The following is a 72,089-nucleotide window of genomic DNA, read 5'->3' as shown; positions in this document are numbered from 1 at the left end:
GGGGGCAGTGATCTAAATCAAATCAAATCAATGGGCTCCCGAGTGGCGCAGCGGTCTAAGGCACTGCATCTCAGTGCTTGAGGCGTCACTACAGACCCCCTGGTTCGATTCCAGGCTGTATCACAACCGGCCGTGATTGGGAGTCCCATAGGGCGGCGCACAATTGGCCCAGCGTCGTCCGGGTTTGGCCGGTGTAGGCCGTCATTGTAAATAAGAATTTGTTCTTAACTGACTTGCCTAGTTAAATAAAGGTAAAATAAATTATATATATATATATATATTCGTCACATGCGCCGAATACAACAGGTGTAGACCTTACAGTGAAATGCTTACTTACAAGCCCTTAAACAACAATGCAGTTTTAAGAAAGAATACCCCAAAAAATCACAAAAAAATACAATATAAAATCATATGAAATAAAAGTAACAAATAATTAAAGAGCAGCAGTAAAAATAACAATAGCGAGGCTATATCTAGTGTCAACGAGTACATGTACCCTCTTTAAGAGGGTAGGGGTCTCCTATTTCAGAGAGAGGGAGAGACAGCTGTAGTGATTATTAAGAATAAACTTGATTCCCCCAGTCCTCTGTCCTTCTCTCTCTTTATCTCATATATTGCAGATTTAATAAATTTTGTATTTATATCTCAATACTCAATATTCTATCACGTGCTATACAAATGTCACACTAACAGAAGTTACTAGAATTTGTCTGTGTGAGTAAATGTTTAATCACTCTGATGCACACACTCATCTGAATATGATAAATGTTTAATTTAGTCTAGTCTAGACCGTGTGTGTGTGTGTATTATGTCTGACCTTGGGCTCGAGCTGGCCAGACAAACCGGAGCATATTCGCAAACAGCGACGGTGGCAGAATTCCCGGTTTTCCCAAACAGGACATTTCAGACAAACAGGGAGGAATCTACCAATTCATATTTCAATACTTTCAAATGACCTCCTTTTGTTATATATGTACTGTAGATAAAGGATATACGTTAAGGCTGCCATGGCGATGAGTATTGGGACACAACCTCCAAATATATTCACGTCTCAATTATCAGCTTTCCCTTCTGAAATTCTGAGTATGAGTTCTGTGACGCATCAAGCCCCCTGGCGCGGGGAGCCTCCTGACGCAGCGGGCTCTCTAACACAGCTTAACACACAGCCCAGGTCTGACTGATGGGTGCTATATTTCCTGAATGGATTTGGCTATAGCTATCCATCCATGAACATTAAACTCCTAAATATGGCACAGTAAGCAGATTACGGCTAATCCCCTTGGTGTTAGAGTATATTATCCTAATGTATAGGCAATATATGATCAACATGTAACGTAATGCGACAAGGTCACACTTAATACGTGTGGAATTAGAAGGAAACCATAGAATCATAGAACCCAATGACACACTATATGGCCTGGGGTAGTTCCTTGTGATGTCATCTGCTTTTATGTTCTGTTTCAGGTTCTTCTGTGATTTGTTTATGTCCAATAACTGTTGTGCTACAGGTGTATTATTTATGTTTGTGAGGCTTAGGGGGATTATTACTGTATGTTTAGTTGATGTACCCTCTGTAGGTACTGTATGTGAGAACTACGAAGGGCAGAGGGAAGCTAATGCATTACCTTTGTCCTCCTATACTGAGCCTCACATACTGTTTAACACTCACTCCAATGTCTTCATCTCACAAATACTTACTTTGCATGCTTAGAGGATAGTCACCAGATATATGTCTTTCCACTTTCTCATGCTTCTCCCTCAGCATCAATACCATTGTTTTACACACACACACACACACACACACACAGAAACACTTTCCCACATAACTTGACCCCACACCTTCTCTCACACGCAGGTTGACCTCTCACTATGCTCAGTGAAGCATAGTCAGGGTTAATAAATGATTTAAAGCTGCAATATGTAACTTTTTGGGCGAACTGACCAAAATACACATAGAAATGTGAGTTATAGAACCTTCATTCTCATTGAACGCAAGTCTAAGAAGCGATATATCTGTTCTATGTGCGTTATTTCTATGCTTCCTGTTCTTAAGTTTATTTTTTGCATCTTTTACTTTCGGTTTTGTACACCAGCTTCAAACATCTGAAAAACTATATTTTTGGTTATGGAAAATATATTTCACAGCGGTTTAGATGGTACAATGATTCTCTACACTATGCTTGCTTCTTTTGTCACATAAACTGAACTGTTAGAATTTTAGCAACCAGAAAATGTCGTAGCCATTTCTGCATAGTGCATCTTTAAGTGCACTATGGTGTCGAGTAAAGCTTAAACCATGTATTTAGATTGTAGGTAGGTATTGTAGTTAGGTATTGTAGGTAGTTTATCTAGGTAGTTATTGTAGGTAATTATTGTAGGTAAGTATTGTATACGGCTGAGCCCGGTGAAGCACGAGGCTAGTTAACCCACTACCTGGACCAATAAAGCTAGCTAGTGGGTAGCTACTGGTAACTATTAGCAACTGTGGATAGTTGTTTCCAATGTTATTTCACGCTTAAGAGTACCTGTAATTATGCCAGCTAGCTACCTACCATTCAGCTGTTTTTCTAACCTCATTATCTGAAGCGTTAACGTTAGGTAGTTAGTAGCTACTGTAGTCGAAATGTAGCTAGCTTGTTGCTACCTGGATAGCTAACTAAACAATAGCTGGAACGACCTAGCTGTAATGTTTGGAGACGCTTTCTCTCCGTTGGGACAGACGCGAACTGGCTGAGTCGATTCAGTAGCTAGCTTTACACTTAACTAGCTAACAGTAGCTACTAAGGGTAAGTTATAACTTACATTTATTTTAATTATATTTTTACATACTGGTAACCAGAGTCGTTCAAAAGGAATTCAAGACATGGGTGACTAGTTAACGTTAGCTTGGCTCTCTCTGTGTGTTTCATACCAGACGACACACAATTAATTTTCTCCTTTCCCCCTTCTGATAACCAGGTGGCGAATCGCATCTCTGCATGTCTGGCAGACATATCAGTGTGGATGTCGGATCACCACCTCAAGCTGAACCTCGGCAAGACGGAGCTGCTCTTCCTCCCGGGGAAGGACTGCCCGCTCCATGATCTCGCCATTACGGTTGACAACTCCATTGTGTCCTCCTCCCAGAGTGCAAAGAACCTTGGCGTGACCCTGGACAACACCCTGTCGTTCTCCACTAACATGAAAGCGGTGACCCGATCCTGCAGGTTCATGCTCTACAACATTCGCAGGGTACGACCTTACCTTACACAGAAAGTGGCACAGGTCCTAATCCAGGCACTTGTCATCTCCCGTCTGGATTACTGCAACTCGCTGTTGGCTGGGCTCCCTGCCTGTGCCATTAAACCCCTACAACTTATCCAGAACGTTGCAGCCCGTCTGGTGTTCAACCTTCCCAAGTTCTCTCATGTTACCCCGCTCCTCCGCACACTCCACTGGCTTCCAGTTGAGGCTCGCATCTACTACAAGACCATGGTGCTTGCCTACGGAGCTGTGAGGGGAACGGCACCTCCTTACCTTCAGGCTCTGATCAGACCCTACACCCAAACGAGGGCACTACGTTCATCCACCTCTGGCCTGCTAGCCCCCCTACCTCTACGGAAGCACAGTTCCCACTCAGCCCAGTCAAAGCTATTCGCTGCTCTGGCAGCCCAATGGTGGAACAAGCTCCCCCACGATGCCAGGACAGCGGAGTCACTGACCACCTTCTGGAGACACTTGAAACCCTACCTCTTTAAGGAATACCTGGAATAGTATAAAAGTTATCCTTCTCCCCCACCCCCCCCATACAAATTAAAAAAGTGGTTGTCCCACTGGCTATCATAAGTTGAATGCACCAATTTGTAAGTCGCTCTGGATAAGAGCGTCTGCTAAATGACGTAATTGTAAATGTAAAGTGGACAGGAACAGGCCTGTTTTTAAAGAGAAGTTGTTGGGAATGTCTTAATCTCAACCTACAGCGCACCCCGGCCGCCTAATCCCCCAGAAATGTTTGCTGCTCCTGGACACTGTGTCTCTGTGTCGGCTCTACTACCAGCAAGTAACCACGGATAATTAGCCTAGCCACTGACTATCCCACTACTGAGTTGAACCCTGAGAGTTCTTAATGAGCAGATGTATGAATAAGTCAACAAACAAAGCCTGATGTATGATTTTCAGTCTGGGTTTAGAAAAAACATACTCCACAGATGAATGTCTACTTTACTTGACTGACTTCATCAGGAAAGAGATTGATGAGGGAAATCTTTGTGGAATGGTACTGCTTGACCTACGGAAGGCCTGTGATATAGTTAACCACTGTCTCCTATCTCCAAACTGGAGGCACTGGGGTTAAGCAATATCAGTCTAGGCTGAGTAAAGTCCTACTTGTCAGGTAGGGAGCAAGTGGTGGAGGTTAATGGTTCAATGTCTCAGGCAAAACAAATAAGTTGTGGTGTTCCGCAGGGGAGTGTGCTTGGGCCACTACTGTTTTTACTGTACATAAACGATATGAAAGATGCTTGTTCTTGCCGCCTTTTCCTTTATACGGATGACTCTACACTTTTGGTGTATCATAAAAGTTAAACCATGTTAGAAAGCATACTTAGCACAGAGCTTACTAACATTAGCACATGGCTTGGACATAACAAGCTATCTCTGCACTTAGGTAAAACTGAGGCAATAATTTGTGGGTCCTAAATTGTGTAGGTCTTCAGAAAGAGTGGACTTAGGGGGTGAGGTGCTGACTGCCAAAACCTCTGTTAGCTACCTGGTATGCCTCCTTGATGGCAGCTTGGGGGGCCACTAAAGTGCTAGGTAAAGTTAATGTCAGGACCTTGTTTTTGCCTAGAAAGTCAGCTGCTTGATAAGGACTCCATGAGAGTGCTAGCCACTGCCCTCATTCAATGGCATTTTGACTACGCTATCACGTTTCAGGAGAAGACCCAGATGCAGACAGTGCCGAAGTAACAAACGTTTATTACAAAAACAGGGGGCAGACAAACGACAGGTCAAGGACAGGCAGAGGTCAGTAATCCAGATCAGAGTCCAAAAGGTACAGAATGGCAGGCAGTCTCAGGGTCAGGGCAGGCAGAGGTCAATAATCCAGGGTGGTGTGACAACATACAGAACGGCAGGCAGGATCAGGGTTACGGCAGGCAGAATGATCAAAACCGGGAAAACTAGAAAACAGGAACTTGAAAAAGACAGGTGCAAGCGGAAAAACGCTGGTAGGCTTGACGAAACAAAATGAACTGGCAACAGACAAACAGAGAACACAGGTATAAATACACAGGGGATAATGGGGAAGATGGGCGACACCTGGAGGGGGGTGGAGACAATCACAAAGACAGGTGAAACAGATCAGGGTGTGGCACTGTGCTAGTACTTCATGGTTTTGGGGGCTTATCTAACTATCTGAAGGGTAGTATTGAAGGTGAGTCCACGTACTCACATAAGCAGGAATTCAACTGGCTGCCTGTTGAGGCTAGGGTGTCCCAGATTAGACTGGGTCTGGTTTACAGGATTATTTACGGTTCTGTGCCTAGATATCTGACTGATACACACAACCACAACACCAGATCAGGTGTTGCTAATGTGTGCTTATAGTGCCTTGCAAAAGTATTCATCCCCCTTGGCATTTTTCCTATTTTGTTGCATTACAACCTGTAATTTAAATGGATTTTTATTTGGATTTAATGTAATGGACATACACAAAATGGTCCAAATTGGTGAAGTGAAATGAAAAAAGAACTCAAAAAATTCAAAAAAAATTAGTAACGTTAAAGTGGTGCGTGCATGTGTATTCACCACCTTTGCTATGAAGCCCCTGAATAAGATCTGGTGCAACCAATTACCTTCAGAAGTCACATAATTAGTTAAATAAAGTCCACCTGTGTGCAATCTAAGTGTCACATGATCTTTCACATTGTAATGGGTGAGTTGAAGGAGTCAGGCGCAGGAGGGTAAATCACAGATTAACAGTCCAGCGCGCAAAACAGGTGCACTGGAACCAACAACGCACACAGGGAAAATAACCCGGTGATACCAAATACAAGGAGCTCCACCGAGCTTCACTATCCTCACAATAAACAATCACACACAAAGACAAGGGGGCAGAGGGAACACTTATACAGGTACTGATGAGGGGATATGAACCAGGTGTGTGTAATGAACAAGACAAAACCAATGGAATGATGAAATGAGGAGCGGCAGTGGCTAGAAGGCCGGTGATGACGAACGCCGAAGCCTGCCCGAACAAGGAGAGGTGGCAGCATCGGAGGGAGTCGTGACAGTACCACCCCCCCCCTTGACGCGCAGCTCCAGCAGCGCGCCGACACCGGCCTCGGGGACGGCCAGGAGGACGTGGAGCAGGGCGAGCCGGATGGTGATGGTGCAAATCCCACAATAGGGAGGGATCGAGGATATCCCTCACCGGAAACCAGCACCGCTCCTCCGGACCATACCCCTCCCACTCCACGAGGTACTGAAGGCCCCCCACCCAACGCCTCGAATCCAGGATGGAGCGGACGGAGTACGCCGGGGTCCCCTTGATGTCCAGAGGGGGCGGAGGAACCTCCCGCACCTCAGACTCCTGGAGCGGACCAGCCACCACCGGCCTGAGGAGAGACACATGGAACGAGCGGTTAATACTGTAATCAACACCTATCCCTACCTCGGACGCATCCACCTCCACTACGAACAGTAGTGATGGATAGGGATGGGCCAGTACCGGGGCTGAGGTGAACAGAACTCTCAGGTTACTGAAAGCCCTGTCAGCCTCAGCAGACCAGCGGAGCCGGGACGGCCCACCCTTCAAAAGAGATGTGATGGGAGCTGTGACCTTGCCAAAGCCCCAGATAAATCTCAGATAGTAGTTGGCAAAGCCAATAAAGCGCTGCACCTCCTTAACCGTGGATGGAGTAGGCCAATTACGCATGGCTGAAATGCGATCTCCCTCCATCTCCACACCTGAGGTGGTAATGCGGTATCCGAGGAAGGAGACGGACTGTTGGAAAAACAGACACTTTTCTGCCTTGGCATAAAGGTCATGTTCCAACAGTCGGGCCAGCACTTTATGAACCAGGGACACATGCTCGGCGCGCGTAGCGGAATACACCAGAATGTCATCGATGTAGACCGCTACACCGCGACCAAGCATGTCCCGAACCACCTCGTTCACAAAGGACTGGAAGACTGATGGAGCATTCATCAAACCGTACGGCATCACCAGGTTTTCGTAATGCCCCGTGGTTGTGCTGAATGCTGTCTTCCACTCGTCCCCCTCTCGGATACGCACCAGGTTGTACGCACTCCGGAGATCTAATTTTGTGAAGAAGCGTGCCCCATGCATTGACTCGATCACAGATGGAATGAGGGGTAGAGGATAACTATACCGTATTGTCCCCTTGTTCAGTGCTCGGTAATCAATGCAAGGGCGCAGACCTCAGTCTTTCTTCACACAAAAATAAACTAGAGGATGCGGGCGAAGTGAAAGGACGTATGAACCCCTGAGGCAGGGACTCAGAGACGTATGTCTCCAAAGCCTCCGTTTCAGCCTGCGACGGGGGATAAACATGACTCCTGGGAGGCACAGCGTCTACCCGGAGGTGTATCACGCAGTCCCCCGCCCGATGAGGTGGTAATTTGGTCGCCTGCATTTTGGAAAACGTGTGTGCCAAATTGAGGTTTTCGGGGGGAATGTGCACGGTGGAGGTAGTGTCTGGACTTTCCACCGTGGTTGCACCAACGGAAACACCTAGACACCTACCCTGACACTCTCGCAACCACCCCGTGAGAACCTCTGTGGCCATGAAAAGGTGGGGTTGTGTAGCGCTAACCAGGGTAGACCTAACACAACAGGGAAATCAGGAGACTCAATAATAACCCAGACCCTAGTGGTCGACTGTCAAGTGCTCTGATGGGGAGTGGAATGGATAGGGAAACCAACGTAATGCCTAGACTATGTGCAAATGACCTGTCCATAAAGTTCCCAGCTGCGCCTGAATCGACCAGCGCCTTACACTGGGGAACTACTGTGTAATCAGGAAAGTGGATGTGTAGGGTACAGTGCGCAGCAGAGGGCTCTGAACGAGTGTGGGTGTTCGATACCTGGGGTGACGCGAGAGTGCCCTGCCTGCCGCCTCCAGACCCAAAAGAACGCCGACAACAGCGTGCAGGAGAAAGTCCTCTCGTGCCACTAGAGTGACACTGGCGCTGTCGTCCTCCGCCCCCCTGGATCGCCGCTCCACCCAGCTCCATCAGCTCGTGATCCGGGTTGGAATGGGCATGCCCCTTCCAGGACGTCCTCTAGCAGCCAGCAGGTTGTCCAACCGGATGGCCATGTCCACCAGTTGATTGAAGGACAACATGGTGTCCCGGCATGCTAGCTCCCTTCGGACGTCCTCTCGTAGATGGCCCCGGAAGTGGTCGATGAGGGACCGCTCGTTCCACCTGGACCCAGCTGCTAGAGTCCGAAACTCCAGGGTGAAGTCCTGTGTGGTCCTTGTCCCCTGCCTCAGGTGGACCAGCCACTCGCCCGCCTCTCTACCTTCGGGCGGTTGATCGAAGAGAGCCCGAAAATGACGAGCAAACTGCCCGTAGTTGTCCAACGCGGCTCCTCCTTCACTCCAGACCGCGTTGGAGAAAGTCCTCTCGTGCCACTAGAGTGACACTGGCGCTGTCGTCCTCCTCTCTCCCGGATCGCCACTCCACCCAGCTTCATCAGCTCGTGATCCGGGTTGGAACGGGCATGCCCCTTCCAGGACGTCCTCTAGCAGCCAGCAGGTTGTCCAACCGGATGGCCATGTCCACCAGTTGATTGAAGGACAACATGGTGTGCCGGCATGCTAGCTCCCTTCGGACGTCTTCTCGTAGATGGCCCCGGAAGTGGTTGATGAGGGCCTGCTCGTTCCACCTGGACACACATGATCTCAGTATATACACCTGTTCTGAAAGGCCTCAGGGTCTGCAACACCACTAAGCAAGGGGCACCACCAAGCAAGTGGCACCATGAAGACCAAGGAGCTCTCCAAACAGGTCAGGGACAAAGTTGTGGAGAAGTACAGATCAGGGTTGGGTTATAAAAAAATATCAGAAACTTTGAACATCCCACGCAGCACCATTAAATCCATTATTAAAAAATGGAAAGAATATGGCACCACAACAAACCTGCCAAGAGAGGGCCGCCCACCAAAACTCACGACCCAGGCAAGGAGGGCATTAATCAGAGGCAACAAAGAGACCAAAGATAACCCTGAAGGAGCTGCAAAGCTCCACAGTGGAGATTGGAGTATCTGTCCATAGGACCACTTTAAGCCGTACACTCCACAGAGCTGGGCTTTACGGAAGAGTGGCCAGAAAAAAGCCAATAGCTTAAAGAAAAAAATAAGAAAACACGTTTGGTGTTCGCGAAAAGGCATGTGGGAGACTCACCAAACATATGGAAAAAGGTACTCTGGTCAGATGAGACTAAAATTGAGCTTTTTGGCCATCAAGTAAAACGCTATGTCTGGCGCAAGCCCAACACCTCTCATCACCCCGAGAACACCAACCCCACCATGGTGGGGAAGTTTTTCCATCGGCAGGGACTGGGAAACTGGTCAGAATTGAAGGAATGATGGATGGCGCTAAATACAGGGAAATTCTTGAGGGAAACCTGTTTCAGTCTTCCAGAGATTTGAGACTGGGACGGAGGTTCACCTTCCAGCAGGACAATGACCCTAAGCATACTGCTAAAGCGACACTCGAGTGGTTTAAGGGGAAACATTGAAATGTCTTGGAATGGCCTTGTCAAAGCCTTGACCTCAATCCAATTGAGAATCTGTGGTATAACTTAAGATTGCTGTACACCAGCGGAACCCATCCAACTTGAAGGAGCTGGAGCAGTTTTGCCTTGAAGAATGGGAAAAAATCCCAGTGGCTAGATGTGCCAAGTTTATAGAGACATACCCCAAGAGACTTGCAGCTGTAATTGCTGCAAAAGGTGGCTCTACGAAGTATTGACTTTGGGGGGGGTGAATAGTTAGGCATGCTCAAGTTTTCTTTTTTTTGTGTCATATTTCTTGTTTGTTTCACACACAAAAATATTTTGCATCTTCAAAGTGGTAGGCATGTTGTGTAAATCAAATGATACAAACCCCCAGAAAATCTATTTTAATTTCAGGTTATAAGGCGAAAAGGTGAATACTTTTTCAAGCCACAGGTTCAGGAGTAATGCTGGGAAAGGTACACTACATAACCAAAAGTATGTGGACACCTGCTCGTCGAACATCTCATTCCAAAATCATGGGCATTAATATGGAGTTGGTCCCCCCTTTGCTGCTATAACAGCCTCCACTCTTCTGGGAAGGCTTTCCACTAGATGTTCGAACATTGCTGCGGGGACTTGCTTCCTTTCAGCCACAAGAGCATTAGTGAGGTTGGGCACTGATATTGGGCGATTAGGCCTGGCTCGCAATCGGCGTTCCAATTCATCCCAAAGGTGTTCGATTCGGTTGAGGTGAGGGCTCTGTGCAGGCCAGTCAAGTTCTTTCACACCGATCACGACAAACCATTTCTGTATGGACCTCGCTTTGTGCACGGGGGCATTGTCATGCTGAAACAGGAAAGGGCCTTCCCCAAACTGTTGCCACAAAGTTGGAAGCATTGAATCATCTAGAATGTAATTGTATGCTGTAGCGTTAAGATTTCCCTTCACTGGAACTAAGGGGCCTAGCCCGAACCATGAAAAACAGCCCCAGACCATTATTCCTTCTCCATCAAACTTTAGAGTTGCATTGGGGCAGGTGGCGTTCTCCTGGCATCTGCCAAACCCAGATTCGTCCGTCGGACTGCCAGATGGTGAAGCGTGATTCATCACTCCAGAGAACGTGTTTCCACTGCTCCAGAGTCCAATGGCGGTGAGCTTTACACCACTCCAGCCGACGCTTGGCATTGCGCATGGTGATCTTAGGCTAGTGCGTGGCTGCTCGGCCATGGAAACCCATTTCATGAAGCTCCCGATGAACAGTTATTGTGCTGACGTTGCTTCCTGAGGCAGTTTGTAACTCGGTAGTGAGTGTTGCAACCGAGGACAGACGATCTTTACGCACTACGCACTTCAACACTCGACGGTCCCGTTCTGTGAGCTTGTGTGGCGTACCACTTCGCGGCTGAGCCGTTGTTGCTCCTAGAAGTTTCCACTTCACAATAACAGCACTTACAGTTGACCCGGGCAGCTCTATTAGGGCAGTAATTTGAAGAACTGATTTGTTGGAAAGGTGGCATCCTGTGACGGTGCCAAGTTGAAAGTCACTGAGCTCTTCAGTAAGGCCATTCTACTGCCAATGTTTGTCTATGGAGATTGTATGGCTGTGTGCTCGATTTTATACACCTGTCAGCAACTGTTGCGGCTGATATAGCAGAATCCACTAATTTGAAAGGCTGTCAACATACTTTTGTATATATAATGTACTGGTATACAGGAGCCTCAGAGTGGAATGAGCTGTCTCTGCCCATAAAAACGACATCCTCTCCGGGCAGCTTTAAAAAGAAGGTTAATGTCTTCTGTGCCCATATGAATGTCCCATACGATGTAACTGCAATAATGAAATATATGTTTTTCTTCTTTGTTTTTATGTTTTTTTTATATCTCGCTGCCATACTGTGTTCAACCGTGTTGCTGATCTTGCCTAGCCATCTTGTCACAAGAGGACAACAATAGAAACAAGCCCTAGACTTTGTGTGTTATCCTCAATGATCTTTCTCATGTGAATGTGTATTTTTCTAGTTTTATGTGTGCTTGTTTTTAAAAGGGTTGAATTAATAAACTAAACAAAAAAAATACCCATGTACCAATGGACAATTAGGGTACCCGCTAGACCAACACAGAGAGCTTATACAACATTACAATTACACATAGTAATTAGCTTATTGGTAGCCTTCGGTACATCTCCATCTCTCCACCAGTAATTTCCCTTGTCAGCTGGCTGATTAGTATAGTTGTTAGCGCAACCCATTAGCCCAATGCAGCTAACATTGCAGGTCATCTAAAATAGATGTAAACACAGCTAAGACCACAACACCCACTGGTATAGATGTATGTGGGCTCAGTGTTGTACTGTCAGAGCCATGTGAGGGGCTTAGGAGGGCTCAGTGAGTCAAGCTCTCTGAGGGAAAAGTAGCAGATGACACTCTCCAATGTGTTGCTCTGCCAAATGTTCTGGTCAAAGTTTGTTGTAGTCATTTTGCAATGATCTCTTATCTTGGAGAACTGTAAAGTGAGATCAGAGGACTGAGTCACAGAGAAATATTGTTCAAAATTCAAGAAGAGTTAGGGAGAAAGAGAGAGTCTTGTTTTTATGTTTTGATGGAGGCATGGGAGGAAGGGAGGCATCAACTTTGGCCTGGTTTGATTGCTCACCAGTTGTTTTTTCTGTCACAGTACTGTCAGTTCTGATGTGTCATCATCAGTCCTGCCATAGCCACATAACACGACACAACACAATGCAATCAATGACACATCAGTGAGTTTATGGTTGATACTATTCATAAACCACAACGACTAAAGATGTTGAATGATAATGGAGAGTTCATGATGTCACTGTGACCTATAAGCCGGAGAATGAATAGAGAGTGTGTGTGTGTGAGAGAGAAAGAAAAAAAGACACACACACAGCAGAAGTGCCAGAAGTGACATTGAACACAGACGCCGTACATTGCTAGCGTCGTTGAGAATGTTCAGGCTAATGTTGCTGCCAAGAATTGGTTGGCTCTCTCTCACTCACATGCGCACACACACACACACACACACACACACACACACACACACACACACACAGTTGGTGCCATTTCTCTTTTGGACTTTAGGATTATGAGGGTCAGGTTTCCGTTATGAAAGCAAACTTCCATCCTCCATCAGGGGAAGTTCAACATTCCCCAACATTACCCAAAATGGTCCTCAATAGCCTTTTCTGTTTCATGTGCGAATCAGTTTTCCAATCATGCTCTACTGTATATTGTACACAATAATCCTTTATTTTCGTCCATCTTTGATGTGTGGCCAACCCAACTTTCTTGCTAGTTTTCAAAACTATTTGTGGCTGATTTGCGGTTAGATGTCCGCTGTAAAGTTTGACTTAACAGTGATCCCTAACAAGGCTAGACCTGTCTGCTTCATACCCCGAAACACAACATAGTCCCACCACCCTTATCTCCCCTCATCCTATCTCTCCAATCTCCCCTCCACTTGCTCTCTCCCTCCCTTTTCCCCTCTTCCCCTCTCTCCTATTCTCTGCTTCTATTGTGTACACTACCAATGGCACTATCTCAAGTTTGTAGTGCTAGTGGTTGTTATGAGAGAGTGAGGTAGATCGTTTTTTTTATGCAATGTTAATATTTAAATGTTCCTTTGTTGTGGTGACCCAATCAGTCATATGGTAATAGCTAATTCCTTTCCAGTGAGACTAAATATGAAGTGAAGTCTGACACACACACACTGCTTAAGGTAGTCCATCGTATCCGATGATGACTACCACTATTGCTTGTGGGTTTGCTGATGACTGTATAATCCGATACGGGATGCACACTGTCTGCCACAGACAGAGTCCCGTTGAGGCCAGTGCAGGCATGGTCATCTGTATTCTCTGTCATTTCGCCAGGCTGTGTTCAGTCCTTTTTTCCTCGGCCAACGGCACTCCTTGATGGCAGAGGCCACGCCAGGTGGAAGGGTCCGCAGCAACAGTCTCGAAGGGGGCAGGGTTTATCCCACACTTCTATAGTGATGTCTTCAGTTGGTTCTTTCTGCCCACCTGCAGAGCGACTGCCCAGTTGTAGCTGTCCGTACAGCATCTTTCGCGGCAGGCGATCCTCTGGCATCCGGATGGCATGGCTGAGCCATCTAAGCTGGTGGTGTGATGGACGCCACAATGCTCCTGCAGTTGGTTCTCTGTAGGATCTCTGAGTGCGGAACACGGTCCTGCCAGGTCACTTTCAAAATGCGTTGGAGGCATTTTATGTGAAAGGAATCCAGTTGTTTTACGTTTTGGCTGTAGACTGTCCATGTTTCACATCCATAAAGGAGTGTAGATACACACACTGCCTGGTAGACTGAAAATTTGGTGTGGAGGTGCAGGTTGCTGTTGTTAAAAACCCTCTTCCTTAGCCGTCCAAAGGAGGATGAGGCCTGTTTGACCCGATTCTGGATATCCTGGTCGATGTTACAGTCTTCCGAGAGGATGCTTCCAAGATATTTAAAGTGTGGTACAATGGCAAGTGAGGAGTCTGAGATGGAGAATACAGGTGTTTCAGGCAGAGGATCAGATGATCATTGACATAGGACCTCTGTTTTTGGGATGGTAACAGACAGCCCTTTTCTTCTGTATGCTCTCACAGCTGCTGTTGGGGAGGCGTGTAGAGCTTCTGGGGTATGTGCCATAAGAGTGCAATTATCTGTGTACTGGTGCTCAAGTATGCATTCAGATTTGCGCTTTGTGGCAGCTTGGAGCCTCCTAATATTGAAGAAGTTCCCGTCCAATCTGAAATCCAGGGTCACTCCACTCTCTGTTTCCATGTCCTTGTGCAGGAGTATTGTGACACACAGGAGGAAGACATTGAAAAGGTCCAGCGCAAGCACACACCCTTGCCTCATACCAGTGCCCAATCCAAAGGGGTCAGACTCCTGACCGCCAGTTGTTACTCTGGCCACCATCCACTCATGGAACTGACGCAGGATGTTCACAAATTTCCCATGGCAGCCATACTGCAGGAGGACCTTCCAAAGGAGTTCACTGTGTACTGTGTTGAAGACTTTGGAGAGGTCCACAAAGGCCATGAACATGTCTCGTATCTGTTCACGGCACTTTTCCTGCAGTTGGCGTGCACTGAAGATCATTTCAACCGTTCTGTTTTTTCTGAAGCCGCACTGGAACTCCGGTAGCAGGTCTTCAATGATGGTGTCGATGAGTCTGTGGAGCATAACCTTCGCCAGGACTTTGCCAACAACTACAAGGAGGGATGTGACCCTGATGCTGCCACAAATGGATTTGTCCCCCTTGTTTTTGTATATGGTGACAATGTTTGCAACCCTCCATTGATGGGGGATGCTCTCTTGTCTCCATATCTCAGAGATGAACAGGTGAACGGCTCTGGTACAGAGATAGCCCCCCTGTTTTAGGATCTCAGCAGGGATGGAGTCAGGTCGAGGGGCCTCTATCAATTTCCAAACAAAGTGTGAGATTTATCAAAATGAAAGTTTGCTTGAGTGTGTGCGTAAATTTACGCAGTGCAATGACCATGCGTAGATACAGTGCCAAGTGGTGGAATAAGGGAACTGCTTGTCAAGCGTAAAATAGTACAAAACTGAGTGTACAAAACATTAGGAACACCTGCTCTTTCCATGACATACAGATGTAGGATCTTCATTTGATCACTCTTTTGTTGCTGAGAATGTTCCTGCAATGCAGGAAATGCAAAATTGTAGTGTATTCAAGGTTTTAAAAGTCCTTAAGAGTCTATTGTGAGTCAATGTTGGCACGTCCAGCAGAGGGAGCCACCACCACGTGATGTAGATGCCGTCTGTCACCAGGCCTCGACGAGTCTCCCCCTGGTGGCTTGTCCGCCCAACCGGTCGATGAGCTCATCCACCCTCGGCATGGGGTAGGCGTCGAACAAACTGAGGTCGTTCAACCCCCGGAAGTCATTGCAGAAACGCAGACTACCGTCCATTTTGGGTACCAACACGATGGTGCTGTGGGACTCCTCCATGATTCCCATCCTCAGCATAGCCCCCACCTCCTGCTTCACAGCCTTCCTTCAGGCCCCAGGGATCCGGTATGGCCTCTTTCGTACCATTTCTCCGGGCTGGGTGCGGACGTGGTGTTCAATGAGGGTCCTTCGGCCCAGCTTCTCTGAAAATACGGCGCGCTTGCTTCTGGGCCGGTCCGAGGTCCTCATTGCTCGGGACCACCATCCCGTCGACGTCCCGGGTTTTGACCATAACACGGCCAAGGCTGTCCTTATACGCCCCGTGCCATGTTGCCAGGATATTACTTTCTGCAGTGGGGATTAAAACTAGCACCTTGTCACCCACATGGAACTCGCGATGCTGGGTAAACCGATTGTAGACCTTGGCTTGGGCACGCTAGGCCTTCTCCATATGTCCCTTACCACTGGCCATATGGCTGTCATTCGCTCCCTCATCGTCTCTACGTGTTCCACCACGCTGCGTAAGGGGGTGGGCCGGGCTTCCCACACCTCCTTGGCGAGATCCAGTAGGCCGCGTGGTCTCTTCCCGTTGAGGAGTTCAAAAGGGGAAAACCCAGTGGAGGCCTGGGACACTTCTCCGATCGAGAACATTAGGTGGAGTAGTAGCTGGTCCCAGTTCTTCCCATCCCCCTCGATGACCTACCGCAACTTTTGTTTGAACATCTTCTTGAACCGTTCGACGAGCCCATCTGTCTGCGGATGAAAGACAGAGGTCCGGATCTACTTTATCTGTAGGAGAACACACAAATATTTCATTAGTCAGGGGACATGAACTCGGTACCTTGGTCAGTCAGGATCTTGTTCGGAATGCCCACACCGCTGAAGAGGTGGAACAGCTCCCGGGCGATTCCCTTGGTGAATGCCGCCCGTAGGTGAATGGCCTCGGGATATCGGGTGGCATAATCTACTATTACCAGGATGTACCAGGGCGGTTTTTACAAGGCGGCCCACTATGTCCACGGCGAAGTGTTCAAACGGCATGATCGGTAGGGGAACCAGCGGGTTCCGGTAGTGTGCTTTTGGGTGTTGATTTGACACTCCGGGCAGCTGCGGTAATAATCTTCCACGGCCCGCCTCATCCCGGGCCAGTGGAAGCGGGCGGCGATCCGTTCCCGGGTCTTCTCCATTCCCAGGTGCGCCCCCAACAAATGGGTGTGGGCCAGCTGAAGAACGATTCCAACATACCAGCGGGGCAGCAACAGGACCTCTTGAAGTTCACCCTGTTCGTGCGACATCTGATACAACAGGTTATTTTTGATTTGGAAATGAGAGTATCGCCAGTCATTCACCCCCGGAAGAAGCTGGCCATCCACCGCTATCACTTGGGCTGCGGTGGCTTTCAAGTTCAGATCCTCCCACTGGGCGGTCCCGAACTGTCCTCGCAGGGGGCTCAGGGCAGGTGTCGTGGCGGGTCCCTCAAAATCGAGGAGGGGGAGCATGGGCTCCTCCTCCGGTTGTTCACCAGGTGAGGTTGGTTCCGGTGCCCCCTCGTACCCCGACTCATGGTCCGTAGACACGGGGTTGGCAACCGCTTTCTTCCGGGCCGCACAGGCAACGGTCCATCCCCGCTCTCGTCGGTCGCCGGCTTGTACTCTTTTTCCCAGCTCGTACCTCCATAGTGCCGCAAACAGCAAACAACCTCTTCCCACGAGGAAGGGTACCAGCAACTCAGGTACGGCACCCACCACCTGGCAGTTCCCTTGTGGCATCACGATGGTGACCTGCCCGATCGAATACCACTTTGTGTCACCGTGGACACAGGAGACGGATATATCCTCACCCCGGTCGGTCGAATGGGCCAGCAGGTGCACTTGTATTAGCGTTACCACACTCCCGGAATCCAACAGAGCGTGGGTGTCGTGACCATTGACTTTCACCAGCACCATGGGTGCTGGTGAAGTTTACTGCATGGTCCAGCTCGTCTCCGGGGCTCACTGATGGCATCGACTCCTCTCGACCGGGCAATTCCATGCGAGGTGTCCCCGGACGACACACTCAAAACACCTCCTTTGGTCTCCATCCACCTGGGGTCATCGGCGGTGGGTCGACTCTCCCCCGGCTGTCTCGCCGAAGGTCTGCAATACTTTAGCTGGGCTGACTGTCGGATTGGGGAGTACGGAGGTGGGGTCATCCTTCCGTCCCCTCCAACGGCTCTCGGACTCGGCCTGCATCACCTTCAGCAGGGCCTCGGTATCCCAAGAGGTCCTCCAAGGTCTGGAGCATGTGTAGGCTCACCGCCCTCTTCATGTCGTGAGGTATTTGTATTTATTAGGGATCCTGGGGTCCATATTAAAGCACTTACATTACATATAAAACAAAATATAAAACAGTACATCATATGACATTATTACACCACTACCCATCTACAATACAAAATGTTTAATACCACCATACAACAATATCACAATGTGTGTGTATGCATGTGTCTATACCCTTGTGTGTGTCTCTTCACAGTCCCCATTGTTCCATAAGGTGTATTTTTACCAATACTGCTTGCATCAGTTACCTGATGTGGAATATAGTTCCATGTAGTCATGGCTCTATGTAGTACTGCGCGCCTCCCATAGTCTGTTCTGGACTTGGAGACTGTGAAGAGACCTCTGGTGGCATGTGTTGTGGGGTATGCATGGGGTTCCGAGCTGTGTGATAGTGCTGTATCCTCTGGGGTAGAACACTGAGCCCTTCGGTTCTAGCAGACCGCGAGGACGTCTATCCGGTAGCAACCTCTCAATACCTCCAACCGTCCAGTGTGCTGCCCTCCTGGCAGCTTTATGGGCCCCGTACGGCTGGTGAGCAATCAGCCCCTTGATTACTCACCAGCCTTAATCAATTAGTCCTGGCCAGAGGACCCGTTGAGACCTGGCACGTCCACCAGAGGGAGCCACCGCCACCGGATGTAGACTCCGTCTGTCACCAGGCCTCGACGCGTCTCCCCCTGGTGGCTTGTCTGTGGTATGCCACAATAAATATTTTTTTACCAAGTTACACTTCGCAAAACGCACTGAATTGGTGGATTGACCCAAGTACTGAGTTCCAGTAGTGTCTAACTCAAGGAATGTGTCTCTCCATTCCTCTCCCTTCCCTGAGAGAGCTTCCGTCAGATAAGACTGTGTGCTCTGATTAATCACATAATGAAACGCTGGCGACACCACTCTAAAGGAGGGTTATCCAGGGAAAGTGGGCCACGGTGGAGATGAATGAGTAGGCCAAGAAGCCTGGGATGAGAGTTATTGCTGGCCCAGAAGATACTGCTAGGTCTGGGGTCTCTTTGGAAAAAAGAGGGCCATGGAAGTTGTTTATCACTGTCCACCACCAAACACAATTTTGAGAAATTCAGGAGAAAGAAAAACAGAAAAAAAGAAGCAAGAATATAGACAGACAGAGAGATTTCATACACACCGAGTGGGACAGTTGATCTATGAATGACGCAATAGACAAATAGGGTACAAGGAGTGTTCCCCACCATGATAAGCTGATGAGCATTGACACTGGGGAAACCCTTACAAAAAATGTACCATGGCATTTTTTTCATTGTACTACCATGGTAAATTTTTTGTACTATCATGGTGTTTTGGTCACTACTATGGCAGGAAAATACCATGGTACTTGTGCAAATACCATGGTATTTTTCTGCCATGGTAGTGACCAAGAAAACTTTATATTATTTTCTTTGTACTAGCTACCATGGTACAAAAATTTACCATGGTAGTACAATGAAAAAAAGACCATTGTTTTGTACTAGCATCATGTGTGAAACATGAAAGCATAATATACTACATCACCAAAAGCATGTGGACACCCCTTCAAATTAGTGGATTCGGCTATTTCAGCCACACCCGTTGCTGACAGGTGTATAAAAGCGAGCACACCTCCATGCAATCTCCATAGACAAACACTGACAGTAGAATGGCCTTACTGAAGAGCTTAGTGACTTTCAACATGGCACAGTCATAGGATGCCACCTTTCCAACAAGTCAGTTCATCAAATTTCTGCCCAGCTAGAGCTGCCCCAGTCAACTGTAAGTGCTGTTATTGTGAAGTGGAAATGTCTAGGAGCAACAATGGCTCAGCTGCAAAGTGGTAGGCCACACAAGCTCATATTTTCCCTCCATTAAGCGGGTTGGATCACACATTAAACTGTCCTTTATTTAAACAATCCAATCTGTCACAGACTCGCTGTTGCTAAGCAACCGAGTAAAGTCCAGTGAGTCTACTAGCTAACTTGCGTTAGGCTACGTTTACATAGCTAGATGGGGGAGAGAAACAGATGGCTAGCTCACTCACCTCCCCTGGATTCAAGAGTAAATCACAGATTGAATCGTTTACTGCAATCTTAAGGGTGTTTAGCCACGCGAGGCCCCTTGGGATTAACTGGGTTTATGGTATATTTCATGAGTAGCATACATTTTTGGGGTGAAGAAGTGTTTTCACACAACTGCATTAGCTAGCGCTCTGCGCTAATAGGTAATCCGGCGGGAAATGGCAACCTCTGGGACTAAGAGGGTGCCTGTTTAAAAACAAACATGGCCAAAGACCCAACAACCTCCCTGTAATCCGCATTACAGGGGGATTAGGCTTTCTGGCCAATGTGGGTTACTATAATAATTAGCAGGGTTGGTTCAGGGGGTGTTATACAAATGCTAGTGTAGTGGAGGTTGTTGGTAGGTATAGTGGATGTAGTTTGTAGGTGTAGTGGATGTAGTTGGTGGAGTGGATGTAGTTGGTAGGTGTATTGGATGTAGTTGTAGTTGTAGTGGATGTAGTTGACAGGTGTAGTGGATGTAGTTGGTGGAGTGGATGTAGTTGACAGGTGTAGTGGATGTAGTTGGTGTAGTGGATGTAGTTGACAGGTGTAGTGGATGTAATTGACAGGTGTAGTGGATGTAGTTGACAGGTGTAGTGGATGTAGTTGGTGGAGTGGATGTAGTTGACAGGTGTAGTGGATGTAGTTGGTGTAGTGGATGTAGTTGACAGGTGTAGTGGATGTAATTGACAGGTGTAGTGGATGTAGATGGTTGGTGTAGTGTATGTAGTTGACATGTGTAGTGGATGTAGTTGGTGTAGTGGATGTAGTTGACAGGTGTAGTGGATGTAGTTGGTGTAGTGGATGTAGTTGACAGGTGTAGTGGATGTAGTTGACAGGTGTAGTGGATGTAGATGGTTGGTGTAGTGTATGTAGTTGGTAGTTGTTGTGGATGTAGTTGTTAGACTAGTGTAGTGGAGGTTGTTGGTAGGTATAGTGGATGTAGTTTGTAGGTGTAGTGGATGTAGTTGGTGGAGTGGATGTAGTTGGTAGGTGTATTGGATGTAGTTGTAGTTGTAGTGGATGTAGTTGACAGGTGTAGTGGATGTAGTTGGTGGAGTGGATGTAGTTGACAGGTGTAGTGGATGTAGTTGGTGTAGTGGATGTAGTTGACAGGTGTAGTGGATGTAATTGACAGGTGTAGTGGATGTAGATGGTTGGTGTAGTGTATGTAGTTGACATGTGTAGTGGATGTAGTTGGTGTAGTGGATGTAGTTGACAGGTGTAGTGGATGTAGTTGGTGTAGTGGATGTAGTTGACAGGTGTAGTGGATGTAGTTGACAGGTGTAGTGGATGTAGATGGTTGGTGTAGTGTATGTAGTTGGTAGTTGTTGTGGATGTAGTTGTTAGACTAGTAGGGTGTTGTCTCCAAACAGTTACTACGTATCTAAGCAGTTTTATATTAAAAACTATACAATTTGTAAATAATATGCTTTACTACTTTACACTGTCACAGAAAAAAAACATGTTAACATTGAAAAATAAACAATAAGTACTAGGTAGGTAGCCTAGTGGTTAAGAGTGTTGGGCCAGTAACCAAATGGTCACTGGTGCGAGCTGACTAGGTGAAAAATATGTAAATGTGCCCTTGAGCAAGGCACTCAACCATAGTTGCTCTGGATAAGAGTGTCTACTAAATTACTGAAATGTACTATTATCATGAAATCATATACTCTTGAGATGGCAGTTACAGTGCATTCGGAAAGTACTTAGACCCCTTCACTTGTCCACATTTTGTTATGTTACAGCCTTATTCTAAAGTTGATTAAATAATTGTTTTTCCTCATCAATCTACACACAATACCCCATAATGACAAAGCGAAAACAGGTTTTTCTAAATTTTGGCAAACGTATTAAAAATAAAAAAACAGAAATACCTTATTTACATAAGTATTCAGACCCTTTGCTATGAGACTCGAAATTGAACTCAGGTGATTCCTGTTTCCATTGATCATCCTTGAGATGTTTCTACAACTTGATTGGACATGATTTGGAAAGGCAGACACCTGTCTATATAATGTCGCACAGTTGACAGTGCATGTCAGAGCAAAACCCAAGCCATGAGGTCAAAGGAATTGTCTGTAGAGCTCAAAGACAGGATTGTGTCGAGGCACAGATCTTGGGAAGGGTACCGAAAAACTTCTGCAGAATTGAAGGTCCCCAAGAACAAAGTAGCCTCCATCATTCTTAAATGGAAGAAGTTTGGAACCATCAAGACTCTTCCTAGAGCTGGCCGACCGGCCAAACTGAGCAATCGGGGGAGAAGGTCCTTGGTCAGGGAGGTACCCAAGAACCTGATGGTCACGCTGACAGAGCTCTAGAGTTCCTGTGTGGAGATGGGAGAACCTTCCAGAAGGACAACCATCTCTGCATCACTCCACCAATCAGGCCTTTATGGTAGAGTGGCCAGACGGAAGCCACTCCTCAGTAAAAGGCACATGACAGCCCGCTTGGAGTTTGCCAAAAGGCACCTAAAGACTCTCAGACCATGAGAAACAAGATTCTCTGGTCTGATGAAACCAAGATTGAACTCTTTGGCCTGAATGCCAAGCGTCACGTCTGGAGGAAACCTGGCACCATCCCTACGGTGAAGCATGGTGGTGGCAGCATCATGCTGTGGGGATGTTTTTCGGCAGCAGGGACTGGGAGACTATTCAGGATTGAGGTAAAGATGAACAGAGCAAAGTACAGAGAGACTGGGCGAAGGTTCACCTTCCAACAGGACAATGGCCCTAAGGACACAGCAAAGACAACACAGGGGAGGCTTCGGGACAAGTCTCTGAATGTCCTTGAGTGTCCCAGCCAGAGCCCATCTCTGGAGAGACCTGAAAATAGCTGTGCAGCGACGCTCCCCATCCAAACTGACAGAGCTTGAGAGGATCTGCAGAGATGAATGGGAGAAACTCCCCAAATACAGGTGTGCCAAGCTTGTAGCATCATACTCAAGAAGACTTGAGGCTGTAATCACTGCCAAAGGTTCTTCAACAAAGTACTGAGTAAAGGGTCTGAATACTTATGTAAATATCAGGTTATTTATTTTATTTATTTTTGCCATTATCATTATGGGGTATTGTGTGTAGATTGATTAGGGGGAAAAAACAAATGGAATCAAGTTTAGAATAAGGCATAACAACATGTGGAGAAGGTCAAAGGGTCTGAATACTTTCCGAATGCACTGTAGGTTGCAGATTGCTAGCTGTAATACAAACACAAAATGGAAGCGTAGACTTTGTAGGCCGAGTTGTCTTTTAGCAAGGGTTTATTGTTATTTGCGTGGTGGAGCTCAAGACAAGCATAAGCCTACTCTGCCTCTCTCTATTACACACACACACACACACACACACACACACACACACACACACACACACACACACACACACACACACACACACACACACACACACACACACACACACACACACACACACACACACACACACACACACACACACACACACACACACACACACACACACACACACACACACACACACACACACACACACACACACACACACACACACACACACACACACACACACACACACACACACACACACACACACACAATAGAGCAGGGTGAAAATCACACGCCGCACCCCCACCCTAAAAAGGGCGTCCATACAAATGATCCATTTCAGGAATGTTTACAAAAATATTTTCTTTTTCTTATAAAAGCCAAGAGCAGAGTGTCTCCATGTAGCTAGGCAGAGAGGAGAGGATAATGACATCACATAGCGGGGAGGGGGGAAAACCAAAGGAAAATAACACTGCATATATAAATATATCAAATTAAATACGGGTAGAGGACTGAATACTGAAAATACTCTAACATTATAAATTATCTATAGCAGACTATGACACAAGGGATATTAAGTATGTATAGTATATATACAGACAGACAGCTTGCCATCGATACTATTGCATTCTGTGTTGAGTTCAACCGCAGACAGAGTACCATCCCCCTCCCCTCCAAAAAAAAGAAACAAAAAATAATTTAAGAAGCAAATTCAGGATTTCTAACTCTTAAGTGAACAGCAAAGTTTGTGAGGCACAGTTTCTCAATGGAATCAAGCTACAGTATCAGTTGTTTCTAGAGGTTTCCATGTATACCAAAATCAATCATCAGTATCCCTTTAAAAGTATTATGGCACTCCAAATCCAGTTCCACTGCTAGAAAGGGCAGCAAAAGACACAGTTCTACCATTCCACAAGTTCTACGCATCAGTTCTAGAACTTCCTATCACGTAAAGGAAATTATGTCACAAAGGGGCAGATCCCCATTTTCCCATTGGCTGTCCTGCCATTGCAATTGGGTTCCTGCAACGGGAGTCTATGGGTCAGTACTTTCCATCCCTCCAAAAATGTTCTCCCTTCTTCTCTTCCTCCTCTTTTCTGCTGATATATGTACCACATAGCTAGGTTTTGTTGTTTCTGATTCGACACATAACCACTCATATATATCCAGTGAAGAATTTGCATAAATGAATTGACAATAAAACTGCAGTCCGGTCACACGCCAGCAAAACACAAAACCACACGGCTGTTTTCTTTTTTATAATGATGGGTTTTAGTTAGTTTTCTTTTAGCAGCAATAAAAATTCTGTACTTTTAGTATATACAGATATACATTGGGATGATTTTTCTGTCTGTTCATTTCCTTTCTCTCTTTCTCCCTCTCTTTTGCTCTCTGCTGTTTCTCAGTCAGTCCAGGGGAATGCTTTCCACAGAGAAGATGAGCTGTTCAAAGTGCTGAGCTGTGAAATGTCTTGTGAATATTCCTTCATGTCATTTAATCTGAAGCTTGGCCTCTCATCTTCTCGGCTTGTCACATCTGGGGGACAAAGAGAAGAAAGATGGGCATCAAACAGAGAAGTAGGGCTGTATGGTTGTATGAAACACACACTTGATCTCGTGGTCTGGGAACTGAGCGCCGATGTCTTGGTCAGGTTCTTGGCTAATGGTAGGCTCTTATGTGGTCAAGAAATGTCACCAAACACCATCTTGGTTACCATACCGAGGTCAAGAGTGAAATAACAAAAGTCCTCCTGACACCCACACACAAACACACCTGCAGGTCCTCTCGTTGAGCTCCAGGTAACGCGCCCTGCAGTGGGCGTTGGAGTTTCTGCAGGAACACTGGCAGGTCAGAGGGTCCTGGATGAACCCCTGCTTCCTCCTCTCTGAACAGCCATCACAACATGGCTCGCACTGACTATAGACAGAGAGAGAGAGGAGAGGAAAAAGTGAAGGATGACGAAGAGGAGAGTGGAGGAGGAGAAAGAGATAGGAAGGATGTTTATTAGAATGGTGTTAACATAGAAAAACACTTCCAAGGTTGTTTCCATCAACCCTCACATGCTGCAACTTCATACTCCCAGTGTATGTAAAAGAGGAGGAATTGTAGCATGTGACTGGAGGGTTGTACAAAAACAGACACTTTGATGATTGGCTTGCCCACGTACAGTATGCATTGTTTCGGTTAGACATGCACCAGCAAGCTTTGGCAGGGACGTGAGGCTTACAACACAAAACATGGTCAAATTCAACACATCCCAAAACTCTCTTTTTACATAGTCAAATAAAACTCAGAGGTCGTCTTTGTGCGTAAAGATACAGGATTCGATTTTATTATATTAAAATATTTAAAGTATTGTTTTTCCCTTATACAGATGTATGATCTTAATTTGATCACTCTTTTGTTGCTGAGAATTGTCCTGCAAAGTAGGAAATGCAAACTTGTAGTGTGTTTTAAAATTTCAGACTTGATTTGCCGTAATGAAAAATGTATAAACCCCTACAAAAATGTCCATTAATTATAATCCACATAACATTTCCAGTTGCTGCAGGATTATTTTCCTGCTGTAGAAAACAGGCTCAAGTTAAGATCCTACACCTGTAGACACAGATTAGATAGAGAACCAGTAGATAACAGAGAATAGATCTGGTTTAAATGACATAGAACAACACTAGAGAGACTGACCATTATGTTTCCACACAGAGGGGTTGATAGTGGACCAAACAATTTTCACAGAATATGGGGGATGACAGACAGACATTCCATTGAGAACTAAAGGCACAGCACCGTGAACAGAACAACTCTATTTTTGACATTAAGACCATTGCAGAAACATGAGCATCTCTTTTCATTGAAAACAGCACAAAACTAAACACTGTTTTGTGATGATCGTGCTGTTGAGTCACATGGAGGCAACAAAGAGAACGCACAAATAGAACGGGCTAAACAACTTGTTGGTTTACATAACCCAGAAAGAAACAACAATGTGATAGCCATCTCTCGTATGCTCACATTGCAAACAAAGCCCAGCGATGGCAGACGGAACAGCAAAAACCTGTTTGGAGGGATGAAAAGAAACAGAAAAGGAGAAAGGGGGAAAAGGACGACTGTGAGACACAGCAAAGCGAGACAGACTCAACACTGACGTAGGCCTTGGATGATCCCCACAACAGATCCCGGATTAGTGAGATCGTCTGCAAAAAGCCATGCTGGTTGGTTCAGTTCTGTTATCTTTACCATTACCCTATCACTCCATACCTTCCCTCCATCCCCCCCATAGGGTTCCTTATCACCAGGGGGGTGGGTTGGGTGGGTGGGGTGAGGGTGGCAGTGAGGTATGGAGGCAGGGTTATGGGTGAATCGCGTGAGTTCTAGTGATTTGAGGTTGAAGTCACGCCTAACCATAGATATAGGATCAGATGTTATTTATTATTCAGGGACGATTTCTACCTTCTCCGGTTCGGTGGGGGTTCAGAAAAGCCTCATGCCAATTGATGCATGTGGTGGGATTGGGTGGTGGTGGGATTGAGTGGTGGTGATGTTGGGTGGTGGTGGGATTGAGTGGTGGTGGGATTAGGTGGTTGTGGTATTGGGTGGTGGTGGGATTGAGTAATGGTAGTATTGAGTAGCGGTGGTATTGAGTGGTGGTGGTATTGGGCGGAGTGGTGGGGCGGTGAATAGTGAGTGAGCAAATTAATTAAAAGCGGCAAATGAACTCCTCCCAAATAAGCGTAACAATCAGAAGCGCCACACTCAAGTGCAGGTGGGGAGAGAAGGCCGAGCTGACATACGCTTCACCATTCTTTTGGTCATGGTTTTTCTTTCGCTTTCTCTTTTGGCCTTTGCCCTTGTCTTTCCGGGGTTTTCTGGAAAAAAGAGAAAGAAGCACAACAACGCTGAGACATCTGAGAGGAGGAGGAAAAGAGACACATATCAACCAAATAGAGAGTTCCGAGTTCAGTTAGTAAGTAAATCAAATCGATCAATCAATTGATTGTTCATTCACACAGAGTCTATAGGAGTGAGAGAATGGACTGAAATAGAATCAAATGGTCTCAATAAATCTAGTAAGTAAGAATTGGACAAGTAAGCCTTGTCCGAGCCAGAACGGCCTTTTTGTCACCGGTGTAGCGAAATAAATGATCAAAAGAAGACTGGCTTCTAGACATTCTTACACCAAAAAGAAAGGGTTTCACAAGTTTAATATTTAAGTTTGGCTGTGTAAGCTGTTTCTTTGCCCAAACACTCTCTCAGCTACTCTTAACATTCCCAAATGGATAGTGGACTATAGATGGGTTGGTTGTTTAGCAACAAAACTGGCGCTTGCGCAACTATGGGGCAAACCAGACAGGGCCGGCTTAGATTGTTGACATGTAAACTACACTACCGGTCAAACGTTCTAGAACACCTACTCATTCAAGGGTTTTTCTTTATTTGTACTATTTTCTACATTTTAGAATAATAGTGAAGACATCAAAACTATGAAATAACACATATGGAATCATGTAGTAACCAAAGAAAAGTGTTAAACAAATCAAAATATATTTTATATTTGAGATTCTTCAAATAGCCACCCTTTGCCTTGATGTCAGCTTTGCACACTCTTGGCATTCTCTCAACAAGTTTCATTAGGTAGTCACCTGGAATGGATTTCAATTAACAGGTGTGCCTTCTTAAAAGTTAATTTGTGGAATTTATTTCCTTCTTAATGCATTTGAGCCAATCAGTTGTGTTGTGACAAGGTAGGGGGGTATACAGAAGATAGCCTTATTTGGTAAAAGACCAAGTCCATGTTATGGCAAGAACAGCTCAAATAAGCAAAGAGAAATGACAGTCCATCATTACTTTAAGACAAAGGTCAGTCAATACGGAATATTTCAAGAACTTTGAAAGTTTCTTCAAGTGCAGTCGCAAAAACCATCAAGAGCTATGATGAAACTGGCTCTCATGAGGACCGCCACAGGAATGGAAGACCCAGAGTTACCTCTGCTGCAGAGGATAAGTTCATTAGAGTTACCAGCCTCAGAAATTGCAGCTCAAGTAACAAACACATCTCAACATCAACTGTTCAGAGGAGACTGTGTGAATCAGGCCTTCATGGTCGAATTGCTGCAAAGAAACCACTACTAAAGGACACCAATAAGAAGAGACTTGCTTGGGCCAAGAAACACAAGCAATGGACATTAGACTGGTGGAAATGTGTCCTTTGGTCTGGAGTCCAAATTTGAGATTTTTGGTTCCAAACGCCATGTCTTTGTGAGATGCGGTGTAGGTGAAAAGATGATCTCTGCATGTGTAGTTCCCACCGTAAAGCATGGAGGAGGTGTTATGGTGTGGGGGTGCATTGCTGGTGACACTGTCAGTGATTTATTTAGAATTCAAGGCACACTTAACCAGCATGGCTACCAAAGCATTCTGCACGATACGCCATCCAATCTGGTTTGGGCTTAGTGGGACTATCATTTGTTTTTCAAAAGGACAATGACCCAACACACCTCCAGGATGTGTAAGGGCTATTTTACCAAGAAGGAGAGTGATGGAGTGCTGCTTCAGATGACCTGGCCTCCACAATCCCCCGACCTCAACCAAATTGAGATGGTTTGGGTTGAGTCGGACCGCAGAGTGAAGGAAAATCAGCCAACAAGTGCCCAGCATATGTGGGAACTCCTTCAAGACTGTTGGAAAAGCATTACTGGTGAAGCTGGTTGAGAGAATGCCAAGAGTGTGCAAAGCTGTCATCAAGGCAAAGGGTGGCTATTTGAAGAATATCACATATAAAATGTATTTTGATTTTTTGGTTACTAGTGGATTTGGATAGCATTGACATGAAATCGGTCAAAACACCTCAAAACAAGACTTGGTATCAAGAACAAGATTAAATTAGTCACTTACAATTCCCCACATGGCCGTTTCTTGTCACTGTTGGTAGCTATCTGGCCATCCAGAATCACAACTCACGGACTTCTGACCCATTTAAGCGTGCACATCTTTTTCGTGACGTTGTCAGCTAACCCATCTAGAAGGTTCAGCCTAGTTCTCTTTCAACTAATCTGGGTCAGCAGTCTTGGCTGATTGAACTCAACAAGCTCTCACAGTCTCACTGCAGAATTAGACGTTTTTTGCACTTTTCTCCAAATGTCAAATTTCAAAGTTGCTCCAAACGTCACATTTCAAAGTTAAGGGTTAAGTTTTTGGGTTAAGGTTTTGGATGGGATTAAAATATTACATTTAGGCATTCATTCTGAATGGTTAAATTAAGGGTTAAGTTTTGGGATAGGGTTAAAAATAAAACATGAGGGTCCACCACTGGGATTAAACATGCAACCTTCTGATCCGGAGTCATAGGATGATGAGGGTCCACCACCCCCGTCCACAACACCCTAGCAAAACCCAAGCCTACTTGATGATAATAGCGCCCACTGTTGCCCCTAGTGTCCGGTTTTGAAGGCATTTCCCGATGTCCTCAGGACACGGACAGACGTCCAATTTCGAAGTAAATCTTGAATGATCTGCCTGTTCAACTTGTTTGATATAACAATGAGCTCCAGGTAGTGTATTCACTACCAGCAGATTTAACAGGTGCAGGATATATAACAAAATGTGACAAGAAAGGAACATTTCCGCACAATGATTGGGTGAACCTAGACTAGAGTTAGCTTCCATAGGATGACTGATCCAGCTCATTGATCTTCAGAGGTCTTTTGTACCATCATTAACACCACTGTGACTAACTACCCAGGAGGCTCCTCTCCCAGGGCCTGATTAATGCAGGGGCATTCATGGGCTGAAGCCCAGGGGCCCAAGCCTGTAGGGGGCCCTTGAAGCAGAGCTACATTGAAATGTATAAATTTTTTATTTTTTTACTGCAACCTCCAAGAGGCAGATAAAACTAAAAAAAAAAAAACATTTTTACAGTTAAATTACGTCTTTATTATTAGGCTCATAAAAGAATGTGTGCACTTGCAAGCGCCTGAAAAGGGGAGGGGGGCCCTATAAAATATCTACGCCCTGTGTCACGCCTGCTCCCGCTTCCCTGCCCTGGCGCTCAAGGGCGCCAGGCTGCCCATCATTACGCACACCTGTCACCATCGTTACGCGCATCTGCGCTCATTGGACTCACCTGGACTCCTTCCCTTTGTTGATTGCCCTTATATATCTGTCTGTTCCCCAGGTTGATCCCTGTGTCTGTATTAATGCTGTTTTGTTCCCCTTGTCCAGACGCTGTTCTTGTTTTGTTATATGTCAGTTTTTTCATTAAATGTTCACAACCTGTACTTGCTTCCTGTCTCCCTGTGTCTGTCCTCACACCCTGGGGCCTATGATTTCTTAATCCAACCCTGCCGTCACCACAGCACGGTCAGGTGTAAAAGTTAAGCAAACAGTAAAGCACGGTAGCATTCAAAACAAGAGTTGAACAACCCCTGGGGCATCTCAGTGTAGAAACATGGTGGCAGGGAGCACTAAAGCCATCAGCCTTCAGACTCATAAATGGTTAAAACAAGGTCGGTCAGATTGGGTCGCAGAAACAAACCCTTATCTATACCGCTGGACATATTACATATAAAACCTAAATACAACCAAAGACCCTGGTAATCCCATAGGTTTAGGCAATAGGAAAACTAGAGAATCATATGTAGAGGGGGGAAAATATTGTAGTACAAGAAATCCACTCTAGCCAGACCCATAAACACACACAAAAAAAGGTTAAAGGGGGTATCTAAAAAGACACATTGAAATCTACACATCACAGGATCTTGTAAAACAGAGTTAAAGACATGAACCCTGAGACATACTTAAAGGCAGGTACAGAGACAGAAGGGTGGATCATAACAGAGGAATGTAAAGAGCAGCATGTGTATATAAAACGACATTAGATGAAAGGAGCAGAGGACATTGACCTCATCAGGTGTCACTTATTCACCTGAGTGAAGCATTCTAGGGGTTTTCCGTGTGTCTCACCTGAGAGCTCAAAGGGTCATGATATCAGAATGGATAAAAGGGATGTGATTATTTGTGAACTTCAGGAAGCTCATTGGATCTGTGCCAACATGGTAGTGTAAGTGATCATTTGATACACTGTTGTATACCGTGTGTAACAACACACATTTTAAGAGAGAAATGCTGAAAATGTGTGAGCACAGGAGAAAGAGCGATAGAGAGAGTGATAGAGAGAGAGAGAGAGAGTGTGTGAGAGAGAGAGAGAGTTTGAGAGCGAGAGGACAGTGAAAGATAGAGGGAGAAAGACAATGCCAAAGAGATGGATAGACAAGAAAATAATAGACATCGCTTCTCAAATCAACACAGAGCAAGAGTCTGTACTCACTTTTCTCTCTGTTCTTTCACTTCTTTCTTTGGCCTGAGAGACAGAAACAAACAACATGACGTTACCTTACAGCCCTTACCTTACTATTAAGCATGCAACTGTTAAGAAAATGACTAAAAACGGTTAAATCCCCTTGGATTGATGAGGAATTGAAACATTGTATGGTTGAGAGGGATGAAGCAAAAGGTATGGCATATAAGTCTAGCAGCACAACAGTTGGGCAAACATACTGAAAATTGAGAAATCATGTGACTAAACTAAATAAAAAGAAGAAGAAACTATACTATGAAACAAAAATAAATGATATAAAGAATGATAGTAAAAAGCTTTTGGAGCACCTTAAATGCAATTTTGGGCAAAAAGGCAAACTCGGCTCCATCATTCATTTAATCAGATTCATCACAAAACCCACCAATATTGCCAACTACTTTAGTGATTTTTTAATTGGCAAGAAACGCTGACATTTCACATCTAAGTATATCTGACTAAATTATGAAAGACAAGCATTGTACTTTTGAATTCCGTAAAGTGAGTGTGGAAGAGGTAAAAAAAGTATTGTTGTATATCAACAATGACAACCTGGATGGAAAGTTACTAAGGATATTAGAGGACGATATTGCCAGTCCTATTTGCCATATCTTCAATTTAAGCCTACTAGAAAATGTGTTCCCTCAGGCCTGGCGGGATGCAAAAGTCATTCCGCTACCCAAGAATAGTAAAGCCTCCTTTACTGGCTCAAATAGCCGACGAATCAGCCTGTTAGCAACCCTTAATAAACTTTTGGAAAAAATGGTGTTTGACCAGATAAAATGCTATTTTACAGTAAACAAATTGACTGATGATTGGCTGAGAGAAATTGATGATCAAATGATTGTGGGAGCTGTTTTGTTAGACTCCAGTGCGGCTTTTGACATTATCAATCATAGTCTGTTGGTGGAAAAAACTTGTGTTATGGCTTTACACCCCCTGCTATATTGTGGATAAAGATTTACCTGTCTAACAGAACACAGAGGGTGTTCTTTAACGGAAGCCTCTCCAACATAATCCCGGTAGAATCAGGAATTCCCCAGGGCAGCTGTCTAGGCCCCTTACTTTTTTAAATCTTTACCAACGACATGCCACTGGCTTTGAGTAAAGCCTGTGTGTCTATGTACGCGGATGACTCAACACTATACACGTCAGCTACTACAGCAACTGAAATGACTGCAACACTTAACAAAGAGCTGCAGTTAGTTTCAGAATGGGGGGCAAGGAATAAGTGATTCCTAAATATTTCAAAAATTAAAAGCATTGTATTTGGGGCAAACCATTTACTAAACCCTAAACCTCAACAAAATCCTGTAATGAAAAATGTGGAAATTGAGCAAGTTGAGGTGACTAAACTGCTTGGAGTAACCCTGGATTGTAAACTGTCATGGTCAAAACATATTGATACAACAGTAGCCAAAATGGGGAGAAGTCTGTCCATAATAAAGCGTTGCTCTGCCTTCTTAACAACACTATCAACAAGGCAGGTCCTACAGGCCCTAGTTGTCGCACCTGGACTACTATTCCATTGTGTGGTCAGGTGCCACAAAGTGGAAAAGAGATTGACTTCATCACTCCTTGTTTTTGTAAGAAGTGTTGACAAGCTGAATGTACCAAGCTGTCTGTTTAAACTACTAGCACACAGCTCGGACACACATGCATACCCCACAAAAAATGCCGCCAGAGGTCTCTTCACAATCTCCAAGTCCAGAACAGACTATGGGAGGTGCACAGTACTACATAGAGCAGGGGTGTCAAACGTACGGCCCGCGGGCCGGATCAGGCCCGCAAACGGGTTTAATCCGGCCCGCGAGATGATTTAAAAAATATATTGTAAAGTATAAAAATGCGCTGCAATTTTTCAATAAAATAAACTGCTGTTCCAATTGCGTCCACTGGATGGCGCAATAGCAATTGTGTTAAGCAAGCAAACTGTTTATACCGGGGCAGAGCAAGTAGGTCAAGCACGTGCAGCCAATGAGCTACTTTGTTTTGCCCGCAATATTTATTACGGCTTCTACTTTTAACATTATGTGCTTTGGCACCCTCATTGCCCCAATATGTCTCTGTCAAAAAAGAGAAAAGTGGACGCAGAGTGCAGAGTGTTCCAAGAAAAATGGTCATCCTATTTAATCACGGAATTGAATGGGAAAGCTGTATGTTTGGTGTGTTCACAGCATGTTGCAGTGCTGAAAGAATATAACCTTCGTCGCCACTATGTGAGTCTTCATGCCGACAAATATGACAACTTTCAAGGACAGCGGAGATGAGAGAAGGTGAATGAACTGTTGTCGGGTCTGAAGAAACAGCAGTCTGTGTTTACTCACAGCCGAGACATCAGTGACGCTGCAGTGAAAGCTAGCTACCTCATTGCTAATGAAATCGCAGTGGCTTCAAAACCATTTAGTGAGGGTGAATTTGTAAAAACATGCATGATGAAGGCAGCGGAGATTGTGTGCCCTGAAAAGCGGCAGGCTTTTGCAAATATCAGCCTGACAAGAAACACAGTTGCAGACAGGATTTCCGATCTTTCAGTGGATTTGGACAGCCAGTTGAAGCAAAAAGTAAAGTCATTTATTGCGTTTTCAGTTGCAATTGATGAAAGCATGGACATTACAGATGTTGCACAACTGGCCATTTTTTCATCCGCGGAGTTGATGACACATTGACCGTCACCGAGGAGTTTGTGGAGTTGGTGCCGATGACAGATACAACGACAGCAGCTGATATTTTTACCGCACTCGTCGGCGCGCTGGACAGGGTCGGAGTGGACTGGTCCCGCGCTGTCAGCCTGGCTACAGATGGTGCGCCCTCAATGATCGGGAAAAAAGCAGGCGTTGTGACAAAGTTCAGAGAGAAAGTGCAATCTGCAAATGGAGGACGTGATTTTTTGACTTTTCACTGTATTTTGCACCAGGAGGCTTTGTGTTGCAAGTCATTAAAGATGGATAACGTCATGAAGGTGGTCATCCAAACTGTTAATTTCATCCGATCCAGAAGCCTGAATCACCGCCAGTTTGACAGCCTTCTCAGAGAGAAAGACCACATCTATGGCCTGCCATACCACACTGAGGTAAGATGGTTAAGCCGAGGTGCTGTGCTGAGGCGTTTCTTTGATTTACGAGAAGAAATTGAACAGTTCATGGAAGAAAAGGGCAAACCAGTGTTAGAATTTCATTCCGCAGAATGGATGCAGGACCTTGCATTTATGGTGGATGTTACAGAGCACCTGAATAACTTGAACAAACAGCTGCAAGGGCGCAACAAAGTTGTCACGCAGTATTATGACAGCATACGTTCTTTCAAGTTGAAGCTGTCATTGTGGGAGACGCAACTTGCCGGTGGTGATGCAGCTCACTTCCCCTGTCTGAAAAATGTGTGCGCGACCCAACATGTGGCAGACATGAAGCGGTTCAAAGATAAAATAACGGGACTGTTACGGCAGTTTGAGCAACGCTTTCAGATTTATGTTTATATGTTTTTATGTTGATGTGCTATTGTTTTTAATTGATTTTATTTTATTTGTATATTTAACCTATTCTTGACTCTGTGGTTCTTGCACTTGTTTGGGGAACAGTATTTCATTATTTTTATCTACATTTCTGCCTGAGAAATGACACCCTGATATAGTTCTGTGATCTGTGATATACTTCTGTGAATCACTGAGGCATTGTGTGTTTGTGTGTTCTTTGTCCTCAGAACTTTCAAATAACTTGAGGTGTTATGATTAATAGTGATGTTGTGCTTTTGGACACTGTCCTCAGGCTCCAGCTTTATGTTTATATGTTTTTATGTTGATGTGCTATTGTTTTTAATTGTTTTTATTTTATTTGTATATTTAACCTATTCTTGACTCTGTGGTTCTTGCACTTGTTTGGGGAACAGGATTTCATTATTTTTATCTACATTTCTGCCTGAGAAATGACACCCTGATATAGTTCTGTGATCTGTGATATACTTCTGTGAATCACTGAGGCATTGTGTGTTTGTGTGTTCTTTGTCCTCAGAACTTTCAAATAACTTGAGGTGTTTTATGATTAATAGTGATGTTGTGCTTTTGGACACTGTCCTCAGGCTCCAGCTTTATGTTTATATGTTTTTATGTTGATGTGCTATTGTTTTTAATTGTTTTTATTTTATTTGTATATTTAACCTATTCTTGACTCTGTGGTTCTTGCACTTGTTTGGGGAACAGGATTTCATTATTTTTATCTACATTTCTGCCTGAGAAATGACACCCTGATATAGTTCTGTGATCTGTGAAACAGTTCTGTTAATCACTGAGGCATTGTGTGTTTGTGTGTTCTTTTTCTTTAGAATTTTCAAATAAACTTGACGTGTTTTATGATTAATAGTGATGTTGTGCTTGTACTATTTTGGACACACTGTCCTCAGGCTCCAGCTTTATGTTGTATGTTGATCGTATTAAAACAAAGAAAACAATCTGAAGTTGTTGTTTTTAAGTTATATATATACCATGATTTTTCCGGTCCGGCCCACTTGGGAATAGATTTTCCTCCATGTGGCCTCTGAGCTAAAATGAGTTTGACACCCCTGACATAGAGCCATGACTAAATGGAACTCTATTCCACATCAGGTAACTGATGCAAGCAGTAGAATCAGATTTAAATAACAGGTAAAAATACACCTTATGGAACAGCGGGGACTGTGAAGAGACACACACAAAGGTACATACACACGCATACGCACACAAGCGCTAGCACACGCACTCTACACACACATACATTGTAATATGGTTGTATGGTGGTATTATACATGTTGTTTTGTAGATATGTAGTGGTGTAATAATGTTATATGATGTACTGTTTTATCTTTTGTTTTATATGTGATGTAAGTGACTTAATGTGTTTTGACCCCAGGAAGAGTAGCTGCTGCCTTGGCAACAGCTAATGGGGATCCCTAATAAATACAAAATACAGCCCACCGTTTGTTTCTTTGTAAACAGATTCAGATCATCAACAGTGGACAGATAGATATACATAGGCAGGGATCAGCTTGGGTGGCCATGTAGCACTCTGCTACTCTAGTGTTTTCCATCCCTGATCCCTAAGTAGTCATGACAAGGATGGCTTTCTCCCTGGCTTATCTCCTTGATTTGTTTTCAAACAACAACAACACACACACACACACACACACACACAAATACACACTATCTGATAACAATAGCCGATTGTCAAGTCTATTTTGTTGTTCAACTTGACAGCTCATTTCCCTATAACTGATTATGGAGCAACGAATCCTCTGGCTCACAGGTAATCCAGTGGGTACAGGAGGCCAAGAATTGTGAAACGTCACATTTAATTTCACAGTACTCTCAATAGGTTCGGAGAAAACCATGTAAATCTATGCAGTCTACTTATAAACTAGTTAGAGTTGTGAAAACATAGTCATTTACAAAGAGTTTACTAATGGTTAACAAACTATGAATTAATGGTTTATGAGTAGTTTATATGCTGGTTATGAAAATGTGGAAAATTATACACACTGAATGTAGGATAGAAATCTTTATAAAATGTTAAATGAGTAGCTATGGTGTTAAAGGAAAAGCTGATACATGGTTCATACCGTGTCACTTTTCTGTGACCTGCAAAGTGTCTCAGAGTAGGAGTGCTGATCTAGGATCAGTTTTGCCTTAAAATCATCATGAATACGATAATATGGACAGGAGGGATCTGACCCTAAATCAGCACCCCTACTCTTATACGCTTTGTGGATACAGGCCTTGATCAGTGCTCAGTGTGATTGTAGATGGCAGCGGAAGTAGGAACGTACTTTTAGTTATCTAACAGAGACAATCAATATCGCGGTTTACAGTAAATACCCCTGAATTCCTCGTAGAAGACCTCCATATGCCCTGAACTGAGAAGAACACTGGATTAGATAGAAGGTGTGTGTGTGTGTGCGTAACTGCAGCATGTTTACAAAATAATACTTAAACATGTCTTACCTGCATTCACATGCACTGTGTTCTGTAAAACTCATAAAGATATCATTTTGTTGCCTTTGGGGTTTTATTCTTTTTATCTGTGGAAACAAAAACAGGAGAAGACAGAGTCCAATATAGAACGGTCAAACATACTCACACATATAGACTCTCTCCTTTCCCATTTGCTCTCTGACATTATACTCAAATATACAATACGCACATATATTGTTTACACACTTTTATACCATTGCAATGTTGAATACTTGTTTCTGATTGGCTTGAAGGGCATTCTAGAGCGTGCATTATTTCCCTATAATGCACGGTATATTTGCGCGGTAGAATGCAATGGCTATAGTTCATTCTTACATGTTCTATGTTTGAGCTGCTTTTGAAAGCAAAAGTATATTTGAAAACTTTACTGGCATTGTTGAATTTGATTTTCATAATGGCAAGCTAGGACTGATGGTTTGGTTAGCTAAACTAGCAAGTCTGTTTGTTTGGTTACCACGGCAACTACTGTAGCTATCTAGTAAACTTGCTAGCTACTTCAGTGGATGTTGAACACATTTTTACCAGCAAATGAACACATTTCCTGCCGCAAATCCGTTAAATTATAGCCATGGTATAAAAGGGATAATCAACTCGGGGCTCTATGCGTTCTCTGGAAAATAATGCAACTTTGCGTCGTGGAACACACCTTCCATGTCATTCATTATTTTCCATAGAACGCATAGCCCCTTGTTGATTATCCCTTACATATATCATGGCATTGTTGAATACGTTTCTGATTGGCTTGAAGGGCATTCTAGAGCGTGCATTATTTCCCTATAACGCACGGTATAGTCACACATTTTTACTCAAGTCACACATTTTGCGACTTAAGATTTGACTTGGCAAAAATAAAAAACACTTGCCACTTGACTTTGACTTGAGCATCTATGACTTGTGACTTAACTTGTACTTGAGCTGTATGACTCCAGAGACTGGATATGTCATCTCGCGCACTATGTAAGCCTATCTGTCCTTCATATCAGAGTGCTGCAGGTTCTGTGCATTCTGTTCTGTGTCTTGAACAATCAGATTCACGGAAATCACAGTTTGCGCAGGCCAGGCACAAAGCACATAATCTAGCAAAGCGCACGCCGCTCCACTGTCCTCCAATATTTATTTAGCAAAAGTGATAACACATCACTACCGACATACACAAGCAAGAACTCTTCACAGAAATGTTGCAGCAGCCTACACCTAAACTGTATAGGAAGAAAACGAGACGATTTCTCAGTCTGATCAACTAGGCTACTGATAACAACTGCAGCCCGCAGCTGCATAGGCTACAGCCAATGCTCCCTGTCCCCTCTCGGCAGGGTTATGTAGCCTATTTATTGCCCATATATTTGTGTTAGGAGAAAATGTGAATGTGATCAAATTTGGTTTAGGCTATATTCAAACTTGGGCTGACTGGCTAGACTACCTTGAACTTTTCAATCCAAAAGTATTAAATGAAATGAATAAAAAAAAACACAATACTGATTACATAAATAGACTGTGCGAGTTACTTTTAATTGCAGTTGCATAGGCCTATGCAATGCAAACCTGCATAAAGCAAGCTCAACCCTGTGAGTTCTATTGTCCAATTGCAATGGTTGTGTCTGTGTAAAGGAAAGTCTGGTTTAAAATATAATTAATATTAACAAGTACAAGGTTGCTGCAGTTTGACAGGGTTTCCATCCTCCCGAGGGCCAGGAGTTTTTCCATAATTTCTTTAAAACCCATTTGACCTGTTTAGAGAATATCTGTATACCTAGGTGGCAGGTAGCCTAGTGGATAAGGGTGTTGGGCCAGTAACCGAAAGGTTGATGGTTCAAATCCCTGAGCCAACTAGGTGAAATATCTGTTGGTGTGCCCTTGAGCAAGGCACTTAACCCTAATTACTCTGGATAAGAGCGTCTGCTAAATGACTAAAATGTACATCTGGTCCCATTGCCCATATAAATACCTTTTTACAACTACTAATTAATCACTGTCAGACCCTATAGGGTCCTGATTTATACCTGGTTTGGTTACCAGATTAGGAAAACTCCAGGCCCGAGGCTAAACAATTTGCCCCACTACTCTGGGACCTAGTGCCAGCTGTGCATTAGGCCATTATTGGTCCCAAAAATCGTTGCATTCGGTTTCAAAGACTATGTGGTCGTGGGGGGGAAAGGATGCAGTTCGTAAAACATGTCTGTCCAAAATCACGGATGCATTGCAATTGCAATGAAATTGGCATAAAACACTTAACCATTGACTTGAGGACTCAAACCCAAAATTAGGGATTTTTATTACTTGGAACTTGGATTTGGACTTGAGACTCGAAGATTCAGACTTGAGACTTGCAAAATGGTGACTTGGTCCCATCTCTTGCTAACATGTTCTATCTTTGAGTTGCTTTTGAAAGTAAAAGTATAGATATATGTAAGGGATAATCAACTCGGGCTCTATATGTTCTCTGGAAAATAATGCAACTCCGTGGAAGCTTCCACGTCATTCAATATTTTCCATAGAGCGCATAGCCCCTCGTTGATTATCCCTTACATATATCTACATACATAGACCCACATAACTTGAAACACGCATGTAGCATACGGTATATTGATTGTCAGAAAGAGGCTGGAGAGATTCCTGAAAGGGATACTATAGAATATGAGGATAGGGGGAGGCTAGAGGCTATGGGGTTAAAGGTTCAAGTTTAAGGGCTCTCACCTCCATAGTGATGTTACTGTGTTGTGAGGGGACATGGGAGATAGAGGAATTAACAGAGAGAGAGAAAGAAGTATGGGGTTAAGTGTTTCACCTCCATTATGTTATAAATGACATTTTGGGGAGGTTTCCAGTCTAAATGTAAGAGGTAAGGGGTTAAACAGTCAAAGGTCAGGGGTCAGTCTCTCACCTCCATGGTGACGTTATGTGTGGAGGTTGGAGTACACTGTAGCATCTCGTCATTGCAGCAGCCTGCGCAGCGTGTCAGCACCACACAGGACGGGATGAAGATGTGTTCTACCTCCTCTGGGTACTCCTGTGCGATCTCTACCAGCAGCTCCCTGGGCTGACACAGGCTCTTATTGTACACCTCCATGAAGGATATCACTGAGGAGAGACATACACACACATTTAGTATACCAAGAACCCATACACACATACTGTAAATAATCAACAAACACAAACACAGGGCTGCTTTGGCAAGATCACACATGCATATTACAAAATATACATCTACCACATTAACTTCCCTTCAACAACCAGCATCTCCCACCGGGATCACCCATACAAAAATGTATGCACGCATTACTGTAAGTCGCTATAGATAAAAGCGTCTACTACAGTACATGCCATATGTACATTATATTGTATATTTTATTATTATATTATCTCACCCATCAAGGTGTCTCTCTCCTTTCCTCTCACACTGTGGCTCTGGTATGCTTCTGTACTGACTCCCTCTTTCTCTCCCTCTCTCAGCCCCACAAAGCTTGGTACCTTCTGCACTGAAGCACTAAAAACATTGTAGCCTGGGGCTGCACATGTTGAGAAAGACATTGAGATACCACAGACAGACAACAACTCTGATTCCTCTTGGAGAGTAAGGGAGAAATGGGAAATCATAGCACACCCCCTGCAGTGTCCTATACCAGCCAAACCAAACATAGTATGAAACAATATCACATATAACATTCAGCTTCTGATCGAGAGCAGCTCCTTTCCAAATATATTGTGCAACTTATGCTTGTGTAAAGAAGCCAAGAGGGCCAGAGTCTAAATTCCATTCTATAAAAATCCTGTTAACATAACATTTCCCTATCTTAACCTCACACAATATTTCAAATGGAATTCGTGGAGATTATAAGTGAAAATTGACAACATTCTGGTTGAAATGTGTTACTATGGCTTCAATGTTGGAGCCTATTCGTCCAACCTGAGGACCTAGTGCAGTTACGCTTCAGTCCACCAGGCGGTGTGGATCTCCCTGTGCTCTCAATGTGAACCACACAAACCCCGTTTCATTGGCAGTTTGCCTTTGAGGGAGCCCAATGAAAACCCTTTTCCCACGGTGCCTTACACCTACCGCCGTCATGCGAAATCCTCCATCCTTCTTTCGGTATGTGGGCACTCTGCACGGGAGAAAGGAAAAGGGGCACACAAATTGGAGGTTAGATTGTAGCCTTACATTTAAGAATGTCATATTACAGTGCAGTTCACATTGACTAAATTGTAACCGAAGAGGCTACGTGGCGCAGACACGATATGACATTGGCCGCTGTCAAATATCAACTGGTTTGTTTGTTTTGTTTCAAAGCCAAGGCCTACATTGTCGTTCACTGTGAAGATTGAATTAGTTGTACGCCTGTTTGCAAATGTAACCATTTAATTCTCTATGCGAGTGTAGGCTATGCAACTCAACAGACCACACTTGTTAATTGTTGCTACAATGACCCGCATCCAGCCCACAGTTTGCGACATTTCTCCATGGGGGGATTTCTGTCAGCAGTCCTGCCACAGTGGTTGGCATCTATCCACTCATATGCAAGCAAGTACGTACACAGGCACGCACGCACACACACACCATCATCATCATCATCACACACACACACACACTCGTGCAATTGCTGCCCAGGATTGCGTGAGGCCGGGAGATGCATTACCAAGTGGCTTTCACTGAGGACTACGGAGTTTAGTCGGAACAATGCAAGCGCATAATATCAACCTCAACTGTGACCGCTGCTACCAATTCTCAGTCTCACATCGGAATTACACATTCATCCATGTTTCTTAAACATCAAATTTCAAAGTTGTTCCAAACGTCAAATGTCAAAGTGTTTAAGGATAAGTTTAGGCATTAACTCCAAATGTTTAAGGTTAGGGTTAAGTTCAGGCATTAACTCCACATTCTTAAGGTTAGGCATTAACTCCGAATGTTTAAGGTAAGGTTAAGGTTTGGAATATGCTTAAAGCAAAAAAATCAAAAACAACTTTCAATCGCTGGATTCGAACTTGCAATCTTTGGAATCAGAGGCAGATGCCCATCCACAATCCCCATCCACAACACTGAAACCTACTTGAAGGTAACAGCGCTCACTGTTGCCCCTAGTGGCCAGTTTCCACGTCATTTCCCGACTTCCTCAGACATGGATGGACGTCGAATACTGACTTATATCACGGGTGACTTGGCTGGACCATTTTCACCCCAGCCTGAAAAGTAAAATAGACCCGTCGTTTCTTTTCAGGTAGCAGCAGTCCCCGCCCCTTGGGTGGTGTGAGGGTCTGGCGATTGGGACTTATGAGAGCCGCAACACCTCAAAGGCTCTTATTGATGTTGTTTTTGATGATATTACTAATTACGACCACTAATAGTCCCCTGTAGCTCAATTGGTAGAGCATGGCGCTTGTAACGCCAGGGTAGTGGGTTCGATCCCCGGGACCACCCATACGTAAAAAATGTATGCGCACATGACTGTAAGTCACTTTGGATAAAAGCGTCTGCTAAATGGCATATTATATTATATTATTACTTGCGACAGCAGCAGAAGCTTTGACTCTACATGGTTGATTATTAGAGCTCGTTTAATAACAAACGCTTGACAGGTCTCATGGGGTGTTCACGGGTTGACTGATGAGGGGGTGCGGGAGAGAGAGGTGGGCTGAGAAAGTATAGGCCAATTCGATATAATTCAGGAGTAACCTATTCAGTCCTGTGTCTCCTTTTGAGGTATATTGGTTGGTGTTTTTTTTTTTTTTACCCTAAACTTTTGCTCAAGGGTTATGTGGAGGCTTCAAAATCTTGATTAATGATTTGCAAACCAGCATAGGCCTACGTCAAAGTCTACATTTTAAAGCGTTAAAGTAATTTTAAATCCTTAATAAAATATGAAGCCAATGCACTATTTTTCAGAAATGTTCATTTAAAATGTGGGTGGGTAGTGGACTTGTGGTATTCTGATAGTGCCGACTAAAATTAAGCTATAGGATCGAGTGTGCAGGCTGCGAACCTGCTGCCATATCTTTGCAAATTCAAAATGCCGCTGCGCCTTTAAAGCGTAATAATATCGCCAAGGTGGTTCTGAGCAGGCCCGCAATCACCAGTCTAGACTCTAAAGTTCATAACATTCGTTAAAAAACATTACATAGGCCTATTCCACCTCTGTGAACGACAAACGCACCACAGCAGAGAGTAAATACATTAAATTGGAGCAGTGTCAGATTAGCGTAATTGCTATTTAAATATATCCGAATCCACGAAACATTTTGAGGTTGTTAAAACATGAGCAATGACCTATCAAGGGGAGCGACAAGGACAACCTACACTTGACCATGTTTCACAAATATAATACATTTCTTGACGTCCATTTAGAGACCCTGGGTCTGTTATGACACATTATTTACCTTGACAGCTGACAAATACAGAAGCGTCAGGAGAAATAAGGTTATCAAACTGTCAACAAAGTTCATGATTGAAATTCCAAATGCAAATGTCGATTTAAAATCCATGCGGTCGTCTTGCGATTTCTTCCAAAGCATTTGTGAATTTTAAAACAGTAGGTTAATAACAAAGTGTAAGAACTGTTAGAACTTCTGTTAAAGGGGGACGGGGGGTTGTAGTGGCGTCAAATCCATTTTGGTCCCACGGTCGGAGCAGGCAAGACACCTGAGCAAAAATCCCTTGAGCATAGCGACCTTCAACTGTTGCCAATAATTTTCAAGATATCCAGAAATATGAAAATCCAGGATGCGTATCTTCTCACATTGTTCTGAAGTAGACCTTTATTTTTTTCAAATAAAATTGCAATCCACATTACAGAAGTAATTCCATAGGTCTACTTTGTGTACCAGGCGTCTCCAAATGCGTGTCCATTGGAAAAGGAGAAAATGCGATTACAGAAATTTCCACTCCTATCTCAACCCCAGAATTGTGCTTACAATAACACTCAAAGAATCCACTCTGTTATATGCGATCTGTCAAAACTTCCAACCATGACATGAACTGCGGTTTAATTTCGCTTTCTGCTCGTTCTCCCGGTTTGAATGATCCCAGCTCTCCTCTACCCTACTGTCGTTAACACATCACCGTAAAATAGTTTTGGAGGTCTACAACTTCTCCCCCTGGTTCTGTCTCTCGAGCCGCGAATATACTGTCGAATTGTCGTGTGCACGAAGGGATTGGAAGCCCCGGGTCAAAATTTCAATTGCTTTGGCTACTCCTCGGGTCCTCTCTCCTCGCCTCCTTCGCAAACCCCATTGGATTAGAAAGCCAGAGGTCCCGCCTCTCTGACCTTCTCTTCAAATGGTTTTTGAGAAGGAGGCGAGGAGCGAGGAGAGGACGCAAGGAGTACATAATTGAGAAAAGTCCCGAAAGTCGTTCATTGGCTAAAGGGAGGGGTGGGCGTGGTTACTCAATCTTGACAGAATTGTGAGGTCAGATCGCAGTGCTCTGATACTGACCGATTGGGCAGTGAGGTTCATCAATCAAACCTTGACAATGGCCATGTGGATCAAATCCGTAATGTATCATGGGTAAATTGAGACTGACTGACTAATAAATAACAATGAGTAGTTATTTATGATGCAAGGTTCTTTGTAGATCAGTCAGTCTGGCTGCAATGTCGAACAAGACCTTTGATCATAGGCTACACTTGGGAAAGCATACAGTGGGGAAAAAAAGTATTTAGTCAGCCACCAATTGTGCAAGTTCTCCCACTTAAAAAGATGAGAGAGGTCTGTAATTTTCATCATAGGTACACGTCAACTATGACAGGCAAATTGAGGGAAAAAAATCAAAAATATCACATTGTAGGATTTTTAATGAATTTATTTGCAAATTATGGTGGAAAATAAGTATTTGGTCACCTACAAACAAGCAAGATTTCTGGCTCTCACAGACCTGTAACTTCTTCTTTAAGAGGCTCCTCTGTCCTCCACTCGTTACCTGTATTAATGGCACCTGTTTGAACTTGTTATCAGTATTAAAGACACCTGTCCACAACCTCAAACAGTCACACTCCAAACTCCACTATGGCCAAGACCAAAGAGCTGTCAAAGGACACCAGAAACAAAATTGTAGACCTGCACCAGGCTGGGAAGACTGAATCTGCAATAGGTAAGCAGCTTGGTTTGAAGAAATCAACTGTGGGAGCAATTATTAGGAAATGGAAGACATACAAGACCACTGATAATCTCCCTTGATCTGGGGCTCCACGCAAGATCTCACCCCGTGGGGTCAAAATGATCACAAGAACGGTGAGCAAAAATCCCAGAACCACACGGGGGGACCTAGTGAATGACCTGCAGAGAGCTGGGACCAAAGTAACAAAGCCTACCATCAGTAACACACTACGCCGCCAGGGACTCAAATCCTGCAGTGCCAGACGTGTCCCCCTGCTTAAGCCAGTACATGTCCAGGCCCGTCTGAAGTTTGCTAGAGTGCATTTGGATGATCCAGAAGAGGATTGGGAGAATGTCATATGGTCAGATGAAACCAAAATATAACTTTTTGGTAAAAACTCAACTCAGTCGTGTTTGGAGGACAAAGAATGCTGAGTTGCATCCAAAGAACACCATACCTACTGTGAAGCATGGGGGTGGAAACATCATGTTTTGGGGCTGTTTTTCTGCAAAGGGACCAGGACAACTGATCCGTGTAAAGGAAAGAATGAATGGGGCCATGTATCGTGAGATTTTGAGTGAAAACCTCCTTCCATCAGCAAGGGCATTGAAGATGAAACGTGGCTGGGTCTTTCAGCATGACAATGATCCCAAACACACCTCCCGGGCAACGAAGGAGTGGCTTCGTAAGAAGCATTTCAAGGTCCTGGAGTGGCCTAGCCAGTCTCCAGATCTCAACCCCATAGAAAATCTTTGGAGGGAGTTGAAAGTCTGTGTTGCCCAGCGACAGCCCCAAAACATCACTGCTCTAGAGGAGATCTGCATGGAGGAATGGGCCAAAATACCCTCAACAGTGTGTGAAAACCTTGTGAAGACTTACAGTTAACGTTTGACCTGTGTCATTGCCAACAAAGGGTATATAACAAAGTATTGAGAAACTTTTGTTATTGACCAAATACTTATTTTCCACCATAATTTGCAAATAAATTCATAAAAAAATTTTTTTTGTCATTTTGTCTGTCATAGTTGACGTGTACCTATGATGAAAATTACAGGCCTCTCTCATCTTTTTAAGTGGGAGAACTTGCACAATTGGTGACTGACTAAATACTTTTTTCCCCCACTGTATTTTCATCATAAAAATTCACCTTTATAATAAGCATTCCATGCATCTTTGCATTTGCAGACGTATAGCCTACTATTCTTAATGTGATGATTAGATTGGATAGCCATAATTTAGGCTAATAATATAATTCAATCACTGTTCGCAAAAAAATATTGTTCAATCCAGCATGTAGTGGCATAGAGTAGGCCTAGGCTATATCAGATTCATTTCTTCTCTTTTCTTTGTACAGGAAAATGTTGGCCTTTTATAAACACATTTAATGCAATTCTACTACAATTATATCACTGGAGATATTACCAGAATCTTTTTTAATACAACAAATATCACAGGATAGCCTACTCTGCTGTCACTGACAAACAGATCAATAAAAACGACATTGTCTGATCCATATCATAGGCCTACGAAAAGGGAAGACACAAATACAATATGACATCCATCTAACCTGGAGGTAGTGAATATGCTCAATTAAGTTGATAATTTTGATAACTAAAAGACAGATTGGAGAGTTTTCACTGTCTTCTCATTACAGCAATAGCCATTTGCTTTCCAAACTGTTTTTCCATTATTGTATTTTTAAATATTGCGATATGCCTGGCTGGGTCTCTCTGCTTTTTACTGACAGTTGCAACTCAACATTTATCTATTTGGTAGTTGCCGCACGCACTGCTGAAATTGCAGGCCATTTGGACTGTAGGCTATGCGATTTAAAACAATCCACATTTTTGTATTTTAAAGAAGCTAATGATCCTCTGTGGCCAAATCATGCTTTCTGGTGTAGTAGCCTATTTTGAATGATTTTATTTATTTCTGTATAGACAGGAGTAAGCGAATTAGGCTATATAATTTTGGCAATTTAATTAAATTTACTTCGTCACTTTAATGTAGCAGGCGTAAAATACACATCTGAGAGGGGTCCCAACTTCCGGTTTTCAGGTGAAAAGGAAAGTACACTGAACAAAAATATAAATGCAACATGCAACAATTTCAAAGATTTTAGTGAGTTACAGTTCACATAATGAAATCAGTCAATTTAAATAAATAAATTAGGCCCTAATCTAGATTCTGTTGGTCACAAATACCTTTAAAAAAGGTAGGGCGTGGATCAGAACAACCATTTGCCTCATGCAACGCGACACATCTCCTTTGCATAGAGTTGATCAGGCTGTTGATAGTGGCCTGTGGAATGTTGTTCCACTCCTCTTCAATGGCTGTATGAAGTTGCTGGATATTGGCGGGAACTAGAACACGCTATCGTACACGTCGAGCCAGAGCATCCTTAATATGCTCAATGTGTGACATGTCTGGTGAGTATGCAGGCCATGGAAGAACTGGGACATTTTCAGCTTCCAGGAATTGTGTACAGATCCTTGCGACATGAGGCTGTGCATTATCATGCTGAAACATGAGGTGATGGCAGCGGATGAATGGCACAACAATGGGCCTCAGGATCTTGTCACTGTACCTCTGCACATTCAAATTGCCATTGATAAAATGCAATTGTGTTCGTTGTCCGTAGTTGATGCCTGCCCATACCCAGTGGCGGCTCCTGAAAAAATTCTCAGGGGGGGCAATTTTTCTGATGATTTAGGTGACCTACACACATTTTAAAAAAGATATGTCCAGCAACAACATGAAGACAGGGGCAGCATATAAGTCAATACCAGAAGCATTTATTGACTGATCTCAAAAGTGTTGGCTTACCAGGGTTGGTGGAGCCCTCAGTTTCATCTTTGCCTCGCAAAGCTAACTCAAACACTCCGCAAAACTTCACACACTGGATTAGCCGGCTGAGGATGTGGCGGTTCTTGCTAATGTCGTAGTAAATATATTTGTTATAGTGAATATGGAATATGATATGTTGAGTAAAATGTTGTGCTAAGATCTATTTAGGTCAGGAGCTGGTTATAAGTTCTGTTCCTATCCAATAACAATGGACAAAAGGGTCCTATCTTGTCAGCCTTGTCAGTTTCAGTTCTCCAGTAAACTTGTGATTATCAACACTAACCTCATCGTTGTGGCGGCGGACAGCTAGCCTGTATCCCTCATCCAGTTGAGTGGGAATGTTCACTCTCCCCAAAGCAGACCATCTCAAACAGCTATCCATGTGGGTCTTTGACAGCTCATGTTTCTTAATCTTTCCTGAAAGATGGTGCATGTCCGTTACACACCAGTCGCTGTCCAAGCGGTGCTGTCTGCCGTGCCGCCTTCAGGGTGAAAGAGTAAGCAGGGGGTAGCAGAAGACTGCATTAGCTACATCGCAGCCTGCTAGCCAGGTTTTTCGTTCGTACCAATTTTTGGAAAATCCTCGGGTGTAGGACTTCCCCCTTTAGTAGAAACCTGTTGAATTATTAAATTTGGTCTGGGAGGTCCTAATTGTTTCGTTGCCAATTTATCTTCATTTGTTCGCCGACAAAAAGGAACTTCTTTCAAAGACACAATCGAGTTGCACTGAAGCCTAGCCATTTTGATAGAAGTAGTGAATTGATTGACGCTGCTACCCGCTCTTTTCTTAGTTACGTTCATGGTTATATGTTACGTATGACGAAAGCGCGTAAGTGCAAGCCCTCAGAAACCCATAGAGATTGTATTGAAAGCTCTGATATTTGAAAAAATAGATTTTACATGGGAGTCTATGACAGACTTCTGGGCGATTTTCAACCTGACTGAAATCGCCCCAAAAGAGGGGGCATTTGAAGCACGACTTTAGCCTGATTGGACATTTAGTGGCACTGTGGCAGATCAGACGTCTAGATTACAACACTGATAACTACTGTTGCCGTGATATAATTGATTAGAAAAAAAATCCCTTCCTTTTCCCGTTTGGCAGTGCGTCGCCCATATCGCCCTATTGAACACACCGCCCCTGCCCATACCATAACTCCACCGCCACCATGGGGCACTCTGTTCACAACGTTGACATTAGCAAACCGCTCGCCCACATGTCTGCCATCTGCCCGGTACAGTTAAAACAGGGATTCATCCGTGAAGAGCACACTTCTCCAGCGTGCCAGTGGCCATTGAAGGTGAGCATTTGCCCACTGAAGTCGGTTACGACGCCGAACTGCAATCAGGAGGTCAAGACCATGGTGAGGACAACGAGCACGCAGATGAGCTTCCCTTAGACGGTTTCTGCAAATCCACAGTTTCATCAGCTGTCCGGGTGGCTCGTCTCAGACGATCCCGCAGGTGTAGAAGCCGGATGTGGAGGTTCTAGGTTGGCGTGGTTACACGTGGTCTGTGGTTGTGCGGCCGGTTGGACATATTGCCAAATTCTCTAAAACGACTTTGGTAGAGAAATTAACATTAAATTATCTGGCAACAGCTCTGGTGGACATTCCTGCAGTCAGCATGCCAATTGCACGCTCCCTCAAAACTTGAGACATCTGTAGCATTGTGTTGTGTGACAAAACTGCACATTTTAGAGTGTCCCTTTATTGTCCCCAGCACAAGGTGTACCTGTGTAATGAGAATGCTGTTTAATCAGCTTCTTGATATGCCACACCTGTCAGGTAGATGGATTATCTTGACAAAGGAGAAATGCTCACTGACAGGGATGCAAACAAATTTGTGCAAAACACTTCAGAGAAATAAGCTTTTTGTGCATATGGAACATTTCGGGGATCTTTTATTTCAGGTCATTAAACATGGGACCAACACTTTACATGTTTTGTTCATATTTTTGATGAGAATAGGTTGAAGATACTGTCTCCCTTAAAACCAGATATTTCCGGTTTCTATCGCCTCAGCCAAGGGTGCTTTGGTGATAACCTCAGGCTACTGTTAAAGTGAAAAAATTTGTCAAAATTCAAAATGGTCTTTGTTGCTATGATTTATTGTTTTGATGTGTGCTGTATGTGTTGCAATATGTCCTGAAGAGAAATTGGTTATATTACATACATTACATTACTGTGAAACTGTTGTTTCCTCAATAATCAATAACAACACTGACTTGTCCAGTAGTAGTCTATTAATTGACTTTATCTGTGAATCTTAATTTCCCCTCAAATAGGATTTCTTTAACTTTATGCAAAAAGTTACTTTATGCAGTTCTAAAAGTTATTACCACAACCATCATCCCCATAATAACCATCATTATAAAAAAGTGATCTGACTTGACTCTTTAAAAAAGTCAAATTACGCACAGAACGATCCCTATTGAGGATGGAATATACCACCTTGCCCATCATATAAATTAAGGAATGCATTGTGTTGACAATCTGTCATGTCAGATATTATCCAATTAGCATCCGATGTGCTCTATAGCCTATATTAGGTGATTCCATTTTTATCTTTCAAAATGTTGACATACTTATGCATCTTTGCGCATAAAAAAATCAAAAACCATCTGGAAGCGCCTGCAACCGATGAATTTCCCGGTCTGACTACAATATTGCCTGGACAGCGGGAACCGTTTACCGAATCTGGACGTGGGAGTGAGCGTTCGGGGACACCACCAAGCCGGCTCGTTCCAGTGGCCGCTGTCTGGGCATGTGAACAGTGGTCAGCCCGGCCAACTGGCTGTGGCCAGCGTCACTGTGCGTTGTCATGGAAAGTTGGAACGTGCGTGCCGTGGCTTCCCGTTTTCACCAGTGTGTAAGAGGGAGATACAAGGATTCTCAGTTTTCCCTCGAAGCTAGCTCGCAGCAGGTGCCAACAGACCACCTGACAGACGGACAGATGGACTGACCGGCCTTTTAAAATATCTCAGCACCGAACGTGTGCGACACCACAGCTGTTGAATGAGGAGAGGAAAAAAGGGAAACATCCTTTCCCGCTGTGGTGGTGGTATTTCTCTTCACATAGGTTACAGCTCTCCCTTTTCCAATTACAACTATCAATATAAGGATCTGGATCAAAACATTGTGACAACTTTCTCATGATCATCTGACCTTTTCTGAGGCTATAGGCTACTGAAAAGGCACCAGGCATTCATTACTACCCCCTTTCTTTAAAATCAATGTTTTGACATGGTTGGATGTTTGCCCAATTTCACATGACTGCAGTTCTGCCCTCTGCTTGTGATGTGTGGTACTACAGGCTTGAACTGCGCGCAGGTATGCAGAAAATACAGTATAAACAGGGATAATTTACATTTACATTTTTGTCATTTAGCAGACGCTCTTATCCATCAACTAGATTCAGCCACGGGCCAATTTTTTCTTGAGCAGATGGTCAGGGGGCCAGAACATAATTACAAATAATTTGTAGACTGCAAATTGACCGCAAGAAGCCCAAACAGATATAATATTTGACTAAAACATAATCATTTCAAACGTACAGTTTTATACGATCACATACTGTATATCTCACTATTATGTGTGGGAATACTTTGGAACAGATTTCCAAAATTAAAATCACTTGGAGCTGATTTGCTGGTGTTTATTTAAAAAAATGCTCAGAACATTTTTTTTTTTTTGGGGGGGTCAAATAAAATCACCCGCCAGTTGGGGAACCCTGCTGTACAGTAAGCCACTGTAGCCTCCGCTGCTCTGACAGACTGACTGACATAGAGGAAGTCTATAGTAGAGATAAGAATGTAGTGACATAACTAATCAGCCATCTGGTGATATGTTGGACCCACCTATATGGAGGATGGCAGGGGACAAATAGAGAGGGGTTAAAGAAAAATAATGGCAAAAAAAGGAGAGTGATATATAGAGAGAGAAGCAAAGAGTTAAGAGAAGAGATAGTTGATAACGGGAGAGAGAGAGAAAGGGATTTGGCAATCGTGTAACTTGAGCAGGGCTGAGGGGAGTTCCTTGGCTCGGAACTCATCCATAGTTTAATTGAAGAATAACACACAGGTTCATCAGCTGTGTCAACAAGCTCCTGTTTCTGCTGACTCAGTGCGTGTACGTGTGTGTGTGTGAAAGGGTATGTGTGTGCAATGGTGTACGTGACATGTTTGTATCCTATTTTCTGTTGGCACTATGAGAATCAGTGTGTCACACACACACACACACACACACACACACACACACGGTCGACTTAATGAGCTCTCCACTCCTACAGTTAGCATAGAAAACAACTTCCCCCACAAACACAAACAGACGGACTCTCAACACACCTTTTCTTATTGCACATCCCCCACATAACCACATGCACACACGCACACACGCGCACGCACACGCACACACACACACACAATTTAATCCAGTGTACAGTGCAGTCGCAAAGTATTCAAACCCCTTGACTTTTTACACATTTTGTTACGTTAAAGCCTTATTCTAAAATGGATTAAATTGTTTTTTTCCCCTCATCAATCTACACACAATACCCCATAATGACAAAGTGAAAACAGTTTTTTTGTGTGTGTGCAAATTTATTAAAAATAAACTGAAATATCACATTTACATAAGTATTCAGACCCTTTACTCAGTACTTTATTGAAGCACCTTTGGCAGAGATTACAGCCTCGAGTTTTCTTGGGTATGATGCTATAAGCTAGGCACACCTGTATTTGGGGAGTTTCTACCATTCTTCTCTGCAGATCCTCTCAAGCTCTGTCAGGTTGGATGGGGAGCGTCGCTGCACAGCTATTTTCAGGTCTCTCCAGAGATGTTCAATTGGGTTCAAGTCTGGGCTCTGGCTGGGCCACTTAAGGACATTCAGAGACTTGTCCCGAAGCCACTCCTGCGTTGTCTTGGCTGTGTGCTTAGGGTCCTGTCGGAAGGTGAACCTTCGCCCCAGTCTGAGGTCCTGAGTCCTCTGGTGCAGGTTTTCATCAAGGATCTCTCTGTACTTTGCTCCGTTCATCTTTCCCTCGATCCTGACTAGTCTCCCAGTCCCTGCCACTGAAAAACATCCCCACAGCATGATGCACCGTAGGTATGGTGCCAGGTTTCCTCCAGACGTGACGCTTGGCATTCTGGCCAAAGAGTTCAATCTTGGTTTCATCAGACCAGAGAATCTTCTTTCTCATGGTCTGAGAGTCTTTAGGTGCCTTTTGACAAACTCCAAGCGGACTGTCATGTGCCTTTTACTGAGGAGTGGCTTCCGTCTGGCCACTCTACCATAAAGGCCTGATTGGTGGAGTGCTGCAGAGATGGTTGTCCTTCCGGAAGGTTCTCCCGTCTCCACAGAGGAACTCTGGAGCTCTGTCAGAGTGACCATCGGGTTCTTGGTCACCTCCCTGATCAAGGCCTTCTCCCCCGATTGCTCAGTTTGGCCGGGCGGCCAGCTCTAGGAAGAGTCTTGGTGGTTGCAAACTTCTTCCATTTAAGAATGATGGAGGCCACTGTGTTCTTGGGGACCTTCAATGCTGCATACATTTTTTGGTAACCTTCCCCAGATCTGTGCCTTGACACAATCCTGTACCGACAATTCCTTCGACCTCATGGCTTGTTTTTGCTCTGACATGCACTGTCAACTGTGGGACCTTATATAGACAGGTGTGTGCCTTTCCAAATCATGTCCAATCAATTGAATTTACCAAAGGTGGACTCCAAATCAAGTTGTAGAAACATCTCAAGGATGGTCAATGGAAACAGAATGCACCTGAGCTCAATTTTGAGTCTCATAGCAAAGGGTCTAAATAGTTTTTTATTTTTAATACATTTGCAAAAAATTCTAAAAACCTGTTTTCGCTTTGTCATTATGAGGTATTGTGTGTAGATTGATGGGGGGAAAAAATAATTTAATCAATTTCAGAATAAGGCTGTAACGTAACAAAATGTGGAAATAGCGAAGGGGTCTTCCGAATTTATGTCTGTGGTATTACAAGGAAGTCTTCCAACCTCATAACGCCCATCATGACCACAGTATTTCAAGGCACTGTTGATGCTTCCTGTAACCGTTGATAAGAAAACCTCCCACAACACGTACCTGCTCTTCTCTGTCATAACCTGTTGATTCTATTACAGACTTTGTCCATTCCCATTCCCAAAAGGAAGCTTGTTTCATCAGAACGTTGTGGTTAATGGGTTAATGGGTTAATGATACCTGGAAGGGAAATGGAAATTAACTGGTATTATGTAACACAGTTTTTTCTGTACTCTCTCCAACATGCTGGAGGTGCCAGTGACGTGCTATGAGGTCTGTGGTGAAGCACTTTCGGTGTTAATCAGTATGATACGATCACAAAGATATCTACCAAACAACCACAACCAACCACAAAACAACAGCAGGTAGGCGGTGCAACCATTTTACACATATTCACAGGCCCTAACAGCTTATGCCCCCACACAACTGCCCTGCACGAACAGGCGACTATCAGTGCCATAGACAATGACCCAAATGCCAGCGAGTAGGCCTACTTGTAGACAGTGCTACAGACACAAAATGCCTAGTAGTCAGCACTACTGATTGAGATATCTACACTGAACAAAAATATAAACGCAACATGGAACAATTTCAAAGCCTTTACTGAGTTACAGTTCATTTAAGTAAATCAGACAATTTAAATAAATAAATTAGGCCCAAATCTATGGATTTCACATGACTGGGAATACAGATATGCATATGTTGGTCACAGATACCTTAAAAATAAGGTAGGGGCGTGGATCAGAAAACCAATCAGTATCTGATGTGACCACCATTTGCCTCATGCAGCGCAACAGATCTCCTTCACATAGAGTTGATCAGGCTGTTGATTGTGGCCTGTGGAATGTTGTCCCACTCCTCTTCAATGGCTGTGTGAAGTTGCTGGATATTGGCGGGAACTAGAACACGCTGTCGTACACGTCGATCCAGAGCATCCTCAACATACTCAATGTCTGACATGTCTGGTGAGTATGCAGGCCATGGAAGAACTGGGACATTTTCAGCTTCCAGGAATTGTGTAGAGATCCTTGTGACATGAGGCTGTGCATTATCATGCTGAAACATGAGGTGATGGCGGCGGATGAATGGCACGACAATGGGCCTCAGGATCTCGTCACGGTATCTCTGTGCATTCAAATTGCCATCGATAAAATGCAATTGTGTTCGTTGTCCGTAGCTGATGCCTGCCCATACCATAACCCCACCACCACCATGGGGTAATCTGTTCACAACATTGACATCAGCAAACCGCTCGCCCACACAACGCCATACACAATGTCTGCCATCTGCCCGGTACAGTTGAAACCGGGATTCATCCATGAACGACACACTTCTCTAGCATGCCAGTGGCCATTGAAGGAGATCTTTTGCCCACTGAAGTCGGTTACGACGCCGAACTGCAGTCAGGTCAAGACACTGGTGAGGACGACGAGCACGCAGATGAGCTTCCCTGAGACGGTTTCTGACAGTTTGTGCAGAAATTATTCGGTTCTGTAAACCCACAGTTTCATCAGCTGTCCGGTGGCTGGTCTCAGACAATCCCTCAGGTGAAGACGCAGGATGTGGAGGTCCTGGGCTAGCGTGGTTACACGTGGTCTGCGGTTTAGAGGCCGGATGGGCGTACTGCCAATTTCTCTAAACGACATTGGAGGCGGCTTATGATAGAGAAATGAACATTAAATTATCCAGCAACAGCTCTGGTGGACATTCCTGCAGTCCGCATGCCAATTGCACCCTCCCACAAAACTTGAGTCATCTGTGGCATTGGGTTGTGTGACAAAACGGTACATTTTAGAGTAGCCTTTTATTGTCCCCAGCACAAGGTGTACCTGTGTAATGATCATGCTGTTTAATCAGCTTCTTGATATGCCACACCTGAATGGATTATCTTGGCAAAGGAGAAATGCTCACCAACATGGAAGTAAACAAATGTATGCACAAAATTGGTTACTACATGATTCCATATGTGTTATTTCATAGTTTTGATTTCTTCACTATTATTCTCCAATGTAGAAAATTGTAAAAATAAAGAAAAACCCTTGAATGAGTATGTGTTCTAAAACTTTTGACCGATAGTGTAGTTAAAAAAAAAATAATAATCAGTCCACTAAGCCAAGGAAATTAAATTAACCAAAGTGGTAAAACCTGGCTCTCATCTGAACATTGATATTGTCCAGTATGTTGTAATAGATTCGGCCTCTCTACTCTGATCGGCTGTTTACTACGAGTTTCGCTTTCTGCCAGGAACAGTTCATTGCATTTCTGCTCGAATCGCTCATAGAAACTATCAGTCTTGTCGCTGCCGTTCCAGTACATTCATTTGAGGGCTCCCAAATGGCACAGCGGTGTAAGTTTAGAGGCGTCACTGAAGACCCTGGTTCGATCCCGGGCTGTATCATGATCCGGAGTCCCATAGGGTGGCGCACAATTGGCCCAGCGTCGTCCGGGGTAGGCCGTCATTGTAAAAAATAATCTGTTCTTAACTGACTTGCCTAGTTAAATAAAATAAAAATGTGTGTCTCTGATACGTGTACGGCAAAAATCTATATCCATTATTTTGTTCTGCAGAACACAAAAGACTGTACGTTTAATTGAATATTCCATCATAGGCCAAAAAAAAAGCAAACACAGTGGAGGTATCTAAATGGGTTGCTAACTGTAAAAGAAATGTCAGCAAAGGCATGTAATAGTTCCACATACAGTGGCTTGTGAAAGTATTCACCCCCCTTGGCATTTTTCCTATTTTGTTGCCTTACAACCTGGAATTAAAATGGATTTTTGGGGGGTTTGTATCATTTCATTTACACAACATGCCTACCACTTTGAAGATGCAAAATATTTTTTATTGTGAAACAAACAACAAATAAGACAAAAAAACAGAAAACTTGAGCATGCATAACTATTCACCCCCCCCAAAGTCAATACTTTGTAGAGCCAACTTTTTCAGCAATTACAGTTGCAAGTCTCTTGGGGTTTGTCTCTATAAGCTTGGCACATTTAGCCACTGGGATTTTTGCCCATTCTTCAAGGCAAAACTGCTCCAGCTCCTTCAAGTTGGATGGGTTCCACTGGTGTACAGCAATCTTTAAGTCATACCACAGATTCTCAATTGGATTGAGGTATGGGCTTTGACTAGGCCATTCCATGTCATTTAAATGTTTCTCCTTAAACCACTCGAGTGTTGCTTTAGCAGTATGCTTAGGGTCATTGTCCTGCTGGAAGGTGAACCTCCGTCCCAGTCTCAAATCTCTGGAAGACTGAAACAGGTTTCCCTCAAGAATTTCCCTGTATTTAGCGCCATCCATCATTCCTTCAATTCTGACCAGTTTCCCAGTCCCTGCCGATGAAAAACATCCCCACAGCATGATTCGGGATGGTGTTCTCGGGGTGATGAGAGGTGTTAGGTTTGCACCAGACATAGCATTTCCCTTGATGGCCAAAAAGCTACATTTTAGTCTCATCTGACCAGAGTATCTTCTTCCATATGTTTGGGGAGTCTCCCACTTGCTTATTTTTTTCTTTAAGCAATGGCTTTTTTCTGGTCACTCTTCGGTAAAGCCCAGCTCTGTGGAGTGTACGGCTTAAAGTGGTCCTATGGACAGATACTCCAATCTCCTCTATGGAGCTTTGCAGTTCCTTCAGGGTTATCTTTGGTCTCTTTGTTGCCTCTCTGATTAATGCCCTCCTTGCCTGGTCTGTGAGTTTTGGTGGGCGGCCCTCTCTTGGCAGGTTTGTTGTGGTGCCATATTCTTTCCATTTTAAAATAATGGTTTTAATGGTGCTCCGTGGGATGTTCAAAGTTTCTGATATTTTTCTATAACCCAACCCTGATCTGTACTTCCCTGACCTGTTTAGAGAGCTCCTTGGTCTTCATGGTGCCGCTTGCTTGGTGGTGCCCCTTGCTTAGTGGTGTTGCAGACTCTGGGGCCTTTCAGAACAGGTGTATATATGCTGAGATCCTGTGATAGATCCTGTGACATTTAGATTGCACACAGGTGGACTTTATTTAACTAATTATGTGACTTCTGAAGGTAATTGGTTGCACCAGATCTTATTTAGGGGGTTCATTACAAAGGGGGTGAATACATATGCACGCACCATTTTTCCGTTATTAATTTTTTTGCATTCTTTGAAACAAGTAATCTTTTCCATTTCACTTCACCAATTTGGACTTTTTTGTGTATGCCCATTACATGAAATCCAAATCCATTTAAATTAGAGGTTGTAATGCAATAAAATAGGAAAAAAGTGAAGGGGGATGAATACTTTTGCAAGGCACTGTAGTTGCCCCTGGGCCTATTTGATGAGCTGGCACTCTCGTCGTTGCCACTAAATGCCAACTCCTGTTTACCTAGGTAGCATGCAGCATTAATTACCTTTGTATGGTGCATGCTGATGTTCAATCTCCGTTGTTCATTCAGTGCCAGATCTATCCGTGAGCTTCCAAATCCCAGAGCTATCTGGCTTTGGATGTGAGACACAGATTTCTCATGCTTATTGAGTGCTATAGGCAAGTTGTTCAAGTTGCAGTAACGCTGTCGCTGGTGGAGAACAGCAGCCAGGGGAAGCAGTAGAGTCGGCTGCTGGCAGTGCAGCCACAGAGCCAGTCTTTTATTTGACACCACTCAGACTGAAATGATCGTGATATTCTATTTCCCTTCCTTTGATGTAGGTCACTTACTTTGATGTACAGTATGTCCCTAAGCTCAGGTGCTGCTTCCATCACTTATCACCCCCTGTTTCGCTACAAAATCCAACTTTTAAAACAGTTTCAGATGCAATGTTAGTCATCCTGATCATCCTTTAGCTAGCAGTAAAATGAACATAACCGGCAGATGACGTGTGACGTCCATAGGCAGGAGCGAGCTCTGCCTTTCCTCCTGCCTTTCCCATTAAAATTTTCACGTCAATACGCATGCACATTTATTATTTGAGTGCAATGAAAATGAATGGGACATATTGACATACGTAAAGCTTAATAAAGAGCAGTGATACTAGCAAGAGCAGTGTGCGGGTTTCTTATTTTCTCATATTTGTTTCACATATTGACACATGAAAGGCAGCGAAGCTCTCTGCCTGCCTTTCGGTGTCTGTTAACTGTCAGTATAAGGTGAAACATGCATGTGCAAGTCATGTCAATGCCTTGTGTTGAGTTTTGAGTTTGAAGTGCGGGAAAAAGGCACACGGCAAGGCTGCCTTTCCCCTGGCCTCTATGCGCATTTTGTACCAGATCACCGCAAGTTTGGGAAGTACTAGTTCATAAATCGATTTTATCATGCAGAAAAAACATAAAGATGACAAAATTATTATTGATAAAATGTGTATTTACTTTTCATTACAGTTATTTTTTCGTTCATTTTTCATTCATTTTCACGTCACTGGGAGATACAGCAGGCTAGATTAAGGTCATTATAATCATTAGTAATTGTCTGTGTAACGGATGTGTTGGGTGACAATGTTTACTTTAGATGTCACATAGGGGAGAGTGGAGTAAGTAGATAATTTTATTTTACAATCAGCATCACTACATCAAGGGAAATATAGTATTATTTCTAACAAAGATATCTACATATATATCAGAATTCATGTAGACATAACAGTTTTGAAAACAGCTTTTCCAAAAAAGAGGTCTCTTGGCACAACTTACCCCAGGTATGGGGTAAGATGTGCATAGGGACAAGGTAAGTTTAGCCGCCTTGGTGTAAGTGGGTGATGGCGTCTTGTGATAGTGGGTGATGGTGCTGGTGGGTCAAAGTTTAATTCATGGAATGGGGGTGTGGTATATTGTATATCTTAAATGTATGCCTACATTCAGATATACAGTAGATCTCTCTGTTCAATAGCACTTACCCTTCCAGGGATGTTGTTTCAATGTGCCAATTCGTAGGCAAGTTCTCTGCATTTGAGGCTACTAAGCCCATGAAACTGGTCCGCGAGATTCTTGATATGTTTTGCAAGCTCAGACTCCATGTCATCAGATAAGACCTTGTGTGCATCTGCTACTCTATCACAGTTTCTCTTTCGCACAGGTTTATTTTTTGTCAATGTACCTCTTCAGTGTCATTCAGTCTATGTGTTCATCTCTTGCTGCTGCTCTAATAGACTTCTTCCCTTCTCTCACTTCCTTGGCTGCTCTTCTCAAGAACCTCAAGGGGGGCTAGACCCATGCTTGTTTTACGTTTGTATACACAGGTTATGATGATGTCTACTCTGTAAAAATAAAAATGCACTATCTTGAGTTCATATGCATGACACATTGCAAAAAGACTATGCATATTACGCATAAAACTGACCAAATCTAATCATCATTAGTATTGGGTATGGTGGCCATTGGCTCAACTTACCCGATGGCCATTGACTCAACTTACCCCAAGGTAAACATTTTGACTATATTAGCCCACACAGCTACAAGGATATACTTTCATGGTAGGTTTTGGACCTCATATTGTTGTTAGGCCTACTGCTGCTAGGTAGCTCTCTCTGCTCTCTCCCTCCCCTCTGTCTGTCCTTGATTGCAGGAGTGAAGTCTGGTGTGCGGGAGTCAGGGTTCCAGCTGCAGCTCATTCACCATAATCACCTCAGCCTTTAAGACCCGGTCAAACTTACCACTCATCGTCAGATCATAGTCAAGACGACCATGTTAGTCTCGCTGCTGACTCAACCTGGTTATTTTTGCTCTTTGTGTTTTTGGTCTGTTCTATTTACTTTTTCTCCTGTGCCACAGATATTTGGAACCTGACTCCTGCCTCCGCTTCACTCCTGCCACCACCATCCTGCTCTCCAATACCGGACCTCTCTTTTGGACTCATCACGGACACTAGGACATTACGGTACCACACCTGCCCTGATCTGGATCTGTTACCCTCCCTGTAACCTGGACTTGCTCTTCCCATATATTTGGAAACCTGGACTTTGAACATTGTAAATAAACCTGTTAAAACTTCTATGGCTTCGTGTACTTGTCTGCATTTGGGTTCTTATCCAGTTAAATCATAACAGTATGATCTGACCAACATGAACCCAGCAGACAGTAGCTCGGATACCACCCCAGAGTGCACTGAAATTTGGACTGCCATAGCCAATCAGGGCATTTTACTTGGCCAACATGATACCCTGTTTAAGACGATTGCTGAGGACAGTCAGGTGCTGCTTAATCAGGTTCAATTACTCACCAATCAAGTGTCTGCCCTTACTACCCCTTCAGCCCAGATCAGAGAGCCTTTTGTTCCTGCTCCAGAGCGCTATGACGGGAACATGGGAACCTGTGGCGATTTTTTGACTCAATGCTCGTTAGTGTTTGAACAACAGCCACTCACCGCTCTCACCTCCATCTCACGACCGTTCGCTTGGAATGAAGGGGCCGAATCAGCGTTCGAAGAACTGAAACATCGCTTCGCCTCGGCTCCCATTCTGATGCAGCCGGACCCCGACCGCCAGTTTGTCGTGGAGGTGGATGCATCCGACACTGGGGTAGGTGCAGTGTTGTCACAACGTTCTCCTGAAGATAACAAACTGCATCCCTGTGCTTTTCTCTCAAGGAAACTTTCTCAGGCAGAGAGGAATTATGATGTTGGCAATCGTGAACTGCTCGCCGTTAAGCTGGCTCTCGAGGAGTGGCGACATTGGTTGGAGGGGGCGGAACAACCCTTCATCGTTTGGACGGATCATAAGAATCTGGCTTACCTCCAGTCAGCGAAGCAGCTCAAACCCCGTCAAGCCAGGTGGGCACTATTTTTTGGGAGATTCAATTTTTCTCTGTCTTACCGTCCTGGGTCACGCAACGTCAAGCCTGACGCCCTGTCTCGTGTTCATTCGGCTGTTGATACTGGTAGTAACCCTGAACCCATTTTGCCTCCTACCTGCAGTATTGCAGTCATCACATGTGACATCGAGGGGATTGTTAGACAGGCTCAACATCATCAAGCTGACCCTGGGAGGGTTCCTCCTAACCGGATGTTTGTCCCTGAGTCTGCTCGCTCCCAGGTACTTCAGTGGGCTCACTCGTCTCCCCTTACCTGTCACCCTGGAGTTTCGCGGACCCTTGACTTTGTGCGACGTAAGTTCTGGTGGGCCACGATGGAGGCGGACACTCGAGCCTTCATTGCTGCTTGTACGGTATGTGCACGAAGTAAGAACTCCACCCAGGCCAGCGCTGGTCATCTACGACCTCTACCTATACCCAGCCGGCCCTGGTCGCATATCGCTATGGATTTTGTCACTGGACTTCCCCCTCGTCTGGTAAGACTGTCATTCTTACGGTGATTGATCGTTTTTCTAAGTTCGCTCATTTTTTGGCCCTACCTAAACTGCCTACTGCCAGAGAGACGGCTGATATTTTGGTTGAACATGTGTTCCGCTCTCATGGTCTACCCACGGATATTGTCTCTGACAGGGGTCCCCAGTTTGTCTCCCAGGTGTGGAAAGCTTTCTGTAAAGCTTTGGGCATTACATCCAGCCTGTCCTCTGGATATCACCCCCAGACCAACGGGCAAGCCGAGAGAGCGAACCAGGAGATGGAGACCGCTCTTCGCTGTGTCACTGGGTCTAACCCTGGGTCATGGAGCTCCATGCTCCCCTGGGTGGAATATGCTCATAACACCTTGACTAACGCTTCCTCTGGTTTGTCTCCTTTTCTGTGTGCTCTGGGTTATCAACCTCCCCTGTTCCCTTCCCAAGAGAGGGAACTGGCGGTACCCTCGGTGCAGTCCCACATGCGCCCGCTGCTTCAAGGTCTGGAGGAAGGCCAGGGTAGCTCTGTCCCGAGCTTCGAGGCGTACATGCAGAGGCAAGCCAACTGTCACCGGTCCCAGGCTCCCGGTTACTCTCCTGGTCAAGAGGTATGGCTGAAGTCACGGGACCTTCCATTGAAGGTGGAGTCTAAGAAGATGGTGCCTCGTTTTATAGGACCGTTCAAGATACTGTCTATTGTTAACCCCTGCGCGGTTAAGCTACAGCTTCCTGCCTCCCTACGGGTTCATTCCACCTTTCATGTTTCCCAGATTAAGCCTGTGTCGGTTAGCCCTCTGTGCCCGCCCTCTCGTCCCCCTCCTCCGCCCAGGATCGTGGGTGGGGGTCCGGTCTACACTGTCCGGCGACTTCTGGATGTTCGCCGCCGAGGTCGTGGTTTCCAGTACCTGGTGGATTGGGAGGGTTATGGTCCCGAGGAACGTTCCTGGGTGCCCAGGAGCTTCATTGTGGATCCTGCTCTGGTCCGAGAGTTTCATAGGTTACATCCCGATAAACCCCGTCGGCCGCCAGGTGGCGTCCGTAGAGGGGGGGGTACTGTTAGGCCTACTGCTGCGAGGTAGCTCTCTCTGCTCTCTCCCTCCCCTCTGTCTGTCCTTGATTGCAGGAGTGAAGTCTGGTGTGCGGGAGTCAGGGTTCCAGCTGCAGCTCATTCACCATAATCACCTCAGCCTTTAAGACCCGGTCAAACTTACCACTCATCGTCAGATCATAGTCAAGACGACCATGTTAGTCTCGCTGCCGACTCAACCTGGTTATTTTTGCTCTTTGTGTTTTTGGTCTGTTCTATTTACTTTTTCTCCTGTGCCACAGATATTTGGAACCTGACTCCTGCCTCCGCTTCACTCCTGCCACCACCATCCTGCTCTCCAATACCGGACCTCTCTTTTGGACTCATCACGGACACTAGGACATTACGGTACCACACCTGCCCTGATCTGGATCTGTTACCCTCCCTGTAACCTGGACTTGCTCTTCCCATATATTTGGAAACCTGGACTTTGAACATTGTAAATAAACCTGTTAAAACTTCTATGGCTTCGTGTACTTGTCTGCATTTGGGTTCTTATCCAGTTAAATCATAACAATTGTAGCTTATAGAGACCCCAACTGATGTATCAAACAGTCTTAAAACAATCTACTTTGGTTGAAACCTATAACACAATAAATTCATATGACTTCATGAAAATCTGTTTTTTAGACCTAATTTGCTTACAGGGATGTAGTGCTGCTGGAGCATGAAGGAGCGGCGCTCCCTCACTTTTTTTCAATTTGAGAATGCACAGAGCTGGTAAAAGAATTTCTGGAGAAAAAAAATCTGAAGCTGAATCAATGTCCCGCAAGATCACTTAAAGATGAATAAGTATTTGGTAACACTTTACTTGACACCTAGCATTATAACACATTATGACATGTTCATAACCATGTCATATGTAATAACAGCTGACATAACTTGTCATAACCTGTCATAATATGGTCATAAGACTGTCATGACACATATATTTAGACCTGTTGTGACATATATTGCGTTATTTTATAGCTGGTTATATATTTAAACCTGTTGTGACATATATTGCGTTATTTTATGGCTGGTTATGACACCTAAATAAGAGTGTCAAAACCCACCAAATCTACCACACAAGGCACAATATTACATTACACCATAGCCTACTTGGTGTCAATAGTATTTTTATGTTATATAACATTTTCTGAAATTGACCATACTGAATTATCATTGTAATTGCGCACACATTGATGTCAAACATGCACCTACCCCAATGCTATGTTGCTGATGATTGGGATGAATTAGGAGAAGACTTCAAGAGCAGGACAAGACACCCATTTTTTGACAGATGACTGACATAAGGGTATGTATGTGATAGGCCTATCTGGCTGATATGGTTCTGATGGTCATAATGCTTCTTGACAGTGTCATGAAGTGTATTTTCTTAGACCAACTAAAGTGACACAGGATGATCATAATGCTTCTTGACAGTGTCATAAAGTGTAAAAACATGACTCATTACAACAACAACAAAGGATTTAAGAAACCCATTTTCAAACGAAAGGAAACTTCTTGGCATGGAAAAAACCCATTTGAATAAATGTCGGTTTTGACAGACTTATGTAGGTGTCATAGCCAGCCATAAAATAACGCAATATATGTCACAACAGGTGTAAATATATGGGTCATGACAGTGTTATGATCATATTATGACAGGTTATGACAAGTTATGTCAACTGCTATGACATATTATGACATGGTTATGACCGTGTCATAATGTGTTATGATGCTAGGTGTCAACTAAAGTGTTACAGAGTATTTTACATTTTAGGACGGTTAGCTGAAGCTGAATAGTCACATTTATTTTCTCATGCAGCCAAAACTCAACCGCGTGCGCCACTAGGCAGGATATATGCTTTGATTGAAACAAAATACAAGACAGGCTAATCGTTTGTTAAAACCATCTGCAAAAATTTGCTCCAGAAACAGTAATTCAAGACAATCTAAATGCATATTCCCATGAAACTGATTGAGATCAAATGACTGGCATGCAGATGCAGTTTGGACATTTCACCGGTAAAACGTGAAGATATATAGTTAATGATTGACAGTGATGATGGCCTTTTTTTAAATTAGCTATGCCTAACTTGGTGTTTGAGGGTATTAAAAATAGAAACATTTCTTGACACAACATGTGTGGACATAGGCAGGCTTTGCAATTCGAGGATGCATTTTATGCATATTCTAAAATAATATTTAATAGACTACATTTCTCGGTACAAACTTTGATTGAGAAATCATGCTCCTGTTAGGCCTACTGCTGCTAGGTAGCTCTCTCTCTGCTCTCTCCCTCCCCTCTGTCTGTCCTTGATTGCAGGAGTGAAGTCTGGTGTGCGGGAGTCAGGGTTCCAGCTGCAGCTCATTCACCATAATCACCTCAGCCTTTAAGACCCGGTCAAACTTACCACTCATCGTCAGATCATAGTCAAGACGACCATGTTAGTCTCGCTGCCGACTCAACCTGTTTATTTTTGCTCTTTGTGTTTTGGCCTGTTCTATTTACTTTTTCTCCTGTGCCACAGATATTTGGAACCTGACTCCTGCCTCCGCTTCACTCCTGCCACCACCATCCTGCTCTCCACTACCGGACCTCTCTTTTGGACTCACCACGGACACTAGGACATTACGGTACCACACCTGCCCTGACCTGGATCTGTTACCCTCCCTGTAACCTGGACTTGCTCTTCCCCTATTATTGGAAACCTGGACTATTGAACATTTTAAATAAACCTGTTAAACCTTCTCTGGCTTGGTGTACTTGTCTGCATTTGGGTTCTAATACTGGTAAATCATAACAGTATGATCTGACCAAACGATGAACCCAGCAGACAGTAGCTTGGATACCACCCCAGAGTGCACTCAAATTTGGACTGCCATAGCCAATCAGGGCATTTTACTTGGCCAACATGATACCCTGTTTAAGACGATTGCTGAGGACAGTCAGGTGCTGCTTAATCAGGTTCAATTACTCACCAATCAAGTGTCTGCCCTTACTACCCCTTCAGCCCAGATCAGAGAGCCTTTTGTTCCTGCTCCAGAGCGCTATGACGGGAACATGGGAACCTGTGGCGATTTTTTGACTCAATGCTCGTTAGTGTTTGAACAACAGCCCCTCACCTACGCCTCAGAAAGAGCCCGTATTGCCTACCTTATCAACTCTACTAGCGGTTCCGCTCGTGCCTGGGGATCCGCGGTCTGGGAGAGTCAGTCGGACATTTGCAACGCTTACGCTGCCTTCACCACTGAGATGAGGAAGGTTTTTGACCACCCCGTACGAGGCAAGGAGGCTGCGAAACGGTTGTTTTCTCTTCGGCAGGGGGCTCGCAGTGTGGCGGAGATGGCAGTGGAGTTTCGGACTTTAGCAGCAGTGAGTGGTTGGAATGACGAGGCATTACAAGGAGTGTTCATCAATGCTTTGTCTGAGACTTTAAAAGATGAATTGGTGTCATATGATGAATCGCCTACGCTGGATAATCTTATTTCACTCACCATCAGGTTGGATAATCGGATTCGGGAGCGCCGCCGGGAGAGGAGTGTTAGTTCCAAGCAACCTGTCTGTCATCAACAAACTCCTCCCCGCATCTTCCCTACGGAGAAAGCCGTGTCTTCCCGAGTCGATACGAGGAGCACTGAACCCGAAGCCATGGAGGTGGGTCGTGCACGGTTGTCCTCAGAGGAGCGTGCACGTCGCATTCAGGCTCGGGTCTGCCTGTATTGTGGAGAAGCTGGTCATTTCGTTCCTTCCTGCCCAGTTCGTCCGGGGAAAAGGGCCGGCTCATCATTAATGGGAGAAGTTTTGGTGAGCCGAGCAGCGGATTCTTCCTCTTCTCCCCGCATTCTGCTCCAGGCATCCCTCCAGTGGCAGTTCCAGAATCTCTCTGTTAGTGCGCTGATTGACTCTGGTGCAGACGCAAGCTTTTGGATAGAGAGTGGGCTCAACAAATGGATTTGGAGACTGTTCCTATGGACTGTCCGCTGCAGGCTAAGGGTCTGAATGGACAATTGTTGACCCATATTACCCATCAGACTGTTCCTGTTTGTCTTAGAGTGTCGGGAAATCATCAGGAGAACATTCAATTCCATATTATCGACTGCCCACAGACCCCTCTGGTCCTTGGTATCCCCTGGCTCATAAGACACAATCCACACATTGATTGGGTGACAGGTAGAATTGTTTCATGGAGCACATTTTGTCATGTGAATTGTTTGTGTTCTGCTCTGACTCCTGCCAGTACTGTGCCTCGACCTCCACTGGAGTCCATGGATCTTTCTAATGTTCCTGACGTGTATCATGACCTGGCATCCGTTTTCTGCAAACACAGAGCTACTTCTCTTCCTCCTCACCGGCCTTACGACTGTGCCATTGACCTCCAGCCAGGAGCCCCGCTCCCCAGCAGTCGCCTGTACAATCTCTCCCGGCCGGAGACGGAGGCTATGGAGAACTACATTCGGGACTCCTTGGCGGCAGGTATTATGCGTCCTTCCTCGTCACCTGTAGGAGCGGGATTCTTTTTTGTTGCTAAGAAGGATAAGACCCTCAGACCCTGTATTGATTACCGTGGACTTAACAACATCACCATTAAGAACAAGTATTCTCTGCCTTTGATTAATTCTGCTTTTCCCCTCCTTCATGGTGCTACCATCTTTACGAAACTGGATCTACGAAATGCGTATCACCTGGTGCGCATTCGTAAAGGTGATGAATGGAAGACTGCCTTCAACACACCCTTGGGACATTTTGAGTATCTGGTTATGCCTTTTGGGTTGTCTAATGCCCCTGCTGTTTTTCAGGCACTAGTCAATGATGTCCTTCGGGACATGTTGAATCGGTTTGTTTTTGTCTATCTGGATGATATCTTGATTTTCTCAGAGTCCTCCCAGGAACATGAACTGCATGTGCGCCAGGTGTTGCAAAGGTTGTTGGAGAACAAACTGTTTGTGAAGATGGAGAAATGTGAATTTCATGTGTCTGAGACCTCTTTTTTGGGTTACATCATCGCTCAGGGGGGAGTTGCGGATGGACCCAGCTAAGATCTCTGCTGTCACGGACTGGCCAGCCCCCTCTACCCGCAAACAACTTCAACGATTTCTGGGGTTTGCGAACTTCTATAGGAGGTTCATCAAGGACTACAGCCGCATTGCGGCGCCACTCACCGCCTCTCACCTCCATCTCACGACCGTTCGCTTGGAATGAAGGGGGCCGAATCAGCGTTCGAAGAACTGAAACATCGCTTCGCCTCGGCTCCCATTCTGATGCAGCCGGACCCCGACCGCCAGTTTGTCGTGGAGGTGGATGCATCCGACACTGGGGTAGGTGCGGTGTTGTCACAGCGTTCTCCTGAAGATAACAAACTGCATCCCTGTGCTTTTCTCTCAAGGAAACTTTCTCAGGCAGAGAGGAATTATGATGTTGGCAATCGTGAACTGCTCGCCGTTAAGCTGGCTCTCGAGGAGTGGCGACATTGGTTGGAGGGGGCGGAACAACCCTTCATCGTTTGGACGGATCATAAGAATCTGGCTTACCTCCAGTCAGCGAAGCAGCTCAACCCCCGTCAAGCCAGGTGGGCACTATTTTTGGGAGATTCAATTTTTCTCTGTCTTACCGTCCTGGGTCACGCAACGTCAAGCCTGACGCCCTGTCTCGTGTTCATTCGGCTGTTGATACTGGTAGTAACCCTGAACCCATTTTGCCTCCTACCTGCAGTATTGCGGTCGTCACATGTGACATCGAGGGGATTGTTAGACAGGCTCAACATCATCAAGCTGACCCTGGGAGGGGTCCTCCTAACCGGATGTTTGTCCCTGAGTCTGCTCGCTCCCAGGTACTTCAGTGGGCTCACTCGTCTCCCCTTACCTGTCACCCTGGAGTTTCGCGGACCCTTGACTTTGTGCGACGGAAGTTCTGGTGGGCCACGATGGAGGCGGACACTCGAGCCTTCATTGCTGCTTGTACGGTATGTGCACGAAGTAAGAACTCCACCCAGGCCAGCGCTGGTCATCTACGACCTCTACCTATACCCAGCCGGCCCTGGTCGCATATCGCTATGGATTTTGTCACTGGACTTCCCCCTCGTCTGGAAAGACTGTAATTCTTACGGTGATTGATCGTTTTTCTAAGTTCGCTCATTTTTTGGCCCTACCTAAACTGCCCACTGCCAGAGAGACGGCTGATATTTTGGTTGAACATGTGTTCCGCTCTCATGGTCTACCCACGGATATTGTCTCTGACAGGGGTCCCCAGTTTGTCTCCCAGGTGTGGAAAGCTTTCTGTAAAGCTTTGGGCATTACATCCAGCCTGTCCTCTGGATATCACCCCCAGACCAACGGGCAAGCCGAGAGAGCGAACCAGGAGATGGAGACCGCTCTTCGCTGTGTCACAGGGTCTAACCCTGGGTCATGGAGCTCCATGCTCCCCTGGGTGGAATATGCTCATAACACCTTGACTAACGCTTCCTCTGGTTTGTCTCCCTTTTTGTGTGCTCTGGGTTATCAACCTCCCCTGTTCCCTTCTCAAGAGAGGGAACTGGCGGTACCCTCGGTGCAGTCCCACATGCGCCGCTGCTTCAAGGTCTGGAGGAAGGCCAGGGTAGCTCTGTCCCGAGCTTCGGCGTACATGCAGAGGCAAGCCAACCGTCACCGGTCCCAGGCTCCCGGTTACTCTCCTGGCCAAGAGGTATGGCTGAAGTCACGGGACCTTCCATTGAAGGTGGAGTCTAAGAAGATGGCGCCTCGTTTTATAGGACCGTTCAAGATACTGTCTATTGTTAACCCCTGCGCGGTTAAGCTACAGCTTCCTGCCTCCCTACGGGTTCATTCCACCTTTCATGTTTCCCAGATTAAGCCTGTGTCGGTTAGCCCTCTGTGCCCGCCCTCTCGTCCCCCTCCTCCGCCCAGGATCGTGGGTGGGGGTCCGGTCTACACTGTCCGGCGACTTCTGGATGTTCGCCGCCGGGGTCGTGGGTTTCCAGTACCTGGTGGATTGGGAGGGTTATGGTCCTGAGGAACGTTCCTGGGTGCCCAGGAGCTTCATTGTGGATCCTGCTCTGGTCCGAGAGTTTCATAGGTTACATCCCCGAGTAAACCCCGTCGGCCGCCAGGTGGCGTCCGTAGAGGGGGGGTACTGTTAGGCCTACTGCTGCTAGGTAGCTCTCTCTCTGCTCTCTCCCTCCCCTCTGTCTGTCCTTGATTGCAGGAGTGAAGTCTGGTGTGCGGGAGTCAGGGTTCCAGCTGCAGCTCATTCACCATAATCACCTCAGCCTTTAAGACCCGGTCAAACTTACCACTCATCGTCAGATCATAGTCAAGACGACCATGTTAGTCTCGCTGCCGACTCAACCTGTTTATTTTTGCTCTTTGTGTTTTGGCCTGTTCTATTTACTTTTTCTCCTGTGCCACAGATATTTGGAACCTGACTCCTGCCTCCGCTTCACTCCTGCCACCACCATCCTGCTCTCCACTACCGGACCTCTCTTTTGGACTCACCACGGACACTAGGACATTACGGTACCACACCTGCCCTGACCTGGATCTGTTACCCTCCCTGTAACCTGGACTTGCTCTTCCCCTATTATTGGAAACCTGGACTATTGAACATTTTAAATAAACCTGTTAAACCTTCTCTGGCTTGGTGTACTTGTCTGCATTTGGGTTCTAATACTGGTAAATCATAACAGCTCCCGCACCTAAAAGAATGGCACTACACCACTGCTTGCTAAACACTTTTTCCATGTGGTTTCTTCCTTCACAGACTCCATGAATTTATGACCTCTTCCTAGATAAATGATCACATTATTAATTTTGTGTATAGTTTCCTAGAAACAAGGGGTGGCTCAACTAACCCTTAGGCTCAACTTACCCAACTCTCCTCTGCTGTACCTCAAGCATATTCCCTCTAATACTGTAAATAAAGAATTGTGTAAGAATGGTACTTTATTTATCTCAAAGAGCGTTCTTTTACAGAGAGCGGGAATGTCTCATGGCTTACTGCCATCTTCTGTTTCACCTAAATCCGAATTTAAACGTCTCTCTTTCTTTCTCTCTCTTTCTTCTCTGCTTTTTCACTATTTTTCGATCGGGGCTGAGAAGTGAACAATGACTCCTTGGCAGTGGTTGTGTGTGTGAGGGTAAGCTCTTGGTAT

General features: G+C 44.7%; 1 protein-coding gene across 4 annotated transcripts; it reads right to left on the bottom strand.

Annotated features, from left to right (window-relative positions):
* Window positions 1-24,414: 24,414 nt before the first annotated feature.
* LOC121548842 (vascular endothelial growth factor A-A) lies at window positions 24,415-44,811 on the bottom strand. Of its 4 annotated transcripts, none has more exons than XM_041860455.1 (9): window positions 44,039-44,807; window positions 41,724-41,769; window positions 41,035-41,175; window positions 40,551-40,747; window positions 37,640-37,716; window positions 31,645-31,677; window positions 27,113-27,187; window positions 25,095-25,238; window positions 24,415-24,857 (listed from the first exon to the last, which is right to left on the bottom strand). In XM_041860455.1, exons 1-9 carry the CDS (start codon window positions 44,171-44,173, stop codon window positions 24,836-24,838), a joined length of 870 nt encoding a protein of 289 aa, XP_041716389.1. In that variant the 5' UTR covers window positions 44,174-44,807; the 3' UTR covers window positions 24,415-24,835. The 4 variants fall into 4 exon arrangements, with proteins under 4 accessions (XP_041716389.1, XP_041716390.1, XP_041716392.1 ...); XM_041860457.2 differs by lacking the exon at window positions 24,415-24,857 and adding an exon at window positions 26,334-26,376 and having other exon boundaries at window positions 25,131-25,238; window positions 44,039-44,811; XM_041860456.1 differs by lacking the exon at window positions 27,113-27,187 and having other exon boundaries at window positions 44,039-44,805.
* Window positions 44,812-72,089: the final 27,278 nt, after the last annotated feature.

Source organism: Coregonus clupeaformis, chromosome 33 (assembly GCF_020615455.1).
Source record: "Coregonus clupeaformis isolate EN_2021a chromosome 33, ASM2061545v1, whole genome shotgun sequence".
NCBI classification, from domain to species: domain Eukaryota; kingdom Metazoa; phylum Chordata; class Actinopteri; order Salmoniformes; family Salmonidae; genus Coregonus; species Coregonus clupeaformis.
This window is presented reverse-complemented; position numbering and strand designations above follow the sequence as displayed.

Coding starts and splice junctions, on each gene's coding strand:
- LOC121548842 (XM_041860455.1), bottom strand. CDS start 44,173: ATGCTTTGGAAGAAATCGCAAGACGACCGCATGGATTTTAAATCGACA. Junction 31,678..37,639: donor CACAGTGCATGTGAATGCAG/GTAAGACATGTT, acceptor TCTGTCTCTCAG/GCCAAAGAAAGAAGTGAAAG. Junction 25,239..27,112: donor GACCAAAAGAATGGTGAAGC/GTATGTCAGCTC, acceptor CTCTGTCTATAG/TCAGTGCGAGCCATGTTGTG.